At 38.9% G+C, this 60,948-nt stretch overlaps 1 protein-coding gene, 1 long non-coding RNA gene and 1 other non-coding gene across 3 annotated transcripts; 1 reads left to right on the forward strand and 2 right to left on the reverse strand.

Annotated features, from left to right (window-relative positions):
- Positions 1-1,818: 1,818 nt before the first annotated feature.
- LOC128133109 (small nucleolar RNA R71) lies at positions 1,819-1,925 on the forward strand. Its single transcript, XR_008231298.1, has one exon. It is a non-coding gene; the product is annotated as a small nucleolar RNA R71 (small nucleolar RNA).
- Positions 1,926-33,899: 31,974 nt separating this feature from the next.
- LOC122197231 (uncharacterized) lies at positions 33,900-34,517 on the reverse strand. The gene is made up of 3 exons (XR_006189943.2): positions 34,424-34,517; positions 34,210-34,335; positions 33,900-34,092 (listed from the first exon to the last, which is right to left on the reverse strand). It is a non-coding gene; the product is annotated as an uncharacterized LOC122197231 (long non-coding RNA).
- Positions 34,518-38,407: 3,890 nt separating this feature from the next.
- On the reverse strand, positions 38,408-40,272 carry LOC111897158 (uncharacterized). Its single transcript, XM_023893118.1, has 2 exons — positions 39,874-40,272; positions 38,408-39,784 (listed from the first exon to the last, which is right to left on the reverse strand). The coding sequence occupies exons 1-2, from the start codon at positions 40,270-40,272 to the stop codon at positions 38,408-38,410; spliced, it is 1,776 nt and encodes a 591-aa protein (XP_023748886.1).
- Between the last annotated feature and the right edge of the window lie 20,676 nt (positions 40,273-60,948).

Raw genomic sequence — 60,948 nt, forward strand, 5'->3', positions numbered from 1 at the left:
ACTCGGCGAGTAGATCGGCCCTACTCGGCGAGTAGGGCTGTCAGATTGCTTCATTAGTTCTTCATACTCCGCTTCTTCCAACAGTCTTTCAATTTCTAGTAAATCTTTTTCTGGATCAAATGCTTCATCTAAAGCTGCAAACTTGCTGGAATCTTTAGGTATGTCTTCCTCCGATAGTTCATCAAGCATGTCGATTGAGAATGCCGTGTCGTCACTGCTCCTAGAATGCTTCATAGCTTGGTCCACCCCGAATGTTACTGAATCGTCCCCGAACCGCAAGGTGAGCTTTGAGTCTCTTATGTCTACTATAGCGCTGGCCGTGTTGAGGAAGGGCCTTCCAAGGATGATTGGTACTTGTGGATCCGCCTCCATGTCTAGAATGATGAAATCAGCAGGAAAGACAAATTTATCCACCTTGACTAGTATGTCTTCGCATATGCCCCTTGGAAAGGTGACTGTTTTGTTTGCCAAGTGTATTGCCATGCGAATTGGCCTTGGTTCCGGGAGATCGAGCTTCTTAAAGAACGAATATGGCATTAGATTCACACCTTCTCCCGAATCGGCTAAGGCATAAATGATGGTCAAGTTGCCAAATTGGCAAGGTAAGGTCAAGCTCCCTGGGTCGCCATTCTTCTTAGGTAGCCTATTTAGCATAGCAGCTGAGCAGTTTTCATTGAGTACCACCTTCTTCACTTCTTCCATCTTCTTTCTATTTGTGAGAAGTTCCTTAAGGAACTTTGCATATTTGGGCATTTGCATGACGGCTTCAATGAATGGTATGTTGATTTGAAGAGTTTTGATGTGATCTAGAAACTTCTGATACTCCTCTTCCTGCTTCTCCTTCTTAGCTCGGGTTGGATATGGCACGGGAGGCTGATAAAGTTTTTCAGGAACCTGTGCGGTGGGTTTTTGAGATGTACTCGCCGAGTCCATACGTGGTACTCGGCGAGTAGGACTATCAGAGTGCAATTCTTGGTTTTCTGCTTGCTTTTCTGGTTCCTCCTTCTGTGATTTCTTGGATGACTCAGTCTGAATAGGTGCCAGGGGGTGATTATCTTCCCACTTCTTGTTGTGACAATGTTTATTTGCGCGCCTCGTGGGTTATTTTCAGTTTTGCTAGGGAGTTCGCCCGGTGATCTTTGGTTGATTTGTTGAGCAAGTTACCCAAGCTGTGTCTCTATATTGTGAATAGACGCTTGCTGGTTCCTTAGCATGGTCCTTGTTTCTTGAATTGCAACATCATGGTCACTGTGTCTTTTTTCTGAAGCAGCTACAAATTTTGTGAGCATTTCTTCCAAGCTTGGCTTCCTTTCTTGCACCGGCTCCTCCTTTTGGTAGAACCCTCTCCCTTTTTGCCTAAACCTTTCCTCCTTGGCTTTCTTGTACTCTTCATAAGGGAGCCAATCTTTCTTTTGTTTTCGCCAGTCTTCATCATATCGGTCTCCACTTGAGTAACACACTTGCGCCTTCTTGTTGTCATTTTAATCTAAATCACAATCTCTAGTGAGGTGAGGCCCATTGCAGTTTTCACAACCCACCCGAATAGCAAGGATTGTTTGATCCATTTTATCCATCCTCCTATCCATGGTTTTTAGCATAGCCATGACCGCGGATAAGTCTTCAGTAGCTGCATAGGCAGCTCCCCTAGTGACATCATGCCTAGGGTTGTGGTATTCTCTAGAGTGTTTAGAGAATTCTTCAATCAATTCTTTGATCACCGGGGGTGGCTTCTTTGTGAGCGGGCCTTGCGAGTCTAGTAACTGCCTGGTTGTGACATTGACTCCATCATAGAAGATGGACACTTCTTGCTAGCTGTTGAGGTCATGGTGTGGGCAGTTTCTTAGTAAGCTCTTGTACCTTTCCCAAGCTTCATATAGAGACTCTCCAGCTTGTTGTTCAAAGTTAGCAATGGCCTTCTTCAACTTGGCTATCTTGGAAGGTGGGCAGAAGTGATCAATGAATTCTTCTTTCATCTTGGCCCAAGTGGTGACTGATCCGGGGGGAAGTGATTTAAGCCAGTCTTTTGCAGCACCCTTGAATGTCACTGGAAGCATACGAAGTAGCTGAGTCTCGCGGGGCACATTTGGAACATTGAAGTAATCAGCTACATCATTGACTTCATCCAAGTGTTTGTAGGCATCTTCATGGTCTTTTCCATAAAAAGGTATTTCCTTAAGTAAAGCTAGGATATGACCCTTTAGCTCGAAGGTAGCAGTCGCGGGAATTACGGGTTGCACAAGTCCTGGGCCAGTGTCGTCTCGCATCCTCTTCTTCCATTCTCCCATGGGGATTTCATCAATGTTAGCCATTGTGACAACTAACTCTTCCTCGGATTCGGTTTCGTGCTCGTATTTCGGGTCCTCTTCTTCTTCGGTCTCGTACTTGATATCTTCCTTAGCCGGTTCGTCGATTACTAAGGAAGCGCTGGATGCTCCTGATTTGCTGCTCTTCTTTTTCCCAAAAACAATCTTCAAATTCGACAAGGGTGATTTCTTTGGTGTACTTGAACTATCCACGTCCTTTCCCTTGTTTCTCTTCAATGCGGTTTCGGGATCTTCAAACGGGGGTACCAGCGGGGTGTTTGATCCTCTGGTCATGAAAGTCCTGAAATAAACAGAATAAAAGCGTAAAAAGAACAAAAAAAATGTACTAAAAAAATTAAAATTTACTGCTAAATAAACTGCTATTCGCCGAGTAGGTGCGATTGCACTCGGCGAGTATCAGTGATATTTTGAAAAAATTCTAAATTTAATACTAAACTAAAACAGATGCTAAAACCTAATTACTAATTACTAAATTGCAATAAATGAACTCTAAGCAAGTAAACTCACACAAAGGATTGAAAAAATTAGGAATTAGATTAATTATTTAGAACCGTTCCCCGGCAACAGCGCCAAAAAACTTGATGTGTGTAAAATGCACTTGTTTTATCCCTACTTTTAATTAATAAATTTAACACACAAAGGCAGTGAACCTGTCTTTTAGTGGTATAGATTAGTAAGTAAGGTGTCGAACTCAGGGAACGGGAAATTAAACTACTAACTAATTTTAACTAAAACAACTAATAAAAGTAAAAGGGGTTTCTTCTAGTTTTGCAAGATTAAAACTTAGGCACACTAAATTAACTAAATAACTAAAGACACAACTATTCACCAAGTTTGATAAAGATGTTTCTATTTAGGTTCAACCAATTCACTCCTATGGTTATTTGTATTTATGATAGATTAATTGCTATTGGTTACCAATTATAATGGTTAGGTTCATGTTCATTACTCCTAACCCTTAGACAATTAACTAATTTAAGCGGTGATCAAGTGTTTAAACTAATTAATTCCCTAGATTAATGGTTTGGATTAAATAAGATTTGTAATGGTTAATTAAGTTATTAATTCAATTAACCTCTTGTTTGATGGTTTCTCAAACAAGCTCACACATTAATCTTCCTATTGTCTTATTAATCTTAGTTTCATAATCATTACTTCTAAGCATATGGTTTAGTGTTCACATAGACATATGAGGTTAACAACTAAGAGATGTTCATGCAGCCTAATTGTCTTCCAATTAACAGAAAATAGTAGTGATTAATGCATAAGGTTCTTTAACAAACTAAATTTAATAAATCACCAATAAACAATCAAACAAAAACTAATAATTAAACCATAGGAGTTCCTTGGTATTCCCCAAACAGAAACAAAACGAATTTAGTTCATAGTTGCAGTAGAAACAAACATAGAAACAAGGTTTTCTAGATCAAACATATTCAATTCTTAAATCTAAGTGGTAGGATTAACCTAATTGCTTGAATTCTTCAAAAAATTGAAGCTTAGGGTTCCTCAGCGACTTCTAGGGCTCTTAATTGCAACTTGACCTTCAAAAATCGCCAGAAGTGTTGTCCTATTTGATAAAGATTCGGTTTTTATAGATATCTCAAAACAGGGTGTACTCGGCGAGTAGCAGGACCAACTCGCCGAGTAGGTGCATAGTTATCCGTCTTGAATAAGGAATCGTAGCTATCTTCTGGAACATCCTCGTGTACTCACTGAGTAGATTCGTCTACTCGCCGAGTAGATGGTCTTTTGTCTCTTATTTTCTTTCTTTGATCTTCAATTGCTTCTCCTTGCTTCCTTTTACTTCCAAGCATATCTTCTGGACTGAAAACAAAATTCAAAACATTTTAAGTACCTTTTGTCCACATTATTCACATAATTAATTAAAAATGATTAAGAATATGTACTAAATAATTAACTAATTATGCACATATCAGTCCTATGTGCTATAAAGAGTATGTGATATATGTTATGTGATATGTATGTGTTATGTTATGTTATGAGTAGTATGTATTTGGACCGGAAGGTCATCTTGTTATGGACCGGAAGGTTAACAGTTTATTGACCGGAAGGTCATTACGTGTAGGACCGGAAGGTCTACCAGGGCTAGGACGGAAGTCCCCTGAGACACATGGACTGGAAGGTCCCATAGAGCTATGGCCTTGAGCGGAGTATGTGTTGTATGTGGTATTTTGGGGAACTTACTAAGCATTTATGCTTACAGTGTTATGTGTTATGTCTTTCAGGTAGTAGCATGGATCGCGGGAAGGCGTCGACACGATCCGTACACACTGACAGAAGATTTATCTTATGATCTTGGGATATGTTTTTATCATGATGACATTTGTTAAACATGAGATTTGAGAATAATGAATGAGTTTTATGTTGTTTGAAAAATGAAAAATTGTTTTGAAAATTCACGTTGTTACACTTTGGTATCAGAGCCTTGGTTTGAGGGATTCAGATGCACCTTTGGGCGTATCTGAACTCAAACTGAGGATTTGAGAAAGTTTTCATACAAGAAACAATTTTTCTAAAAAGTAAAAGAATTTATGAAAGCAGAAAGAAGCAGTGTGTACGATCAGTCAGCGCCCGAATGCTGATTTCCTAAAATACTCTTACGTTATTTGTTATGAGATATGCTATGATATGTTATGTATGCTAGAGTAGACTAGGTATTCATATTAGGACTAGAGTGGGCTGATTTGTGATGCATTAGCATAGGAGATTACTACTGCTATGTGATGCTTGAGAGTGAGTAGGTATCAGTGAGGAGCTTATGAGGGGCTTACCAAAGGGTAGCCGGTGCTTAGCGAGAAGTAGAGTACTTGTGATATGGGATCCTAGGAGGAGGACTTGGGGTGAATACTGATGCGGTGTGGACGGTAGTATAGGGCCCGTACTACTAAAAACATCGGATCAGTGCGCAGTTCAAGTAAGAATCCTTAGGGTACTAAGGAACAAGTAGGGATGGGTATCGAGTGCGTGCATACTCGAGCGAGTCTGTGATATTTTTTATATTGTAGTTCAGAGACATCATGGTTGGGACTCGCCACAAACCTGAAACCAGCGGCGTGAATGACGAGGAGCTTCGTCAGATGATCCACGAGGAGGTGGTTGCGGCCATCTAAGCAGAGATACCGACGATGTTTAGGTCTATCAAGACCAATTTGATTGAGACATTTGAAGAGAGATACGTAGCAGTTATAGAGGCTGCAGCTATTGCAGCTACTGCAGTTGTGGCTACTCCTAGACCTCAGGGGGGTGACTCGATGCTGTTCTAGGAGTTCAGCAACACGAAGCCGCCAGAGTTTGTTGGGACACAGGATCTGATTGCTATGATGAGATTGATTTATGATATCGAGGGATGCTTCTACACCTATTCGTGTCCGGAGCATCTGAGGGTTCGATTTGCACTGAACCAGCTTCGCTTGGGAGCGAAGGACTGGTGGAAGTTTTTGACGACGAACTTCACACTTGTAGAGATTTCAGAGGTAACTTGGGAGAGGTTCACCACCATGTTCAGAGACAAGTATGTTCCCACGGTGGAGAGGGAACAGTTGGCACATGATTTTTTTGTCCTTTAAGCAGGGGACGGAGTCCGTGACTATGATTACACGGATGTTCCACGAGAGGGCGTTTTTTTGCTCTGAGCACGTGTCGTCTGAGCAGGTACGCATGAGCCGATACTTGAACAATCTGAGGAGGGACATCCAGGAGTTCGTGGCGAACTCAACTTACCGGACATTTGCTGAACTCCAGGCAAATGCCCGGAAGAGGGAGATTGAGCTAGAGACTCAGGCCAGGGAGGAGGCCGAGTCTCAGGGGAATGATAGGTGGCCGGTACAGTCTCAGCCGACAGCCAAGCGGGCTAAGCCCGCCGATACGATATCTGGAGGCAAGAAGGGCCGCATCTGTAGGAAGTGCGACAAGGGACATAATGGAGTATGTCGGTCGGGTGCTTGCTACAAATGTGGCAAGGAGGGGCATATAGCCAAGGACATCCCCAAGGGATTTATGGTTTGCTTTCATTGCAACCAGACGGGCCATCGGATGGTCGAGTGCTCGCGGCTGCTATAGGGATCAATGCATGGATCTTCCCCTGCTACTACACGAGCTACTGAGGGTCGGCCAGTGAAGGCCGAAGCACTGAAGGCTTGCGGGAGAGCCTTCCGGTTGACAGCGGAGGACGTCCACGCAGCGCCCGATGTCGTGGCTGGTATGTATTCTTTCATTTATTTATGATGAGTTGAGATATTGTGCTTATTTTACGATATGCGTTGGTACTTTTCTTGTGAATTATGTACCTGCTTTGGTGTTATTTGACTCGGGTACGAGTCGATCATTTGTGTCTTTAGAGTTTAGTCAGCACATCAGTATTCGACGAGAGGTGTTGATTCGACCTCCACGAGTTTCCATAGCTGACGAGCGAGCGGTGTATGCTACTGATGTGATTCGAGGATGTATACTTGAGATCTTCGACATTGAGTTTCCGATAGATCTGGTCCCGATTGCGATGGGGGACGTTTGCGTTATAGTGGGCATGGATTGGTTGAGCCGATTTGGGGCGGTTATAGACTGCGAGCGGCAGATAGTGACGATACGAGACCCTAGTAGCGGAGTGCTGACGGTATATGGCAAGGGTACCCGATGTGGGTCGGCATTTTGTTCGGCTACTAGAGCGAGACAGAGTTTCCAGCAGGGCTACAGCGGTTTTGTAGCTTATATGGTGGATACACGAGTGGTCGTGGAGAGACCGAGTTCGATTGATGATGTTTTGATAGTGCGTGAGTTCCCGTATGTTTTTCCTTAGGAATTGTCGGGTGTGCCTCCTGAGAGGCAGGTGGAGTTCAGCATCGATTTGGTTCCGGGGGCAGCGCCTATTGCCAAGGCGCCTTATCGCCTTGCGCCGCCAGAGATGCAGGAGTTATCCTCGCAGCTTCAGGAGCTGCTGTGAAAGGGGTTTATTACACCGAGTAGCTCGCCGAAGGGAGCGCCAATCCTTTTTTTCAAGAAAAAGGATGGTTCACACCAGATGTGCATTGATTACCGAGAGTTGAACAAGTTGACGGTCAAGAACCGTTATCCATTATCGAGGATTAATGATCTGTTCGATCGGTTGCAGGGAGCGTCTTGGTTCTCCAAGATAGATTTGAGGTCTGGATATCATCAGATGAGAGTGTGGGATGAAGATATCCAGAAGACGGCATTCAGGACTCGTTATGGGCATTACGAGTTCATGGTGATGCCTTTTGGGCTCACCAATGCACCGACAGCGTTCATGGATCTTATGAACAAGGTGTGTAGGCCGATGTTGGATTGATCGGTGATCGTGTTCATCGACGATATTCTAGTATATTCGAGATCTAGAGAGAAGCATGACGAGCATCTAAAAGAGATTCTCGGAGTATTGAGGTCGGAGAGGCTTTTCGCCAAATTCTCCAAGTGTGATTTCTGGTACGAGAGGTCCAGTTCTTGGGACACCTCGTTAACCAAAATGGGATATTGGTCGATCCGACGAAAATTGAGGCGGTTATGAGATGGGAGGTGCCGAAATCCCCCACCAAGATCAGGAGTTTTCTGGGATTGGCCGGCTACTATCAGAGATTTATCAGGGATTTCTCCAAGATTGTCGTTCCTCTCACCAGGTTGACCCGGAAGGGCGTGACTTTTAGTTGGGGTCTAGAGCAGCAGGCCTCATTCGAGACGCTTCGCCAGATATTATGCGAAGCCCCGGTGTTAGCCCTCCCGGAAGGAATGGAAGATTTTATGGTATATTGTGACGCATCGACATCGGGGTTGGGTGCGGTGCTTATGCAGAGAGGGCACGTGATAGTGTACGCATCTAGGCAGCTGAAGCCTCACAAGGTGAGGTATCTCACCCATGATTTGGAGTTGCGGGCCGTGGTGTTTGCCCTCAAGATATGGCGTCATTATTTGTATGGAGTTCGGTGTATCATGTACACAAACCACAAGAGTTTGAAGTACTTAATGGATCAGCCCAACCTGAACATGCGCCAGAGGAAATAGTTGGATGTGGTAAAGGATTATGACCGCGAGATCCTGTACCACCCGGTCTAGGCTAACGTTGTAGCCGATGCTTTGAGTCGTAGGGTGGAGAGTGCCTCGATACGAGATATTTTTATGAGGATGACGGTGATGACTCCAGTGTTGAATACCATTTGAGAGGCTCAGGCAGAGGCTGTGAGACCGGAAAACCGCAAGAGAGAGTGAGTGATTGGGCAGGTATCGGAGTTTGTTACAAATAGCCGAGGGCTTATGACCTTTCAGGGTCGGATTTGGGTGTCATTCATGGGCGGGGCACGTGCCATCTTGAATGTGTCAGATCGAGATGTACGTTTCACTTCCAAATTCTGGAAGAAATTCCATGAGGAGTTGGGTACGAGGTTGCATATCAGCACCACATACCACCCAGAGACGGACATACATAGTGAGCGGACGATTCAGACGCTTGAGGACATGCTTCGAGCATGTGTGTTGGACTTCAGAGGAAGTTAGGACACGTACCTACCATTGTCTGAGTTTTCCAATAACAACAACCACCATTCGAGTATTAATATGACTCCCTTCGAGTTTTTATATGGGAGGAGGTGTTGGACTCCCATCTTTTGGGGAGAGGTAGGGCAGCGAGTGATGGGTAGCACTGAGATAGTGCTTCAGATGACTGAGTAGATACAGCAGGTCAGACAGAGATTGTTGACAGCTCAGAGCCGCCAGAAGAGTTATGCGGATAGGCGACGATCCGATCTTGAGTTTCAGGTTGGAGACTTCGTACTCCTGAAGGTATCTCCTTGGAAAGGAGTGATCCGATTAAGGAAGAGGGGCAGACTAGGGCCCCGATACATTGGCCATTTCAAAGTGACTGCGAGGGTGGGCAGGGTAGCGTATCATTTAGAGCTACCTGCGGAGTTGAGCCAGATACATGATACCTTCCACATGTCTCAGATAAGGAAGTGTATAGCTGACGGGTTGACGGTAGTGCCACTACAGGATATTCAGGTGGATGCGAGCCTCAATTACGTTGAGAATCCGATTGCGATCCTGGATCAGAGGATCAAGGTTCTGAGGAACAAGGAGGTGTCCCTGGTTCAGGTGTAGTGGCAACATCGGAGAGGGTCCGAGCTGACTTGGGAGCTGGAGGCGGAGATGCAGGAGAAACACCCGGAGTTATTTGCAGAATGAGACTTCGAGGGAAAAGTCTGATTCTAGTGGGGGAGAATTATAACATCCGGATTTCCAGGTACCATATTTAAGTTGTTATTTTGAGTTATGAGGAGGGACTCGACGAGTTGACGCCTAGACTGGTCGAGTAGGATCACGATTTTCTGACTAGATTAATGAACGGACTCGACGAGTCGATGGGTGAACTCGACGAGTTCGTGTTGTGGACAGAAACCCTAAATCTTCAGGCTTGTGTCGTATTTAAAGGACCTTATGGCCCTCATTTGCGGCCACCTTCACCCTTGAGAGCACCGGAGCACCTGAGAGCGTTGTAAGAGAGAGAATAAGCCATTTTCATCATTTTAAGTGTGCTTTTGCAAGAAAGAAGGAAGGAGGGCAAGCTAGGAGAGTTGAGGAGCTTGTTGAGAGAAAAACTTTGAGACACACTTGAACAAAAACAGTTAGAACAAGTATATAGCGGAATAGTTAATCTTGAAGGATCTGTTAGCTCAACAATAATACTAATAGTTAGGAGTTAGTGAGTTAGATGCGGAAAGTAAAGTAATGTAAATGACAGCAACTGTTATATCAAGAATACACGTAAGTTGATTCATAACTTGGAATGCATTCAAACCAATGTTAGTAAGTGAGATCAAATATAGTGAAGAAGTCACAAGGACTTGCTCCGAAGAGAGATTATGATTAGATATGATAGTAAGAAGTGAGAAAGGAGGGAATTTCTGAGATAAGTAGTAAAGATACTTGAAGATGCGTATTTGATTCAGAACAAGTGAGCTCTATTTATAGAGACTCAAGCATTACAAAAGATAACTCTCTAGAAGTAGCCATGCAAGGCATACTGGAAAATAGAAAGTGTAAAGAAAAGACAAAATAGACTAAGTACAAAAACTTGCTGTCTTTTGACTTCGGATGACTGCGGTAGAAGCTTTCATTGCAGTAGTAAGTCGGCTGCGGTTCCAGGAAAGTTCAAGAGGGTCACTTTCAGTGTTCTAACAAAATCCCCGTAAGTGACCTCTTTAAATTTTATCACTTATCAAGATGGAGATGCTTGATTAGGATCCACCAAAACTTCCTAACACTTTCTAACCAAGTGATCCTCCTTAGAATTTCATACTTGACTTCCGGAGTGGTATATTTTGACCTTTCAACTACGGTCCGATCGATGTCAAGCTGCTTCTTTGTTAGACGATGTATAGCAGAGGTAGGGATGAAATATTTAACATTATCAGTTTTCCTCTTGAAGATGACACCGAGTTCAGGGAAGTTGCATCCACCTAAGGGTCTTTCTTCAAAGCCTTTGGAGGGCATCGGTGCTAGATCAAGTGGAGGTAATTCACACATCTTCGCAATGGTGGGATAGATATCTGCATCGATTTTAGCAAAATCGCATACAGTATCCATCAAAAAATCGTTGACTCTATCAAGTGCAATTTGCATCTTCAGATACTTCTCAGCCTTGCCCTGGAACACTCTTACAATGAGGAAAATCTCCTCCGGATTCATGCAAGGAAAATCAGCTTGGTTTCGGACATAAACTTGTTCCCTTCGGGTCAGAGTGTACTGGAAAAACTCTGCCTTCATGAATTTTCTGACTTTGTAGTTCACAACTACGGATGGTCAAATCCGCATAGCCTCCAGATCTCTTCACCAAGTTTGGCTGCCCTCCAGTCTTTCTTCCTTTGGACGGTGGTAGGAGAATCTGTTGAGCTTGGAGATGACATATGTTCCTCAAGATGTTTGAAGTGTGGGGGAGTTTCAGGTTTCTCCAGAATGTATGGTGCAGTGTGAGATGATGGTTGTTGTGAGGGCACTTTGCCAATGATGATGGGGGGGTTGATGTGGTGAAATTGATTGCTGAGATTGATGAACTTGATATCATTGATGACATTGATGGGCTTGATCTTCTTCACTTCCCCCACTTGTGGAAGTCAAACCCGGAGCTTCCTCAAGCCATTTCCGAAGGCCATCAATTTTGGAGAAGGCCTCCTGAAATTGAGCCTTGATAGCATCTGTGAGTTGTTGATTGGTTGGGGAGGAGGATTTGAACAGCAGGCGATGAATCTCCTTAGTGAGTTGAAGGATTTCAGGGCCATGAAAGTTGGTTGTTAAGGATCGTTGAAGACGGTTGATGGTAGAGTGAAGAACCGAGATGGTAGACTCATAAGCGGTATGAGTTTCATCTATTAACTTCTGAGACTGAGAGCTTGATCTTTGATAGCGTTTTGAAGATCATTTTTGATTACGGAGACTTCTGAGATAAGAAGTTCAGTGGCATCCTTGAAATCTTCGTGGTCTTCATTGCGATTGTTGTCGAGGAACCGGATTCCCATTTCGACTTTTCAAGAGATGCGCTCCGCAGCTAGTCATTCTCTTGCTTCCAGTCTTTCAACCCTTTTTATCAATGATTGTGGTCCAGGAACATCCTCTGGTTGCGGTTGAGTTGGCTTGACCGCAGCCAGGATTTGATCGACTTTGGCCTAGAGAGATAGAAACTCCTTTATTGTTACTGCTTTCTTCTTCTTCTTTTTGGGCTTGGAGGTGGAGTGGTGAGAAACACTTGATTCTTCACCTTCATCGAACATCATTAGATCGTCGTTAGAAGGAGAGGGCTTGTTTACCTCTTGTACCTCGTCATCATCAAGACCGAAGGTAGGAGCTGAGCAGATTACAATCTCAGGACCTTCGTCTTGTGATGTTTCAAGAGCCGTAGTGGGAGGAACTTGGGAAGTATGTTGGGCCGCAGATGCTGCTTAAGCTTTTAGGAGTGAATCGGCCATCTGAGACATCCAGTCTTGAATATGAAGAATCCCTGATACAATATAAGCATTGTTGATTGCATCAGCCCAATACTTAGCAATCATCTGAAGTTCTCGTTCCTTCTGTTGTTGCTGTTTGAATTGTTAATCCTTTCGGGCTTGGAATGCCCTTCAAAAGGCAACATATTTCTTGATTTCAGCATCAGGAGTTGGTTGATACTGACTCCATGAATCACTTGAATCGTCTCCGTCAATTCTTTGAGTGTGCACCAAGGTGTCTCTTGGGTTCACAGACCCTTGCACATGTGTGCTCACCGTGCCTAAACCACCTGTAAATGATGGAAGCAGAGTAGGATTTTCGGAGCTTCCTTGGTCTCCGTGACCTATGGTCACGTTTGGCCTCGGCTCCGTTCTGGAAAAGGATGAAGAGGTGCCCTGCAGATGGTCAGGTGTTTGAAGTGTTTGGGATATGTTCAAGAGGATGGAGTCTAACTCATCGGGAGAAAAGAAATGTAGTCGGGAAGCCCTGGAGACCTTAGGGCGACGACCATATTTATCTACTTGGGATATAACTGGGGCGGTGTCTCCATGTTCAGATGATGATGATGATGAAACAGGCTCACTTGATGAGCTTGAGTGGAACTCGATTGTGGTGTAGAATGGATATGTTGGTATCCCAATGACTACCGAAGCCTTTTGAGAGGCTGAGGTATGAGTCAGTTTACGCATTTGGCTAGAGGTTTCGGTTGTTTTTTGTTTCTTAAGGATAGAGATTGGTTGCCTGACCTCACCAGAGTCACTGATAGATATGGTTTGGGAAGGTTTTGTTTTACGTTTCTTAGAGGGTGCAGTTGGTTTGGAAGCATCCTTCTGTGGTGTTCTATGTTTCCTTTTGGATGCCAATTTCTTTCTTCTTTGAGAAAGATTGGATAAGAAAGTGGTAGAGGTGACTGAGGCACCTTCAATGTTAATGGCTGCGGATGGAAGAGGCGGGGTAGAAGGGTATGGGGCAATACCCTCCGTAGCCTCAATATGGTCTGAGACATCAGCAGTCTTAGGACCAGGAGTAGAGAGAATATGGGTGGGAAGCCTGCGGATTGGTCCATAAAGAGTTTGATCAGATGAAGGAGTGTACCTTTTGAGATCTTTTGTAGCAAAAATACTGGTGTCGTTGCCCATGGTGATGCCTGCATCGGCATGAAGATCCAGGATGCACAGTGACCAGAACCTAACAAAGGTAAGTTCTGTTGGGTTTTCCTTGCGGTGTTCCTTAGGGATGTATTGAAGGAAGTCATCCCATAGGATTTTCCCATAATTCACATCGTGCCCTATGAATATGCTTCAAACCAACTCAAGGAGCTTTAGCCCCATATTTTCGGTTCCTCCGGTTCTGCCGGATAGGCTTCAGATGATGAAGTGGCACACATATTGCCATACTGCGGGTAGTTGATTTTTCTTGAATTCACCGATACCCTTGATTCTTTTCTGTTATCCTATTTGGTATAGAGAAGCAGTGATATCCGCCATTGATGGAGAGAAGAACTTGATCGACGGATGAACCAGTATATTGATGGACCTTAGAAATTTCTCCTTGGTCAGAATGACCAATGCGTCATTCACGAGATTGAGATGCACTTCTTGAGGGTTTTGGAGTGGTCGATATGCCGAGAATGCACATTTGAACAAGGATGAAATTGGTACGATTTCTGTAAATGCATCAAAAGGTCCAAACAGAGGGTGATTCTTGAGGAACTTGATCATGAGCTTGATAGGAGCATTGTATGAAGGATGATCTTCAAATACAGCTCGAAAATTGCTTGAAGCGATTGAAGGAGAGTCTGAACCTGTTGGATTCACTGAACCAGAAGCCTTGGATAGTTTCTTAGATACTCTTGATTTCACCATTGTTGAAGATTGAGGGTGTTTGAGGATGAAGAAAAGACACAGAGTTCTTGAAGGTTTTGAGAGGAATTGATCGATATTCTGAGAGCGTAAGTTGAAAAAAAATGGGTTTATAAAGGGAAAAGAAAATAACCCTGGGTAAAAGGATATAATAAGGTAAAACGTCGATTGGGTTTTTTGGGGGAATTTATGGATTTTAGAGTAAATCTCAGCCACAAAATTGGAAATGGTTCAAAAAGATTTTGGAGATTTTCCAAAAACGGTCTGCATTTAATGAAGGGGCAGATGTAGCTTATCACGTCTGGTGAACATCTGGAGGAAGAAAAAGTTGGTGGAATGGATGGGACAATCTGGGTATAATGAAAGGCCATGTATTCTACTTCTCCGGTAGATAACGAAACACAACTTTGTTTTCTCGAGGACCAGCTGAAAAGTCTTCCTCCTAAGAATTGGCATGCACCAAATGCACTTTTTCGATCAAGTTTGCATCTGGCATGATCCGCATCAGTAAATGCTTGAAGACTGAAGTCATTGCCTGCGAGTACCATAGACCCATAAATATGCTTCCTTTTAGGTACCGAAGAATTTGTTTGGCTGTGGTCGTGTGTGACATTTTTGGGTCAGCCTGGTACCTTACACACACACCGGTTGTGAAGGCAATGTCAGGTCTGCTTGCGGTGAGGTACATTAGCGAACCAATGATACCTCTATAAGTCTTGTGATCCACAAATTCACCAGAGGGATCAGCAGAGATCTTATATCCGAAGGCCTTAGGGACCTTAGAAGAAGAGCAGTTTCCATAGAATATTTCTTCAGAAGTTCAGTGGTGTATTTCTCTTGATGAATGAATATTCCTTGCTGAATTTGTTTGAATTGAAGACCTAGAAAGAAGTTAATCTCTCTATTCATGCTCATTTGAAATTTGTTTGTCATGAGCTTAGCAAATTCATCCGCCATTCCTTGATCAGATGACCCGAAGATGATATCATCCACATATATTTGTACAAGCATAAGGTGAGTCCCGTTTGCTTTTCTAAATAGTGTGGGATCAATCACTCCTCTTTTTATCTTGAAGAGACTACGAATTCAGAAAGAGTTTCATACCAAGCTCTAGGGGCTTGTTTCAGACCGTAGATAGCTTTCTGAAGCTTGTAACAATGATCACGGAACTCGATACTTTCAAATCCAGGAGGTTGTTGAAGATAAACCTCTTCTTTTAATTCTCCATTGAGAAAAGCACTCTTAACGTCCATTTGGTGTACTTTGATGTTTTTGTGAGAGGCATATGCTAAGAATATTCTGATTGCTTCCATTCTAGCTACCGGAGCATATGTCTCATCGTAGTCAACACCTTCTAGTTGGCTATAACCTTTGGCAACTAACCTTGCCTTGTTTCTGATAACTGCACCAGATTCATCTAGCTTGTTCTTGAAAACCTATCTTGTACCAACAACGGTATGACCTTGTGGAATGGGAACAAGTTGTCATACTTTGTTTCTTTCAAATTCTTCCAGCTCTTCTTGCATTGCAGAAATCCAATCTGGTTCTAATAATGCTTCATTGATAGATCGAGGCTCGACTGCGGACATAAATGCTGCATAGTAACAATGATCAGATAAATCTTTGGCAAATTGAGTTTGGATACATGCGGATGGATTGCCAATAATTTGGCATGGTGGGTGATCCTTCGTCCATACATGTAGACGAGGCATCAGATTATCAGCAGCTGCGGTAGAAGGAATGTTTTCAATATCAGAGGTTGCTTCGGATTAGGAAGGAAGTTCCCCATGGATTTGTGAATAGCCTGCAGAATCATCTTGACTTGTTGAAGCGAGAGAGGCATTTTCTTTGATAGGTTCCCCCTGGATTGTTGAAGGGAGTCCATCTGGAACCTGATAGGGTTCCCCCTGGACTGCAGATGGGAGAGTGACAATTCTTGGATCGGTTTTAGTATCAATATTCTCTATGAGTTCATCATCCAAATCCAAATATACGTTTGATGGTAACGCTTCTCTGTGAGCAGGAATTTGAACAGCAATTACTGGAACCTCGATTTTTGCGGCTAGATTTGGAGTAGAGCTTTCCCCCTCAACCGAAGAGGTGGAAGTATTGAGAGATACTGCTTCGGATGGAGATGGTCCAGAAATGTCAGCATGTTGTTGTTGGGCTGCTAGAGACACAAGAACTTCGGATAGTTTTGTCGTTTCAACAGGTTCGAAGAGATCATCATAATTGACTTCTACTAGATTTAAAGGACCAGAAGAGGCAGGAATGTCACATTCCATGATTGCGGTGGTTTCAGCGGATGAAGGGGCATCGCGGATGTGAGAATCATCAAATTTCACATCGAAGCTTTCAATGATCAGCCTTGTATGTCTGATAAGCACTCGATAAGCAACCTTGTTAGTGGAATAACCAAGGAAGATGCCTTCATCAGACTTAGGTGCAAATTTATTAAGTTGATCTCTGTTATTGATCACGAAACATCTACACCCAAAGATATGAAAGAAACGAACGTTCGGATTGCGGTTGTTAAGACCATCCTATGGTGTTTTGTTGAGACGTTTGCACACAATGCTTCGGTTTTGGACAAAGCATGCAGTTGCTACAGCTTCAACCTAGAAATAAAGAGGAAGGTGGGCGAAGTTAAGCATAGATCTGGCTGCTTCTACTAAAGTGTGGTTTCTTCTTTCGACGAAACCATTTTGTTGCGGAGTGTAGGGTGCTGAGAAGTTGTGAGAAATACCCTTGGACACCAAGAAACTGTTGAGAAGATGATTAGTGAACTCGGTTCCATTATCACTGCAGATGCGTCTGACTGGAAACTTGATATGAAGTTCGATTTCTTTGATGAAGTTGATAAAAATATGCGGTGTCTCTAATTTGAGTATGAGGAAGAAGACCCATGTGAATCGTGTATAGTCATCAACAATAACCAGTATGTATTTCTTGTGGTGGAGACTGGCTACAGTTGAAGGACCGCAGAGATCAATGTGCAACAGCTCCAGTGGTTCAGAAATAGATGAATCCATTATCAGAGGGTGACTTGCCTTGACTTGTTTTCCACATTCACAGGCTGGACAGAGAGTATCGTTGCTGAATTTGAGAATAGTGAGACCGCGGACAAGTTCTCCAGTGACCAGATTGTTGATGTATCTAAAGTTGAGATGAGCTAGCTTGCGGTGCCATAGCCAGCTGACTTCGGATACAGCTTTAGAGAGAAAACATTGTTGCGGTTTACCAATGATGAGAGAGATATCCAGCGGATACATGGTGCCTTCTGATCGTGACTTGATTAAGCAAGTGCTTCTGTCACTTGTCATTATGTAACAGAATTGATCATCAAACTCCACTCGATGGCCTTCTTTACATAGTTGGCCAACACTCATGAGATTGTGTTTAAGGCTTTCTACATAAGCAACCTTCTGAATGGAAAAGTTCCTTGTGTTGAGAACATTGTAGCCTCTTATGATGCCATTTGCATTGTTTCGAAAAGTGACATTTCCACCATTGCATATAGGCCTGAAATCCCGAAGGTACTCTAACCTTCCGGTCATGTGCAAGGAGCAGGCACTGTCAATCAACCATTCTTCTTCTTGATCCTCCTTGCACAAAGCCTAAAAAAACTAAGTGGTTAATTTGGGCACCCAAGTGAGTTTGGAGCCCGAGGTCACATCGAGGTGTTAATCGAAGCATGATGCGAGGAGGCAGGGATAGGTTTTAAGTCAACTTTCAAACCTAGTACTGGGTGTTTGAAGTTCTTTGGGGGTTTTGTGAGATTGTGAGTAACTATGAGAACTTTTGAAGAGATTAGGATTGACCCTGAAATCCTGGGTGTTGGAAGTTCTTTGAATTCTTTTACATTGACATAGACAAGAGAACTTTTTGTAATTTTTCCTGACACTTGACCTGGTCTGAGGTTTTGAAGAAAAAATATGTTTTTGTCCATTCTGAGGATTGTCAGATTTGACCTTTTTGTTTGTGTGTTTTGAAAAGGTGTTTTGTGCAGGTCTGGCAGGTGTGAAGACACGTGCAGGGCTTTTGTGATATCATTTTTTAAACATTTCAGATGACCTTTCAGGTGCCGGAGTTGGCAAAATTCCTTTGCATTTTTGGTATTTTGACACTGAAAAGGTTGGAGTAGGTAAGATACCTTTCCATTTTGGATCATTGATAGAATAGATTTGAAATCCAGTTGAATGAAAAGACTTATCCTCATGTTTGGATATTTTTTGAGTATTATCAGAAACAGTGAACTCCTTTCTTTTTGTTTTCTTGGAAATAGTTTTCTTGAAATGATAATTTGAAAAAGTAAACTTCTAAGGAATTTTTGATTTAGGACATTTCACATATTTCATAACTTTTGAGCAAATTTCTCGTTGCTTGCCACGAGAGCGAAATTCTTCTTTAAAAACTCTTTTCACTTTAGTCTTAGGAGAACCGCAGTCAGTGATATTTAATTGCGGTTTCCTAGAATCCTTTGTAATTTTTGATAAATAGTGACTCGATTCATCTGAACTTGAGAAGTTGGGACTTTGAGAACATTGACCAAATTCAAAGTTTTCAATTGGTAGTTCATCATTAATTGGCTCAATGGTTACATAACTCTTGACTTCGATCAGTGGAGTAGTGCTTTGGACTACCGCAGAGTAAGTCTTGGTGAATACTTCTTTGGGACAATTGATATTAGGTAATGAGAAAGATTGCGGTATGTGACTGTAGTCAGAGACACTGCGGTCAGACTGTAAGGATGGGAAGTCTAAAGAGACTTCAGGACTTTCAATAACAATCTCCTCATCAACTACGGATGATGTCTGAGAATCTGTGTTGTTGACATGAGTAGAAGATTCAAGGAGAATTTCTTCTATAACACAATTATTACTCAGATCATGAAGTTTTCCAAAGTGGGCTTGGATATCCTCAGGAAATGTTTTCTCATTGACTAGAAATAACAAGTTACGGTCTAGTGGGACATAGGGACGTTCCGGTGTGAACGGAGGTGATGAGTCTGTTGCGGTTGGGTAACCATTGGACCAACCCCAATTAAAAGTGTTATCAACATTCCCATTGTTAACAAGTTTCTCAATGGCCTCAGTTTCATTAAACAACTTTTCAATTAAAAGATTTAAGCGTACAATTTCATTTTGTTCTAGATCTCTTTGATTTAAGGCTATTTCTAATTGAGTTTCACTAAGCATTCTAGCATCTTTTCTAACATTAAATCCTTCTCTATCATTGCCATTTTGAGTCTCTTATTGTCCAAACGTCCTCTAACATGGAACATCTCCTGCGAAGCGACATTCTTCTCATCTAGGGCTTTATTGTAGTCTGTAAGGACGACAACACAAGTGTCATTGAGTGTGTCTATGAAAGGTTGACAATCATGCATGTTGTAATTTAAAGTTTGAATCATGAGTTTTACCTGTTCCACAATGCTGAGAGTTCCATCTTTATCCATATAGCAATGGTTCTTCTTTAGATTGGTTGAGCCAACTTCATCAGCAGTTGCCACCATACAGATCTTGCCTTTCCCTTTGCTAAGGACTTCTTCATCTTCATCTCCTGATGACCACACTTGATGATTCCTTTTCACTTCAGCAACGTAGGCATTTCCCTTTTCTTTATCTTCCAGTTCTTGAGCCATTCGAAGATAGAAGGATCTATCTTTTACTACGTTTGCCTTGCAATCTTTGGCAAAATGGTTTTCCTTATTGCATTTGTGACATATGATGACATCACTTGTGTGTTCTATAGAGATACCGGAGTCAGTTGATTGGGACTGCGGTGGTACTTCTTTGGACTGAGTCTGCTGAGACTATGGTGGAGGGAGAGGGCTTTTGGTGGAACGGAAGTGATTGTTTTGAAAGTTACGGTTGAAAGGTGGTCGATTGAGATGTTGGTTTTTGCGAAATGAAGGTGGTAAGTGATTGAATTTTTGACTGATACGAGCAATGGCATTCTGAAACTCTTCTTCGTCGTCGTATTCTGAGTCAGCTTCATATGACTGCGGTGGAGAGTCATTTGAGGTGGGATAGGTTTGAGTGTGAGGTGATTGGGCTACTAATGCGAGTGGTCCTCCGAAGTCTGAGCAGTCCTTGATACAGTGGACTCTTGAGCTTGCAATTCTCCATAAAGCTTAAAGAGAGATAAGGAGTGAATCTACCTGTCACCTTGTGCAATCATTTTGGCTGTTGTCCAGTGTCTTCCTAAGCCATTAAGAAACTGCAGATTTGTTTCATGATTGCTGCGGATGCTACCCGCATTGGACAGTTTTGTGACAATCAAGTTGAACCTTTTAAATGAGTCTTCCAAATTTTCACCGGAGTGGTCTTTGAAGGTATTGAATTCGTTGAGTGTTGTAGTGAGCTTCTTGTCTTGAGCCTGCTTTGAACCTTCATACAAGTTTTTGAGAACATCCCAAATCTCCTTTGCTGATTTGCAATTTATGAAGATGTCAAAGTTGTCAGGAGCAACTCCACAAGAGATTTCATAAAAGGAAATAGCATCACTTTCCATTTTGTCTAGATCATCTTTTGTGGGACGATTCAAAGCTGGTTGACATCCTCTGAGCCTTGTTGTGGCTCCATCAGTTTGTACAGGGGTAAGGACTGGTACGTGGGGTCCTTCCTTTATAGATCTCCAAACATCTCTACCAAGTCATCTGAGATATCTCTCCATCCTCTGAGACCAGTGATGATACTCATTTGCAACCAGTATTGGGGCTCGATTGGAACCACCAACATTGTTGGAAACATTTAGTGATAACGATTGTGCCATTATAATTTTTTTTGTTTAGAAATGAGCTTTAGTGGTATAGAGGGCTCTTTGACAAATCAGAGTTCCAATTTTCAAAAAGCAACCACTCTGGCTCTGATACCAATTATTGAGAGAAAAACTTTGAGACACACTTGAACAAAAACAGTTAGAACAAGTATATAGCAGAATAGTTAATCTCGATGGATCTGTTAGCTCAACAATAATATTAATAGTTAGGAGTTAGTGAGTTAGATGCTGAAAGTAAAGTAATGTAAATGACAACAATTGTTATATCAAGAATACATGTAAGTTGATTCATAACTTGGAATGCATTCAAACCAATGTTAGTAAGTGAGATCAAACTTAGTGAAGAAGTCACAAGGACTTGCTCCGAAGAGAGATTATGATCAGATATGATAGTAAGAAGTGAGAGAGGAGGGAATTTCTGAGATAAGTAGTAAAGATACTTGAAGATGCGTATTTGATTCAGAACAAGTGAGCTCTATTTATGGAGACTCAAGCATTACAAAAGATAACTCTCTAGAAGTAGCCATGCAAGGCATACTGGAAAATAGAAAGTGTAAAGAAAAGACAAAATAGACTAAGTACAAAAACTTGTAGTGTTCTGACTTCGGATGACTGTGGTAGAAGCTTTCATTGCGGTAGAAGCCTTCATTGCGGTAGTAAGTTGGTTGCGGTCCCAGGAAAGTTCAAGAGGGTCACTTTTAGTGTTCTAACAATTTCCCCCCTAAGTGACCTCTTTAACTTTTATCACTTATCAAGATGGAGATGCTTGGTTAGGATCCACCAAAACTTCCTGACACTTTCTAACCAAGTGATCCTCCTTAGAATTTCATACTTGACTTCCGGGGTGGTATATTTTGCCTTTTCAACTACGGTCCGATAGATGTCAAGCTGCTTCTTTGTCAGACAATGTATAGCAGAGGTAGGGATGAAATATTTGACATTATCAGTTTTCCTCTTGAAGATGACACCGAGTTCAGGGAAGTAGGATGCACCTAAGGGTCTTTCTTCAAAGCCTTCGGAGGGCATCAATGATGCATCAAGTGGAGGTAATTCATGCTTCTTCGCAATGGTAGGATAGATATCTGCATCGATTTTAGCAAAATCGCATACAATATCCATCAGAAAACTTTTGACTTTATCAAGTGAAATTTGCATCTTCGGATACTTCTCAACCTTGCCCTGGAACACTCTTGCAATGAGGAAAATCTCCTCCCGATTCATGCAAGGAAAATCAGCTTGGTTCCGGACATAATCTTGTTCCCATCTGGTCAGAGTGTACTGGAAAAACTCTACCTTCATTAATTTTCTGACTTTGTAGTTCACAACTACGGATGGTCGATCATTTGACCATATGTGCTCAAAGGAAGAGGCATGATTTGCATAGAATTGAGATAGTCTATCAAATTCCATAGGCAATCGTTTGGCATCCGGAAGGCTTTGATCAAATGGCTCAAATACAGTGAAGTATTTGGCATAGGGTGAGATGGGGATATCCCAATAACCATCAGTAGGAGGCTCAACATATGTAAGATGAGGAACGTAATCTTCATCTAGCAGTCTTCGATGGGGATTAACCCAATAATTGATAAGATTTTCATCCATGACTGTGTCAAATCTGCATAGCCTCCATATCTCTTCACCAAGTTTAGCTGCCCTCCAGTCTTTCTTCCTTTGGACGGTGGTAGGAGAATCTGTTGAGCTTGGAGATGACATATGTTCCTCAAGATGTTTGCAGTGTGGGGGAGTTTCAGGTTTCTCCAGAATGTAAGGCGCAGTGTGAGATGATGGTTGTTGTGAGGGCACTTTGCCAGTGATGATGGGGGGAGGGGGGTTGATGTGGTGAAATTGATTGCAGAGATTGATGAACTTGATATCATTGATGACATTGATGGGCTTGATCTTCTTCACTTCCCCCTCTTGAGGAAGTCAAACCCGGAGCTTCCTCAAGCCATTTCCGAAGGCCATCAATTTTGGAGAAGGCCTCCTGAAATTGAGCCTTGATAGCATCTGTGATTTGTTGATTGGTTGGAGAGGAGGATTTGAACAGCAGGCTATGAATCTCCTTAGTGAGTTGAAGGATTTCAGGGCCATGAAAGTTGGTTGTTAAGGATCGTTGAAGATGGTTGATGGTAGAGTGAAGAACCGAGACGGTAGACTCATAAGCGGTATGAGTTTCATTTATTAACTTCTGAGACTGAGAGGCTTGATCTTTGATAGCGGTTTGAAGATCATTTTTGATTGCGGTGACTTCTGAGATAAGACGTTCAGTGGCATCAATGAAATCTTTGTGGTCTGCTTTGCGTTGTTGTCGAGGGACCAGATTCCCATTTCGACTTTTAAAGAGATGCGCTCCGCAGCCAGTCGTTCTCATGCTTCCAGTCTTTCAATCCTTTCTATCAATGATTGTGGTCTAGGAACATCCTCTGGTTGCGGTTGAGTTAGCTTGACCGCAGCCATGATTTGATCGACTTTGGCCTGGAGAGATAGAAACTTTGTTCTTGTTGTTGGATTCTTCTTCTTCTTTTTGGGCTTGGAGGTGGAGTGGTGAGAACCACTTGATTCTTCACCTTCATCGAACATCATTAGATCGTCGTCAGAAGGAGAGGGTTTGTTTTCCTCTTGTACATCGTCATCATCAAGATCGAAGGTAGGAGCTAAGCTGATTGCGATCTCAGGACCTTCGTCTTGTGATGTTTCAAGAACCGTAGTAGGAGGAACTTGGGAAGTATGTTGGGCCGCAGATGCTGCTTGAGCTTTGAGGAGTGAATCGGCCATCTGAGACATCCAGTCTTGAATATGCAGAATCTCTGCTTGAGCTGTTGCTGTTTGATTTGTTGATCCTTTCAGGCTTGGAATACCCTTCGAAAGGCAGCGTATTTCTTGGTATCAGCATCAGTAGTTGGTTGATACTGACTCCATGAATCACTTGAATCGTCTCCGTCAATTCTTTGAGTGTGCACTAAGGTGTCCCTTGGGTTCACGGATCCTTGCACATGTGTGCTCACCGTGCCTAAACCACCTGTAAATGATGGAAGCAGAGTAGGATTTCCATAGCTTCCTTGGTCTCCGTGATCCGTGGTCACGTTTGGCCTCGGCTCCGTTCTGGAAAAGGCTGAAGAGGTGCCCTGTGGATGGTCAGGTGTTTGAAGTGTTTAGGTTATGTTCAAGAGGATGGAGTCTAACTCCTCGGGAGAAAAGAAATGCAGTCGGGAAGCCTTGGAGACCTTAGGGCGATGACCAGATTTATCTACTTGAGATATAACTGAGGGGTGTCTCCATGTTCAGATGATGATGATGATGAAACAGGCTCACTTGATGAGCTTGAGTGGAACTCGATTGTGGTGTAGAATGGATATGCGGGTATCCCAATGACTACCGAAGCCTTTTGAGAGGCCGAGGTATGAGTCGGTTTACGCATTTGGCTAGTGGTTTCAGTTGTGTTTTGTTTCTTGAGGATAGAGATTAGTTGTCTGTCCTCATCAGAGTCACTGATAGATATGGTTTGGGAAGGTTTTGTTTTACGTTTCTGAGAGGGTGTGGTTGGTTTAGGAGCATCCTTCTGTGGTGTTCTGTGTTTCCTTTTGGATGCCAATTTCTTTCTTCTTTAAGAAAGATTGGATAAGGTAGTGGTAGAGGTGACTACGACACCTTCAGTGTTATTGGTTGCGGATGGAAGAGGCAGGGTAGAATGGTATGAGGCAATACCCCCCGTAGCCTCAATATGGTCTGAGACATCAGCAGTCTTAGGACCAAGAGTAGAGAGAATATGGGTGGAAAGCCTGCGGATTAGTCCAAAAAGAGTTTGATCAGATAAAGGAGTGTACCTTTTGAGATCTTTTGTAGCAAAAAGATTGGTGTCGTTGCCCATGGTGATGCCTGCATCGGTGTGAAGATCCAGGATGCACAGTGACCAGAACCTAGCAAAGGTAAGTTCTGTTGGGTTTTCCTTGCGGTGTTCCTTAGGGATGTATTGAAGGAAGTCATCCCATAGGATTTTCCCGTAATTCACATCGTGCCCTGTGAATATGCTCCAAACCAACTCAAGGAGCTTAAGCCCTATATTATCGGTTCCTCCAGTTCTGTCGGATAGGCTTCGGATGATGAAGTGTCACACATATTGCCATACTGCGGGTAGTTGATTTTTCTTGAATTCACCGATACACTTGATTCTTTTCTGTTATCCCATTTGGTATAGAGAAGCAGTGATATCTGCCATTGATGGAGAGAAGAACTTGATCGACGGATGAACCAGTGGATTGATGGACCTTAGAAATTTCACCTTGGTCAGAATGACCAATGTGTCATTCACGAGAATGAGATGCGCTTCTTGAGGGTTTTATAGTGGTCGATATGCCGAGAATGCACATTTGAACAAGGATGAAATTGGTACGATTTCTGTAAATGCATCAAAAGGTCCAAACAGAGGGTGATTCTTGAGGAACTTGATCATGAGCTTGATGGGAGCATTGTATGAAGGATGATCTTCAAATATAGCTCGGAAATTGCTTGAAGCGATTGAAGGAGAGTCTGAACCTGTTGGAGTCACTGAACCAGAAGCCTTGGATTGTTTCTTAGATACTCCTGATTTCACCATTGTTGAAGATTGAGGGTGTTTGAGGATGAAGAAAAGACACAGAGTTCTTGAAGGTTTTGAGAGGAGTTGATCGGTATTCTGAAAGTGTAAGGTGAAAAAACATGGGTTTATAAAAGGAAAAGAAAATAACCCTGGGTAAAAGGATAGAATAGGGTAAAACGTCGATCGGGTTTTTTGGGGGAATCTATGGATTTTAGAGTAAATATCAGCCACAAAATTGGAAATGGTTCAAAAAGATTTTGGAGATTTTCCAAAAACGGATTGCGTTTAATGAAGGGGCAGACATGGGTTATCACGTCTGGGGAACTTGTGGAGGAAGAAAAAGTTGGTGGAATGGATGGGACAATCTGGGTATAATGAAAGGACAGGTTAAGGTTTTAAAAAAAGTTCTTTTTGTCATCATACCTAAAATAGGTCTGACACAAAAAGTTTTAAGAAAGAAGATGCGACAGTTTCTCAAGGAATGTTTTTTTTTATTTAATGTAATATTCAATGACAAGTCATTAAATCGTACATCATCATTCAAACATTAAACGGCACACCATCTTTGCGGATTGGAAATGGTAGTGCGGTTGGACACATTGTTGAGATTGAAAACTTCATTTCAGTTGAGAACGTCATTGCGGTTGAGCACGTCATTGCGGGTGAGAACTTCATTGCGGTTAGGAGAATAACTGCGGTAGAAAGAACTGGGGAGAACACTTGAACAGAGAGTTAGTAAGACAAACAATAGGGACCAGTGAAAGATAGATGTAATATGTGGTTGCGGTGCAAATACTGATGTGCAATGTATGCATCGAGACCACTTATTATAAGTGTCTATCACTCAGAACCGTAATGGGGATCACAGAGGTCTGCGGTATCTGTCAATTCAAGAAGAATTGTGGATCCGGGTTCATCAATCCTAACATTTGTAAGAATGTGTTGAGTCTTGTGAAGTCGAGAGCTTTTGTGAACACATCAACAATCTCTTCATGAGTAGGGACAAAGATACGTTCAATGTTACCTTTCAAGATGTGATCTTTGATGAAATGATACCGTAGTTCAATATGTTTGGTCTTGGAGTGTTGAATTGGATTGTGAGAAATAGAAATGGCACTTTCAGAGTCGTAGTAGATGGGTATCTGCAGCATTCTATAACCGTAGTCTAACAATTGTGTCTTCATCCAAAGGACTTGGGAACAGCAGCTAGCTGCGGCCATGTATTCTACTTCTCCGGTAGATAACGAAACACAACTTTGTTTTCTCGAGGACCAGCTGAAAATTCTTCCTCCTAAGAATTGGCTTCCACCAAATGTACTTTTTCGATCAAGTTTGCATCCGGCATGATCCACATCAGTAAATGCTTGAAGACTGAAGTCATTGCCTGCGGGGTACCATAGACCCAAAGATTTGCTTCCTTTTAGGTACCGAAGAATTTGTTTGGTTGCGGTCATGTGTGACATTTTTGGGTCAGCCTGGTACCTTGCACACACACCGGTTGCGAAGAAAATGCCAGGTCTGCTTGCGGTGAGGTACATTAGCGAACCAATGATACCTCTATAAGTCTTGTGATCCATAGATTCACCAGAGGGATCAGCAGAGAGGTGCTTAACCTGTCGCAGGGTTAAGGCCGAGCACCAGCATCTGCATGGGACACGTACCTACCATTGTCTGAGTTTTCCAATAACAACCACCATTCGAGTATTGATATGACTCCCTTCGAGTTGTTATATGGGGAGAGGTGTCGGACTCCCATCTGCTGGGGAGAGGTAAGGCATCGAGTGATGGGTAGCACTGAGATAGTGCTTCTGATGACTAAGAATATACAACAGGTCAGGCAGAAATTGCTGACAGCTCAGAGCCTCCAGAAGAGTTATGCGGATAGGCGACGATCCGAGCTTTAGTTTCAGGTTGGAGACTTCGTACTCCTGAAGGTATCTCCTTCGAAATAAGTGATCTGATTAAGGAAGAGGCGCAAACTGGGGCCCCGATACATCGTTCCTTTCAAAGTGACTGCGATGGTGGGCAGGGTAGCGTATCATTTAGAGCTACCTGCGGAGTTGAGCCAGATACATGATACCTTCCACGTGTCTCAGTTAAGGAAGTGTATAGCTGACGAGTCGACGTTAGTGCCACTAGAGGATATTCAGGTGGATGTGAGCCTCAATTACGTTGAGAAGCCGATCATGATCCTGGATCAGAGGATCAAGGTTCTTAGGAACAAGGAGGTGTCCCTGGTTCACGTCTAGTGGCAACATCGAAGAGGGTCCAAGCTGACTTGGGAGCCGAAGGAGGAGATGCGGGAGCAGCACCCGAACTTTGGGATATTCGAGCACGAGAGTTTATCCGACGTCATACAAGGTGAGTCTTCTCACTATACGTTACCTAGAGTGGTAATTATGTGTGACCGGAAGGTCCTATATGCTATGAAGAGTATGTGATATATGTTATGTGATATTTATGTGTTATGTTATGTTATGAGTAGTATGTATTTGGACCGGAAGGTCATCTTGTTATGGACCGGAAGGTCAACACTGTATGGACCGGAAGGTCATTACTTGTAGGACCGGAAGGTCTACCAGGGATGGGACAGAAGTCCCCTGAGACACATGGACCGGAAGGTCCCATAGAGTTATGGCCTTAAGCGGTGTATGTGTTGTATTTTGGAGAACTCACTAAGCATTTATGCTTACAGTGTTATGTGTTATGTGTTTCAAGTACTAGCTAGCGAGGATTGCGGGAAGGCGCCGGCATGATCTGTACACTCTGGCAGAAGATTTATCTTATGATATTGGGATATGTTTTTATCATGATGAAATTTGTTAAACATGAGATTTGAGAATAACAAATGAGTTTTATGTTGTTTGACAAATGAAAAATTGTTTTGAAAATTCATGTTGTTACAAACATCATTTTTTATAGTCGTTGGCAACCACCATTTGTCATTCAACACCCTTCACAATTTTCTTCCTATGACCTAGAGATGAAATCATATGGTTTTTCTGGCAACAACATGGAGGAATAAAGGATGGGGGTTTTCTCATGGTGAAAAGAAGAGGCATTTGGGTGGAAGTGGTGGTAAACGTTGGAGATATTGTGGCAAACGGTCGAGCAATGGAGGTAGATGGAGGGTTACCTAGTGAAAACGTAAGAAATGGTTGAACTGCATATATTAATCGATGTTTAGGTTTTGATTTTGTAAAAAAAAATAATTTGGAACTAAAACGTAAACCAAATCAAAATTTTAGGATTTTACTTGTAACACACGTTTTCGAGTCGTTTCGTAATTTGGGGTTGTGACCCGAAGATTAAGTATCATAAGCCTATGGGCCTTAGGGAATGAGATATTTAGACCCCTTGGATGTGGATAATGTAGATTAGGTGATCCGAGAGTTCAGTTTGTGTTTTGGAGCCCAATGGTATAACCGTAAGTGATAGTTCGGGCCTTTCATGAATTTGGATTTAAGCACGGAAAGTTTTAAGGCAAAGGAGATTTGATAGAATTGTAGAGCTTCTCATTACCTTTCCGTGGATATAAAGAATGTCAAATTGAAATTAGAATGAAGAAGTTATGGCCTTTGAAGATTAGTGGTTTTATTCCATGGCCGAGTACGCTGGGCGTACAGGGTCGAAGTTGGTCGCACAGGAAACCCACATACACTGGTCGTACAGTGACCAGGGGCGAACCATAATTTTTAGGGTTTGTGCCTAATTTAAACATCTTAATTCACTTTTGGTCATTCCTATGATCAACCTCCACTTCCCCAAACCCTAAGAATAAAACCCTCATTGCCTTTTGGGTGTTTTGAGCTGAGAAGTGAGCTTTGAGGGTGTTTTTGGTGATTTTGAAGCAAGAGGAACTCTTGGAAGTTGCATTGGTGTGGCTAGAGCTTGTGGATCCAGAATCATCACCAACTTTGAAAGCTTTAGTGAGGTATAAAGATCTTAACTTGATGGTTCATTTTGTTAGATCTAGTTAGGGCTTGTTTTTGTGCTTTTATGGCATTTTATGTCATGCATGACAGTATGAGTTTCACTAGAAGATAAGGATGATAGATCTTAGCATTTTTATGTCCCTTGTTCATAAAAATGCAATCTTGATGAGTTATATTGGAACATGCTTGATTTATGGTGCTTATTATGGATTTTATTGATTATTGGGTCATATTAAGACATCGAAAGGAGTAAAGCTTCCAACTTTACGTGTTAATACATTATTTAGGATTAGATCTAAGAGTTGTACATAATGGCTTAACTTACTAAGCACTTAATGGTGATATTGGTTGGCTGTGGAGTACGCTGGGCGTACCCAACTTGTACATCGCACATACTGGCCAAAGATGGTGTACGGTGGGCGTAAGTCTGAGTAAGCTAGGTGTACTCAGCGGCCGTTGAATTTTGTTTACTTTTGATTTTTAGGCCATTTTAGGCTTTTAGGTGTCTTTGGGTAGGGCCCAGTTATGGTTTATGACCTGATTATTAATTAGAATATTATTTGATTATATTTAGTACAGAGGTTTCTAGGATCAGCAATCTAAGCATTTATCTGCTTGTTTTAGTAGTTTGAGGTGAGTCTCCTCCCTATACTTGTGAGTCGAAGGCACCAATGTCGGCTCACTAAATTGTGTATGTATGATGCTAGCTGTCTGCATGACTCTTACATGTTTGTATGAGCCTGTGTGGTAACATATATATATATATATATATATATATATATATATATATATATATATATATATATATATATATATATATATATATATATATATATATATGTGTGTGTGTGTGTGTGTGTTGACCAGTTGGTTCTTGCTTGTTGTTACTGTGATCTGTGTTATTGTGTACTGAGACTTCGGGTAGTCTCCAGGGTTGCTGATAACCCACCGAACATGCTGTTTGCCCATTAAGACTTCAGGTAGTCTCCAGGGTTGCTGATAACCCACCGGGCGTGTTGTTTGCCCACTGGGACTGCTGATAGTCCCCAGGGTTGCTGATAACCCATATCGGTTTATATATGTTATGTTGTGTGTTGTATTTTGGGCGACTCACTAAGCTTTGTGTTTGCGATTTCTGGTTTACGTGTTTCAGGTTTTCTTATATTAAAGGAGATACACGGTTCGATTGCATCACATCAATAGGGGACTTGTGCACATGATAACTTTTAAATGATACTCTGATAAATGTTTTAAGATCATGCAGTTGTTATTTGAACAAACACTTAATGTTTTAATTGAAAATTTGGGGTTGAAGTTTGAGGCGTTACATTACTGATATTTTCTTTATTTATATTTACTTACTGAATGTCGAATTTCCTTAGTTGTTTTCTACAATTTCTCTATTGGAATACAACCAAACAATTTAACAATGTTACAATAAATATTCTCTCAAATACTCAAAACGTGTCATGAACCATTTGACCGCTAACGTAAGTATAGAGTTTAATGTGTGTTGTATATACACTCAGGATGTAGGGTGTCATGCATTTTTTTACCGCTGACATGCTGGTTTGACAACTTTATTGGCGGTGAACAACACCTCCGATGATATTTTTATCGGCGGTGAGTTTCTACCGATGAAAAAAATGATTTGTATCTCTTTCTCTCTCCCAAATTCTTGTCAAGAACACCATCACTTACACTCTTCTAAAAATCGTAAAAAATACATATATGTCACTTATCAGTCTAGATGGCAAATATTGCTACCGGTAGGACACATTTTAGCTTTATATCCGGCTGCATCCTAATCTAGCAGTACGGATGTAAAAATCCATATGTATTATTTTGAACATGGATATCACTTCCTTTGCTCTAGAACATTGTATCATAATTCCTATTTTGACATGTATCCAGGGTCGAAAGGCTGGCATGTACCTTTTTACCAACAATTTAGCATGCCTTTGGAATTACTTATATTAAAAGAATTTATTTATGTTTATTTATAAAATTATTTATTAATTAATCTGGTGTGAAAATAAAGTATTAAAAATATTTTGATTAGCTTGTCAACTATCAAAATGAAATAAGTGATAGTTTATCTTTACTATTTGACAGACTCTTATTTTATGTATAATAATGAAATAACTTATCAAATATTTTTGAATAAATCAATAAATAAAGCTATAAGACGAACGAGTGTGGGCGACGCCCTTATGGCGTTATCTGACGTGGCCCGCCCATAACGGCGCCATAACGCGGAAACACCGCCCCAGGCTCCCGTTATTTGGCGTTACGCCAAAACGCGTGACCATGGTAACGTATCCTAACGCCATTTTTTAGACCGTTGCATTTTCTTTTCGGTTGAAAAACGGTGAATTGTAAAAAAAAAAATTTACGACTTCATTTTTTAAAACTATATATATATATATATATCATTTTACACTTGTATTTCTCTATATCTATCTCTATTAATCATTCGAAAAAAAAAAAAAAACGCTATGGATTAAAACCCGAATACCCCTCCTCCGAACACAAACACATCCACTCCATTAGGTTTTGCGGGATACGAGGGATACATGAACCTTCTAAACTCTCAAAACTCACCACAAATTTCATATTCCGATAATTTTTTCAACCCCGCCTCACCCCCACTACAATTATGTACCTCGTCATTTATGCAACAAAATGCAAACATTCAACAAAACTTTTTTAACACATTCGGTCACATGCGCCAAAGAGTCACACAACCCACACCCACGCAAGAACCCGTTGTCGAGACGCAAGCCGGGGTAGTCAAAAAGCATCACGAAAAAAAGGGAGACCAAAAAAAAGGGAAAGAGGTCGTTGTCGAGACGGACGAAACGGAAGCACCTCCAACATGGTGGACACCGGAGGAAGAGCATGCGTTGGCGGTGGCTTGGTGCGGTACTTCAAAACAACCAACTATGGTTAACGATATGAAAAGAGTTGCTTTTTGGGATGCCGTAATCATCAAATTTCGCCCAATTTTGAACAAGGGTGATACATATTGCAATAATGATATGCTTAGTGGAAAATGGACTCAAATTAGCCACAGGTGCACCAAATTCAATTACATGTACAACAAACTTTATTCGCAACGTCAAAGTTGTGTCAATGATTTCGATGTGTTTAGAGCCGCGAGGGAGGAATATCACGTGCAAATGGGGCACGTATTTGAGTATGAAAACAATACGGGACATAATGAGGAAAGATCCAAAATACATGAAAACGCCAACATCATCGGAATAACAATCAAAGAGGTCTCGTGGTTCGGGTTCGGTTGACATTTCCGATGGACCCACGAACATCGACCTAAATGCGGACACCGATGAGATCCCAGACGAGTTTGATGACATCCAGGAAATCTCTCCTCCACGAAGACCGATGGGGTGCGACAAAGCCAAGTGCGCACACCGACATGCGCATGAGAATGAAAGTCGGCTTCGAGAGAACGACGAAATGAAAAAAAATCGACGCCCACACGGAAATCGCAAATAAAAGATATGAATTGCAACGGGAGCATTTAGATTTCCTTCGTAAAGAAGCCGAAGAAGATTGTATATCGAAGGATTTGGCAATTCTTACGACAAACGAAGCAAATTTACCATCGAGACGAGCTGAAGTGATACAGAGGATGAAGGCTAAGATCGAGAGCAAATACTTGAGCGAAGAATAGCTTGTCGATGTTTTTTTTTTTAATTATTAGGACTATTGTGTGTTTTTCTTTTCAATGTTTTTTTTTTCTTTTGGTTTGTTTGATATTTTTACTTTACTATTTAATGAAATTATGTTTTATTAATTTATCTGTTTTTTTATAGATATATGACATAAAAAAAAAAAAAAAAAAAAAAACGAATTAGAAATATATGAAGTAAATAAAAAAAAATAAAACAAATTAGAATAATAGAAATTAAAAACATTTAAAAAAAATAAAAAATAAAATAGAAAATAATTGGTGTTATCACATATTATTACACTACTACAAAAAGAGCAAAAAGACCCGGTTAAAAAGCCTAATCGAACCCGGTTTTGCATCCGGGTTTGTTGTGGCCGGGTTATATTTGAAAAGACATATAGAACCCGGTTTTCTATCGGGTTATATTTGTAATATAAAAATCGGTTTCCATACATAGAACAACGTTTTTTACCGAGCCAAAATCAATTTTCCACCAACATATCACCCAGTTCTATAATAATAAACAACCGGGTCCTTTACCCTTTTCCAAAAAAAAAATTTAATACACAATAAATAATCATATTTTCTTTCACATGGCACCCTAAGCATCCAAATGTTGTTAACATAAGATCAAATTTTGCCAACATACACACGTTAAAGAGCAAGCAAATATTGGATACATTCAAGATAAAACGAAATATTAAATTTAAATTGAATAGTTGCCCATAACAATAATAAAGTTCAAACAGTAATGCAAATATAAGTTAACTAGTTAAGCAATTGTTGTAGCTGGAAAAAAAAATATATAACTTGAACAATTAAAAAAAAAACAACATTGATGGTTCCAGTCAATGTGAGTCTTCCAATCACAACGAGTCCAACTTTCACCATTGTTCCTTTTGTTTTGCCATAACTAAACATTAAAGAAGAACCTGGTTAGAACATTATGTGCACATTAGGTATTCTTAGTCTATAACACATTGGTCAAGGTTAAACTAAAAGTTCGATGCTGTAAGTATTAAAAACTAACCGATATGTCTTTCTAGAAAACCACATCTTTTATATATTTGTTCAGAAATTGTGTTGCCCACTTAACAACAATTGAAAACAAGGTGGTTTCCGAAAAAGGAGTGGTGTCCTTCCAAAGTGTAGTCGTCTATATAAAAATATAAATTACAATTGTTATATAAAAAAATAGAGTCTATAGTCATATACAAAAATGATAAATATATTGAAGTACTTACTCTACTCAAGAATCCGTGTTGTTCAACCATCACAAAATCCATCATCCATTTCATTACATAATAGCCGCATTCCCAATCGCCCGGTTGTTGGTTGCACTAAATTGTAATCACAAATATACACTAATCAAAAAAGTGAAATACAAAATCTATATTTTTAGGTAGTGACATGAATTACCTCGGCGAGCGTCCAACTGATTGGATTTGATGTGTATTTCCCATACCTTGCAAAAGCCCTGAAAAATAAAAATTAGTGTTGTGATAAAAATAATAGAAAAGAATGTCACGTTTATGAAATTTCTTATGTGTCAACATGTTTCTTCAGTAGGTAATAGGTATCCACAGGCTTTTGTACAGGACTCCTAATTGAATCCAATATGTACCCGGTGCCATTATGAGGGCAAATCACGAACAAGACCCAATGCTCACTTGTAATGTTTGAAGTATTAGTATAAACAATAAATATAGAGAAAGTTTAACAATGATTATATATATCAACATAAAGTACCTTTGCAGATATGGAGCAATGAGAAATTGTTTTCCTTGCTGAATCCGCATCACATCAACAATGTAATTTATGACAGCTTCCGGGTTTTCTTGGCAACTTTCCCCAAGAATCTTATGTGGGTTTAGGAAAGAACATTTGTTCTTCACACGTGCAATGGAATGTAGATTCCTAAAAATAAGACAAAATGTGTTACAAGCATATAATATCTACAAACAACCTAGAAACAAAAGATTGGAGCAACTAACAATAATAAAGTTAAGTGTACTTACATCTCCCAAACGGTTAGAATGGTAACATCAAGTGTTCTTTTGTTCAACAATTGAAGAATTTCATCATGTGCTACCCAAAACTCAAACTTGTCAGTTTCTAGAATGCCATCATCAGCTACAACATGAATTAGTGGGTTGTTCTTCAATCGCTCACGTAGTAATTCAATTGGCTTCGATTTGTTCATTGGAGTGAGTGTGTTCTTTCTTATACAACCCCCTACACTGGTTTGTGGCAAACTTGGAGTCGAATTTTGTTGCTTTCTTCCTTGAATCTATATCCACAAACCATTTTCATTAAACACATTGGAAATAAATTATGCATATACATAGTAACTAAAAAATCAAGGATAAAAAATATGTACCTGAGTCAGAATAATAGCATTTCGTGGCCATTGAATTATTTGGCCAACTGCATTTTGAAGATTACTGACTTCATCAGTCACTACAGGAATAGGAAGACTCTGAAAGTCTTTGTTGATTTGGTCTATTAACACTTTCATGTGATTTTCACGCAAAGGGAGTGAGTGTATTAACCCATCCCCATACGGAAAGACCAAGTCAGTAGCACAATCCTGATCCAGTGCTCCATATGGTAACACCAATTTACACTGAGTGGGGTTCTGCAAGCAGGTTTTGTATATAAATAACTCAAATTTTAAATAACTAATTCAAAATTAAAATACATTATCAAGATTTAAGCTCTTGCAAAGAGGTATACACAATTACCGTTATAGCAGCCAAGGTTGGCATCGAGTCAGAACTACTATTATGAACTCTCAGGCTCACATTGTCCGTGACTTGCTTCCCTGAGTCATGTATCACTGCCTTTAACTCTGCCACTTGTTTTGTAACGTCGTCCAACTTGGCGCGCAACTCATCCATAGATTCTTTGGCGTGCATTTTCCTCTTCTTTTTATCTATCCCGTGCATGGCTTTTCTCAAGCCAACAGTGTGACCAACTGCCCTAGTCCGACCGGGATGCTCTCTTCCTAACACTGCTGTCAACGAATCTTCTCCAGGTTCAGGGACCCAATCTCCTCGGGATATCTGACTTTCGACCTCTGCCTGTGTTAACACAGGCAATGCGATTATTAGAATAAAATCCAACATCAACATTTGAATGGAACAAAGATATCTAGGAATTACCAGTACAAAACATTGATGTATGCTTAAGTTGTTAGTTGAGAGATAGATAATTCCCATTGATCTAGAGTTCTATATTTGATGGTTAGTTTACTTTTATCTTACCATGATTTCTTAATGTACTGGAATTCAATTATTACAATAAAAATGATAACAAAATTTAAAATGAAAAATTATCTTACAAGCTTAGTCAGTGTTGCTTGCATGCCGAGTGGTGCATAATATGATCCGGACTCATTTTTAGATAGCCTACCCATGACAAAATCTTTTGAACGCTGGCTTTTTATCTTGCACAATTCTGATGCTAACTCTTCCGACAACCCTCCGGATGCAATCTCTTGTTCCCATTGAGCTTGTCTACCCCGATACCCATGTGGACCTAACCATGCTGGATTTTTTTGAAGCTTCGCATTTGCTCTCGCTTTCTCACTTATTATCTACAAACAGAGGTAACACAATTAAAACATGGAAAGAACTAGATGAACTAAAGTCCAACAAACCTGAAATTCCTTTGAAGATCTCTCTTTTTTGAAGGTTTTCCATGTATCAGGGTCTAGATATGGGTAGATTGGAATTGGATCTCTTCCATTGGCCATGAAATCACGTATTAGCCTCTTCTTGTAGGATTTCCATGCAGTGTTACAAATTTTAAGCACATCACCTCTGCGTTTGTTATTTTGAATATTCCAACATCTCTGTTTATCTCAAAGCAAAGATTTTAACTGTTAATAACATATTTTGACTAAATGAAAACACATATAATAGGTCTTAGATATCATACTTTAATAGTTAACCACAGCATCTCAAGTCACCCTGCGGCACTTTCTTCCATGTTTGATAATTGATAGAAATCATCGATCGCGTGAGGACTCCACACTCATTGGCGAACTTAATTTGTTTATCCCCATAATGCAGACCAAAATGATTGAAATCAATTTCTTGTGGCTCTTGACTGTCAATTAGTTGTGTGGCTATTCTCTTTTTTCTCTCTTGTGGTGGCGGTGGCGGTGGCTATTGTGGTTGATCATCCATTGTATACCTCAATAGTTTATTGGCTATCGTGGTGATGAAGCTAAGCATTAACATTGTTTGTGAGTATAACTTGGTGGTTTTGAATTTCACAGGAGCTTCAAAACCGCATAATGGGGTCAAATGGCGGGATATCGAAAATTAATGGCGGTAATTTTATCCATTACACAACGTGGTTGATTGGGTAGAAACTAATTTGTTTAAAAATAAATAATTAAGGTTAATTTGCATTATGGAAACAAAACTTTGGTTAATTATAACCTGTGATGGAAAATGGTAACATATAACTACATAAGGTTAATTTCCAATTAATATAATCTTGTTTTTTAATTCCCCATGGTTAATGTATAAGATTAATTTCGATTGGTATAAACTTTTTTTTTATTAATATCCATGTGATTATATACCCTTTTGCGTAAAGTTAATATTAAATTTGACTAAATCAACATAAGATTTGTTAATTACGGATTTTTTTTATTATTTTTTTTTTTACACTCTTCAATTCCAAACGTCCCTTTATTGGGGGTATTATTATTATTATTATTATTATTATTTTTTCAACAGCCACATATATTGGGTTATTATTTATTATTTATGTCATATGATTATATTTAAAAATTTTAATATAATGAAATATAATAACAATAATTTCTAGTTATAACTGTTGTTATCGTGATTTTATTAAAAAAATTAATTTAAGAATATTCCACTTAGAGGTTAATAATGAATTTATTTTGTTGTTGAAGATGGTTTAATTCGGAACTTAAGAACAACCATATTTCATAAAAATATTTCAATACAAACCAAATTTAAAAGGGTTTTTTGGACCTAAACAATAAAACTGGAAAGCCTAACTAATTTCAAATTTCTACAAACAAAACCAATAAGCAGCGCATCCTGTCAATCCTGTTATCTCGTAGTTGGTCGACCTGCAATAAAACAAACTATATTAATACGTTGATCATAATGGAAAATTTTCATCGAATTTTGTTTGTTTCAAATCAAATAACTTGGTTGGTACCTTTTAATATTGTGTCATCATTCCCATAATCCTTCGTCGTGGTCAAATCTTAAGTAAGTGGTATCATCAATATTATCATTCGACGAAGGGATACCAATGGAAAATGGAGGTAGCTCGTCAAAATGATCATAATCTTCTTCATCTGTGACATTATCAACACCAAGTATACGCCGTTTACCATGCAAGACGATGTGCCATCCCGAATCCTTTGGATCCTCGACAAAAAATACTTGGGTGGCTTGTTTGGCTAAAATGAATGGCTCGGATACATAGCCATTTGTTGAAAGGTCGACAATAGTGAAACCATCGTTGTCAACTTTAACACCTTGTTGGTTGTCGACCCATCTGCACTTGAATAAGGGTATAATGATGGAATCATATTTCAATTCCCAAATTTCTTGAATGACACCATAGTAAGAGTCTTTGGCGATCCTGCACCTTGCATCATGATCAGCCCCGCTAAATTCCATCGTAGAGGGTATTAACGTCACACCACTGTTTTGAAATGTACTTTTCCGATCTTGTCGATTGGTGTAAAATGTATAGCCGTTAATATCGTAGCCTTGGTACGTTGCCACAAGATGTTGCAGACCATTTCCTAATTGTACTACTACTTCATCCATACCTTCTTCATAATAACTTGTTTTCACTTTATTTTTCAGCCATTTTGCAAAAGTTTTGTTATGCTCGGTAGTCAACCATCTTTCACCCTTATTTCTGTGCATCCTCTGTAGCACTCTTTTGTGCTCATTTATGTATGGAGCAATGACTGTCATGTGTTGTAACACTATAAAATGTGCAAGCTGAAATTCCTCACGGTCTGGGACGAGTCTTTTCAATCCAATTGTCTCGATCCCTACAAGTCTACCCGCGTGTCGAGATCTCGGAATGCCAATATTCTTGACACCTTGAAGATAGTTTGTACAGAATTCAATCGCCTCCTCTGAAGCATATCCTTCAACAATACTACCTTCTGGTCGATGTTGGTTCCTTACATACCCTTTTAAGACACTCATATATCTCTCGAATGGATACATATATCGTAGGAAAACTGGACCACAAACCTTTATTTCATATACAATATGAGATATCAGATGAACCATTATATCAAAAAAAGAAGGTGGAAAGTACATCTCGAGCTGGCATAAAGTCATTATAATATCACTTTGCCATGAATCGAACGCCTCAGGGTTAATAACTTTTGAATGAATCATGTTAAAAAATAGACAAAGCTTTGTGATCGTGTGTCGAATACGGTCTGGAAGTATTCCACGAATTGCAATGGGAATCATATGTGTCAGCAAAACATGACAATCATGGGATTTCATGCCAACCAATTTTAATTCATCCATCGACACCAACTTCTTAATGTTAGCCGAATAGCTAGATGGGACCTTCATATTATGCAAGCATTGGCAAAAAAAAAAATTTCATCCTTAGACATGGTATAACATGCTGGAGGCAAATACGTACGCTTCCCAACATTCTCAATTGGAGCAAGCTCGGGTCTAATTCCCATTGCTAGCATGTCTCTTCGAACGCTAGCCCCATCCTTAGACTTCCATTTAAGGTTCAACAACAACCCTAACAAGCTTTCACAAACATTTTTCTCTATATGCATGATATCAAGACAATGTCGGACTTGTAAGTGCTTCCAGTATGGTAAATCCCACAATATAGACTTTTTCTTCCAAATATTTTTGGTAACAGATCTACTTTTACCTTTTACTTTTCCGAACACAATGTTTATATTTTCAAGTCGGGAAAATAAAACTTCTCCACCTAAGGGTTTTCTTGCCTTTCTTTTCTCAATTCTACCATTAAAGACTTTTTTTTCCTTACGATATTGGTGATTATCTGGAAGAAATCTTCGATGACCCATGTATACAGTTTTCTTACAGTTTTTTAACCACAAAGAATCTGTGTCATTTTCACAAATAGGGACCCAATACAAGTTATCTTATGTGTATGTTATATTTGATATTTTGGAAAACTCACTAAACGTTGTACTGACAATTATGTTTATGGTTTTAGGTACTTTTGCTAGAGGCAAGGTAAGAACATCTTAAACCCTTGATGTGGCTAGTTTCTTTATTTTCAAGCTTTTTAAGGCTTTAATGGTGAAAATTTGAGTTTAGGGTTTTGATGCTAGATTCTCCCAAGTATTTTAAATATTAAATGTTTATAAAAAATATGGGTTATTACAAATTCTCTAACCATTGTACTAACTAAGAAAAATATATATAATTTCAAGATTTTTTTATTGCTATAATCAAATTAGAGATTCACTACAACTATTGTACATTGAATTCTAATAATCTATTTACCAAATGTTTAAACAAATTCCAATCTTAACCATTCTCTTCGTATTGATTTACATCAAAATTTACTAGTTTAAATTGTGTTTCATTTGTGATGATTAAAATTAGATTTATAACAGAAAGTAAAATCCATATTTTTATTTTTATTGTCTTTTTATAAATATTTTTATAAAAACATTTTTATTAAGTTACAAATTAAACTGATCCTTGTTGATGTGATCCCTTACCATTATAAATTATTTTAATATTCAATGTTTAGGGTATTTATTTGCTGGTCTCTACAACCACAATTCATTTAAAAACATATGCAGATGATCAGTGTGTTAAATTGATATCGAGATATAAACTAATTAATGTTACATCAAAATATCCCTAACAAAATAAAAAGTTTGCAAATGAATACTTATTTTATAAATAACAACTTTAAATACAATTGATAAAAAAAAAAGTCTCAACAAAAATAACAATCCAAACGATAGAACAAAATATGTGACATGTATCACATATCATTATATCATGTAGATAATTTAGTATAATTAATAAGATTAAAAGTTATTTTATTTATTATATACTAATAAAGAGTCAGATATTAATTATTCTAATTAGTTTCCCTCTTTCACATGGAAATTTCGTTACTGCTAACGACTTTGTATTCCCTCCAAAAACCAAATTCACATGACTTCCAATCTCTGAAACTCATTAAGAAGGGGGACTAAACGGACACAAATTGGTTTTTGGAGATTAGAGCATTGTCAATTTTCAACAAGACATAATGGGGAGTATCAAAACTCGGAAATCTAAATTCAAAAGGAAGCGGAGCGACATCTAAAGGAATATCAGACGGATGGTTGTTGGAGATTACAAACAAATGTTTTGTGTGAACTAGGGCTTGTTTCCTGATTTTATATAATTATGTATTGTTTTGCAGAAACTAAACAGTAAAAGTTATCTTTGTGAAGCTGATGGTTGTTGGAAGGGCCATTGTTGGATTGTCCATTTCAGAATGGCCAATATATGAAAAAGACGACAATACCATCTACAGGATTTGCAAAATTACTTTGCAAAATCGGTTGCAGAAGGAGTTTGACAAGATTGATCTGAACCTTGTTATAGGCTAAAGGCTAATCACAAACAAGAGTTACATGTTCATACTCAAAAAATGCATATGGTTGAATAGTGGAGAAGATCAGGTAATATAAGTTGCACTAAAATAATGTAGTGTACAACTTAAATTCATGGTTTTGGCGATTTCAGACAAAACAACCCGTTTTTTAAACTCATGTAGAGTACAACTTAAATTATATAGTATACTTTACAACTATAATTATTCCCGTTTTTTATTATCAAATATGCTAAAGAGATTGTTGAAAGCAGATAAAAGTTTTTTTTTCCAGTCTCAGGGCTCAAAGAATCTTAAGGTAAATATACAGGAGGGTTAATTGAAAAAAATACCATTGTATTTCTGTTTACTTGTTTATAGCATCACACTTTCATTTATTATTATTACAACAATGAACTTTATTAAAGTTTTGCTACAATAGCCATTTCAACCTAATAAAAAACAGTCTTTACAGTGAAATAGTGATTAGAGTGTTTTTTTCATTAATCAACTCTTCGTTCATATTTTAATTTTACCCGTTGCTATATTTAGTTGAATGTAGGTCGAAGTTGTCCTAGTGCACACTCATTTCTCTTGCTATCACAACTAGCTCTCATTCTTTCTTTAACTTTAATGCTATCACTACTAGTAGCTTGCTCCATACACGTTGGATTTTTTCTAATTTATTAATGTTTTGGGTTTTTCTAATTTTTCTTTTCTGTTTGAGTATTAACCATTAGGCTTTTTTAAAACTTTTCTTCTATTAAATTGCTTTTCGTTCTTTAAAAAAAAGACTTTTGAGTTTAGAAAATTGTCCTAGTACTAAAATTGTTTGATTAAAATAATTAACTACTTTACTATAATTTTTTTTGTTAGATTCGTTTATTTTGGTATTTTCTTTGTTTTTATTCATTTATATAATTAAAAAGCTGGTGTAATTTTAGTAATCTGGACAGAAAATTGCACATTTAAACTTATGTAGTTTGAGATAAATTTGTTTCTTTTATTGTACAGAATTAATTGATGTTTTGGTGGTTTGCTAATTATGTCAAATGAAGTTTATAAAATATATGTAATGTAAAAACTAATGAACCTATAGTATTAAATAACATTTTGAATAATACAAATGATTGTTTAACAGTGATAAAAATTTTACCATGATTTGCCGTTGCAAGAGAAATATGATTTATCGTTCAATTGATTTTTGCAAGCAATTCTGTTTTATTAAAAAAATAGAAAATTACTTTAACAAAACAACAACTTATAAATGCCAACTAATAACATAAATAAAGAGTAATTGCAATACCTTTGGAAAGTGAAATGCAAACTGAAGGTGAAGTTGTAACGTGAAAAGATTGCAAAGAAGTAATCCTGTAACATAAAAAACTAGAAATTCTTTAACAAACGGAAACTTAGAAATGCAAACTTATGAGATAAACAAAATAACATAAGCAGAAGAGTCATCAGCATACCTTTGGAAAACGAAGTGACAGTTGATGAGGATACTGTAACGTGCAAAAATGCTAAGGAGGTAATGGTGAAAACAATATATAATTGTTGGAGTCTGTTGAAACCATTAGAAGAATACCGATTTCCATTAAATTTGTTGAGATTAGTTAGGGTGTTGAACTTGTCAAAGTTGTTATTCTGTGGTCCTATAAAACCCGGTTGGTGCTCATTTGTGGGCTAAAAAAGCCCGGATGTTAAAACAGGGGCCTATCAACTTGAGAAATGGGTCATGTAAGGAGAATAAAACCCGGCTACTTATTTTAAACTGGATCATATATGAAAAGCCCCGATTTTCTCTTTATTATAACCCGTTTTTTATAAAACCGGGTCCTAACTAGGGGGTCCCATATACTTTTTTGTAGTAGTGTTAGATGTTGCTCATTTCCACATTAGGTGTTATAACACCAAATTATGATTAGGATAGTGAGGTGTACAATTTTGGCGTGATACATGTGATAACATGTTGTCCACACCTAATAATCTAAACTTTTGATGCCAAACCGAAATAAATCGAGAAATACTTTAAACATTAAATTCCAAACACCCTATTCGTGGAAATTAGAATCATTTAGAATTTTTTTTGTACTACGATAGTTGCAATTATCTATCGATGCGCATTGACTATCTCTTTTTTCCACAAGATAGGTATCTATTAGTCTTCCTAAGAGTAAATTGGTTATCGTGGACAGGTGCTCTTTAATAGGTTATAGTGGAGTGGTGCCAAACTTTTTAATAAGTAAACTCCTTTTTATTCTCTTTTTGACAAATTAGTCTTCTACCTATTTTATAATATTTGCTCTTTACATTTATTATTAATATTATTATTATTATTCACTACAAGAAAAATCCTAAATAGCTACGGTAAGTTGTTTCGGAATCAAAATCCGTTGCTATTTTACTATGGAATATGCTACGGAACGACTTGTCGTAGCTATTTTGCTAATTAATTTGTTACGAAATTGCATTATGTAGCTAAATCTTAAATAGCTACATAAATTTGTTACAAAATCAAAATTCATAATTATTTTACTAGGAAATATGCTACAAAACAATTGTTGTAACTAATTTGTCACGGAATTAGCTACGGAATTGCATTCCGTAGCTACATCTTTATTAGGTGCTACGGAATTAAAATCCGTAGCTAGTTTACTACAAATAATGCTATAAATTTTTTGGTTGTAGCCGGTTCTCTATGGAACTTGTTACGGAATCCATGTATGTAGCTAGTTGCTACATACTTGGCTACGAAATAAAAATAAGTGGGTAGGTAGCTATGGAATTGAAATCCGTAGCTATTTTGCTAGGGAAATTTGCTACAGAATAAAATTTTGTAGCTAATCTGCTATGTAACTTGTTACGATAAGGTGAATTTCAAAATAGCTATGAAGTCAAACTCTATAGGTATTTGGCTACGAAAAATTCCGTAGCCAAGTAGTTACAAAATATGTTTTCGTAGCAGAATATAGAAGATTATTGAAAAAAAATAATAATATTAAAATAAACAATTATCTTTGAAAACTCAACGACAAAAATAAAATATTATTTTTAATTGTTTTGAAATTTTATTTATTTTAGCTGTAACTTTTAGATTTTGATGACATATATTTGCTAATTTTCTAATAAGAATATTATCCCCATATTTTAAGGCTTTGGATATTATTACCCCTAAATTAAAATTTATTTACCCTCAGCCTTGTATCGCCTGTTTCTAAAACTACTCGCCAAATTACCTTCTCGCCCTTCCTCTGTATCTACAAAAATGACATACATTAACTTAATATATAAACACCTTATATTATTTTTATGCTTGCTCGCCCTTCCTCTATATCTACAAAAATGATTGTGTGCTTCGATGGTGAAACTTTAATTTATAACGAGATTTACAAATTCATGAACCCTAATTTGATGATGCGGAATGATTGAGTGAACGAAGGAATGGCATTTGATGGATAACAATGAGTTTAATTATGACCTTGGGGGCATTGGACAACAGTACTGATCAAATTTTCAATATCGAGATGTTTGTCAATTGAATGATGTTGTAAACTGTGGTGAGTCCATGTGTTTAGATTGTAACATGTGTATTATATATACTTATCCCTCTGTACATACACGTAATTATTGAAGGAATCTCAATACAATTACAATTCAAAGTCTGATTTTTGCTCACAAACTGTACATATTACACATTTGGCTTTCATGCTAAAATTGTGTATTGGTGTTGCATAGGTAGTTGGAGTTGCTTTTATATAGAGTTTTTAACGTGTTCAGCTTTTATCTAATTCACGTTTTTGTGAGCTATCATTACAAAATTTTACACAAATACCTTGTAGTTCACAATTTTCCGTGTCTTAGCTTTTTTCTTCTTACTGATTTGAATGTTAATAGCTACAAAGTTATTACATTTATTCAAATTGATAGAAATTAGGTTCCTGTCTTCTGATATGGAATTTTATTGGTAATCGTTACATGTTCTACTTTCTAAAGTATGATTTTTCTAATCCTAACCCAAACTCTAACCCCAACCCAGCCACATCTTAAACTCTGTGTTTCTAGATTTGATTAACATGTGTGATTTTTCTTTCAGTTTCCATGTTAGTGATATTCAAGTTATTTAATTATATAACTTGTTTTTCTTCAGTTCTCATAAATGTTCACTAACTATAAACAATGTTTTCATTTTCCTTTATGTTTTGCAGATGGTTATCCCTTTACAGCTCATGTAATGAGGTTATTACTAAAGTTTGGTAAGAACGATAACACATCTTTGGTTTTCACTGTACTAGCAATGTACTTACAGTTTTCAACAGAATATAACATCTTTTAACCTGAAACAATGACATGGCATAGTTATTAAATATTATTTATGTTATGGTAAAATGATGACATGGCAGCCCATGGTTCCAAATTTGTAGGTTTCTGCTCTATTAAATTTTTTTTGTTTGTAACAAAAAAAAAAATAACCAAGAAAAATGTTGAGAAGTACTGGGAGTGGGATGTCACTAACAAGACACAACCTATATCGGTAATTTTTAAATCTTTGAATTTAAAGTTTATTTTTTTTAAATAATATTCAAGTTTTGTAGATATGTGTATTATTTTGCATCTTAGGAACCCTAAGGAAGTCACAACATAAGAGAATAATTATATCTACAAGAAGACATTTGATGAGTACTTAGAATCTTTAGCATCTTCACACTTCACAAAATTTGTTGTCCATTTTTTATATAAGCATCGATTTTTTATATTATATGTAAATAATATTTGACAAATTACAGAGAGATGTTAAGTTCAGATGCATTTTGTATGTGCAGTTGTGATTCCTATGGTGAAAGATGACATTGCCAATCCAAAAAACCAAGAATATAAGACTCTATGTCAAAAGTGTCTTCATTACATATGACTTTGATGAAAATTGGTAAGATTAATAGCAATGTACTTTCGTGGGACAAAAATTATTATTTTTTGTTTGTTTTACTTTTAACCGTTTTCTTTTTCTTTTTATATTTTCTTTAGCTTCCATGATACCTAAGTTTTGTGACACGTGTTCTCGACAAAACACTCCAATGATCTTCCATTGAATGTATCATGTGAAATCCCCCAAGAAAGTTGTGTGTTGTAAGTGCATTTACATTTTCATTTATTTGTTAAAATTATCAAGTACAATTACAAAAATGATTGTAAATTTGGTTTTGCAGGTTTTACATTTTGGTTGACCATTTGTGGCTGTTTATGTGTTCGTAGTGGTTCAAATCTGAATTGTGTGTGACTTTATTTGTAATTTCCGTTTTGATGGTTATGTAACCTTGTAGAAGAATTTTTTATGATGTAATATATCTATAAAAATTGATGTAACTACTAAATTTATATTTATTATATTTTTATATATTTTTATGAAAATTATATTTGGAAAATTTGATTTTATTGAATATTTTTACCATGCATATTTGTTCTAGTACCTATTGTTGTGGGATGAATGGCTACGGAAATAATAGCTACGGAATTTGATATGGAACAAATTGATGGGTTTGAGCCATAAGAACATTCCTATGTGCACATGCAAACCCTAATGCTTGGATCTAGGTTTCTCTAATGAACATGCTTTTCATCCAAGACTTGCAAACCCTAGATCTATGATATACAATTCAAAATTGACAAGACAAAGCAGATCTAGACGATTACATCTTTCTTGGAAGCTTGAATCTTGTTATCCTTGGAGCTTAGAGTCATAATTGTCACTCCTCTAATGGCTTATAAACACCAAGAAGCAAGAAGATGATATGGAGAGAGGTTGAGGGCACAAAATCAGCTCTAGGAACTCCTTAGGGTTTCTGGTGGCCGATTTCTGTAGCCCCTGGGTCCTTTAAATACATGAGCTGCTAGGGTTACAACCTGAAACCCTAATTTGATTACTTAGGCCTTGAGCAGTCTAAGGATCCTTCTAGATTAGGGCTTGGACGATTTCAAGGAGCCCATGCACCTTATTTTTGTCCACCCCATGATCCATAAGGATCCACAGCCCAAAACCAACTATCATACAATTGGCAGTTCTAGTACCCTTTATTTAATTAATCTATTTTAGCCACAAAATTACTTCTTAATTAATTCTTGTCTAATATTAATTAAACTATATGATTTCTCCTTTAATATATTAATCATATAATATATTAATAAATCATAATAACCTCTTTATTCATAAATCATCCTATCATGTTGCTCTGGTGAAGGCAACCCAAAAGGACCATGCACAACCGGGTCAATTGCTTACCAATTATAGTTACGAGCTTAGACACTAATCCAACAGTCTCCTACTTGGATAAGTCTAGTAACTATAATGTAAGTATATTCCGATTAGCAATCGTAGCTCTCAAAGACGTTGTCAAAATCTGATCTTATCAGTAACCTGTCCTTTAGATAAGGGATCGTACAGTCCTCTGTTTTAGAAATCGTGCGGACAATCACATGGAACATAGTCATACTTATTGTCTAGCAGTTTGTTTTCTCGATCTCAGATTTATTTGACATAGAACTTAATTGAACACATCAATTCAGTCCTGACCGGGCCCAACACATAAGTTAAATCAAATCATCGAGGGGCCCTGATATCGCTTTTACCCTCTTAGGATAAAAGGAACAGATAAACTTCGACTTATATGCATTTACTATTCACTAATCAAATCATACACAACAATGCGTTTTATAACATCAAGTTACTGATGCGTTTTCGCATTATCAATACACAACCAATCAGCAAACAATAAACCATATATCTAGGGTTTAAGACCATATGATATTATCGTCTTGCGATCACTCTTGATAAATCCCATGAAATGATTCCAGCAAGCGCGGGTTTATTCCAATGCTCAAAACTTGTTTATAAGCACTCATGAATGTTGTAGCAAACCTTTGCTATGTGTAATACCTTTTAGACAATCTACACACCTATTCATGACAGTCTTCATTCATACCTACTTCCAACATATGAACGACTGTGGAACGTTCAAATAATTCGATTATTCTTAATAACTAAATTATTCAGGAAGTCAAAACATGCAAAGTGAAAGAATAGTTAAACAATTAACATAAGACAGTAGATTTACTTATAAATAATACTCCTTTATTTAATCATCAAATGTTAATTACATTTATCTATTACACGTTTCTAAACTATCTAATCTAAACTAATATCGTCCTTTAGCCCAATGATCCTAGCGTGCTGCAAGTGCTTAACCCTAGTCAGTCCCTTTGTAAGCGGACCTGCTGGGTTATCCTCTGACGATACTCTCTTTACTACGAGGAGTCCTTATTCTACCCGATGTCGAATAAAGTGATATTTTCTTTCGATATGTCGAGATCTACCATGATCCCTCGGTTCCTTGGTCAAGGCAACCACTCCTTCATTATCACAGAAAATTTCCATAGGCTCCTTTATGGCAGGTACAACTCCAAGGTCTCCAATGAATTCTTCAACCATATCGCCTCCTTTGACGCTTCGCTCGCTGCAATGTACTCTGATTCGCACGTTGAATCAGCTACGATTTCTTGGTTGGAACTTTTCCAAGTCACTGCTCCTCCATTAAGGGTAAAGACCCAACCCGACTGCGAACGGTAGTTGTCCCTGTCGGTATGAAAGTTGGCATCACTATACCCTCGCACCTTTAAGTCATCACTCCCACCGAGGACTAGAAACCATTCCTTGGTCCTCCGAAGGTACTTAAGAATGTTCTTGACTGCGGTCCAATGTGCTCTGCCAGGGTTCCCTTGATATCTACTGACCATGCTTAAAGCAAAGGCCACATCAGGGCGAGTACAAGTCATAGCATACATAATCGAGCCAACTGCGGAAGCGTATGGTACTCGACTCATTTCTGCTATCTCGACTTCGGTACTCGAGCAATGAGTCTTACTCAGCTTGGCATTACTTTGGATTGATAATTCTCCCTTCTTTGAGTTTTCCATACTAAAACGTTTTAGTACTTTCTCCAAGTAAGTATTCCGACTAAGTCCTATTAGTCTCTGATTTCAGTCTCTCAGTATCCTTATTCCCAGAATATAGGAAGCCTCTCCGAGGTCCTTCATAGCGAAGCACTTCCCTGGCCAAGACTTAACTTTCTGCAGTGTCGGGATGTCGTTTCCTATGAGCAGTATGTCATCGACATACAATACGAGGAAGCTCACTATACTCCCATTGTCTTTGACATATATACATGATTCATCTTCGCTTCGTATAAACCCAAACTCTTTGACTTTCTCATCGAAGCAAAGATTCCATCTGCGAGACGCTTGCTTAAGTCCATAAATGGACTTCTCAAGCTTGCACACCCTATTGGGATGCTTCGCATTGACAAAACCCTCTGGCTGAGCCATGTAAACATCCTCAACCAAATTCTCATTAAGGAAAGCGGTTTTGACATCCATTTGCCATATTTCATAATCATGAAATGCAACAATGGGAAGTATTACCCTAATAACGTTTATTTTAGCAACTGGTGAGAAGGTCTCATCATAGTCAACTCCGGGAGTTTGAGTAAAACCCTTCGCAACCAATCGCGCCTTATATGTCTGCATATTTCCATCCATGTCGGTCTTCTTCTTGAAGATCCACTTGCACCCAACCATCTTACGTCCGGGCACATGGTCAACCAAATTCCAAACTTGGTTGTCGTACATGGACTGAATCTCGCTGTCCATTGCCTCTTTCCATTTTGCAGACTACGGGCCTGCCATGGCTTCCTTATAACTGTTAGGTTCATCTAAATTTATTAGTGTACTATCACTAATATACGTGTCCCCTTGTGTAGTAATATGAAAACCATATAACTAAGGTTGAACTCTAACTCTTTTGGAATGTCTAAGAGGTAAGGACTCGTCAATCGGTTCAACCGGAGTTTCCTCCTCGGGTTGAGCGCCAGTGTTAGAGGTTCCTTCATCTCTCGACTCTTGAATCTCTTCAAGATCGATTTGCCTCCCACTGTCCCCTTGGCTTATGAGTTCTTGCTCTTGGAAAACCCCTCTCCTCGCAACGAAGACAAGATTGTCTCTCAGTCTATAGAAGAGATATCCAAAGGATTTCTGCGAGTAGCCGATGAAAATACAACTCTCACTACGAGGTTCAAGCTTGTCGTGAGTATCTCGTCTTACAAAAGCCTTGCAACACCAAACCTTGATATGTGCCAACAAGGGAGCTTTCCCTATCCACATCTCGTGATGTGTTTTGGCAACCTTCTTTGTAGGGAGTAAGTTAAGGATATGGGCGGCAGTCTCTAAGGCATGTCCTCAGAATGAGATAGGTAGTGAAGCACGACTCATCATGGAACGAACCATGTCCAACAAGGTTCGATTACACCTCTCAGCCACACCGTTCAATTTCGGTGTCCTAGGTGGCGTCAATTGCGAAACTATTCCTCATTCCTTGAGGTAGTCGTGGAATTCAAGACTTAGGTACTCTCCTCATCGATCAGATCGAAGCATCTTGATTTTCCTGCCCAATTGATTCTCCACTTCTTGTTTAAACTCTTCGAACTTTTCAAAGGTTTCTGACTTGTGCTTGATTAAATAGATATACCCATATCTACTATAGTCATCGGTGAAAGTCACATAGAAGCGGTTCGCATCCCTTGTGGTGGATCTAAAAGGTCCACACACATCGTTGTGTATGAGATTCTTCCAATAGTATGGATAAAGTATCCTTGTGGCATTGTCGTCTTGGACATGTCAACAAGAAACACATAGCCCAACTCCAAAAGGATGGAGTGTTGGAGTCATTCGACCTTAGGGAAGATGACACATGCGAGTCTTGTTTGCTTGGAAAGATGACTAAGTCACCCTTCGTTGGTTCTTGCGAAAGGGGTGAGGGTCTATTGGACCTAATACATACCGATGTATGTGGACTGTTTAGATCAACCACGAAGGATGGGAACCGCTTCTACGTGGCTTTTACCGATGACTATAGTAGATATGGGTATATCTACTTAATCAAGCAAAAGTTAGAAACTTTTGAAAAGTTGAAAGAGTTCAAGAATGAAGTGGAGAATCAATTGGGCAGGAAAATCAAGATGCTTCGATCCGATCGAGGAGGACAGTACCTAAGTCTTGAATTCCACGATTATCTCAAGGAGTGTGGAATAGTTTCACAATTGACGCCACCTAGGACACCACAATTGAATGGTGTGGCAGAAAGGCGTAATCGAACCTTATTGGATATGGTTCGCTCTATGATGAGTCGTGCTTCACTACCTATCTCTTTTTGGGGGTATGCCTTAGAGACTTCCACCCATATCCTTAACCGAGTCCCTACTAAGAAGGTTGCCAAAACACCTCATGATATGTGGAAAGGGAAATCTCCCTCGTTAGCACATATCAAGGTTTGGGGTTGCGAGGCTTTCGTAAGACGAGATACTCACGACAAGCTCGAACCTCGTGGTGAGCGATGTATGTTCATCGGCTACCCGCAGAAATCCTTTAGATATCTCTTCTATAGACCGAAGGACAATGTTGTCTTCATTGCGAGGAGAGGAGTTTTCCGAGAGCGAGAACTCATAGGCCAAGGAGACAGTGGGAGGCAAATCGAGCTTGAAGAGATTCAAGAGTCGATAGATGAAGGAACCTCTACCGCTGGCACTCAACCCGAGGAGGAAACTCCGGTTGAACCAATTGACGAGTCCTTACCTCTTAAACGTTCCGAAAGAGTTAGAGTTCAACCCCAGTTTTATGGTTTTCATATTACTACCAAAGGGGACACGTATATTAGTGATGGTACACTAATAAACCTTGATGAACCTATTAGCTATAAGGAAGCATGGCAGGCCCGGAGTCTGCAAAATGGAAAGAGGCAATGGGTAGCGAGATCCAATCCATGTATGATAACCAAGTATGGAATTTGGTTGATAATGTGCCCGGACGTAAGACCGTTGGGTGCAAATGGATCTTCAAGAAGAAGGCTGACGTGGATGGAAACGTACACACATATAAAGAGCGATTGGTCGCGAAGGGCTTTACTCAAACTCCCGGAGTTGACTATGATGAGACCTTCTCACCAGTTGCGAAGATAAAATCTATTAAAGTGATGCTTGCCATTGCCGCATTTCATGATTATGAGATTTGGCAAATGGATGTCAAGACTGCTTTCCTTAACGGGAACTTGGCTGAGGATGTTTACATGGCTCAGCCAGAGGGGTTTGTGGATCCGAAGCATCCAAATGGAGTGTGTAAGCTTGAGAAGTCCATTTATGGACTTAAGCAAGCATCTCGCAGATGGAATCTTTGCTTCGATGAGAAAGTCAAAGAGTTTGGATTTGTACGATGCGAAGATGAATCATGTGTATATGTCAAAGCCAATGGGAGTATAGTAAGCTTCCTCGTTCTATATGTCGATGACATATTACTCATAGGAAACGACATCCCGACTCTGCAGGAAGTTAAGTCCTGGCTCGGGAAGTGCTTCGCTATGAAGGACCTCGGTGAGGCTTCTTACATTTTGGGAATAAGGATAGTGAGAGAAAGAAGTAAGAGACTAAAAGGACTTAGTCAGAACACTTACTTAGAGAAGGTACTAAAACGTTTTAGTATGGAAAACTTGAAGAAGGGAGAATTACTGATACAAAGTAATGCCAAGTTGAGTAAGACTCAAAGTCCGAGTACCGAAGCTGAAATAGCATAAATGAGCCGAGTACCATACGCTTCCGCAGTTGGCTCAATCATGTACGCTATGACGTGTACTAGCCCTGATGTAGCCTTTGGTTTGAGCATGGTTAGTAGATATCAAGGGAATCCTGGCAGAGCACATAGGATTGCGGTTAAGAATATCCTTAAGTACCTTCGGAGGACGAAGGAATGGTTCTTAGTTCTCGAAGGGAGTGATGACTTGAAGGTGCGAGGGTATAGTGACGCCAGCTTTCAGACCGACAGGGACAACTACCGTTTGCAGTCGGGCTGGGTCTTTACCTTGAATGGAGGAGCAGTGACTTGGAAAAGTTCCAAGCAGGAAACCGTGGCAGATTCAACGTGCGAATCAGAGTACATTGCAGCGAGCGAAGCGTCGAAGGAGGCAATATGCTTGAAGAACTTCATCGGTGATCTTGGAGTTGTACCTGCCATAAAGGAGCCCATGGAGATTTTCTGTGATAATGAAGGAGCGGTTGCCTTGACCAAGGAACCGAGAGATCATGGTAGATCACGACATATCGATAGAAAATATCATTTTATTAGACATCGTGTAGAAGAAGGACAACTCGTAGTGAAGAGTATATCATCAGAAGATAACCTAGCAGATCCACTTACGAAGGGACTGAGTAGCGTTAAGTACTTGCAGCATGCTAGGAGTATTGGGCTGAAGGATGATATTAGCATATATTAGATAGTATTAGAAACGTGTAATAGATAAATGTAATTAACATTTAATGATTAAATAAAGGAGTTTTATTTATGAGTAATGTTACTATCTTATGTTAATTGTTTAACTATTGTTTCACTTTGCATGTTTTGACTTCCAGAATACTTGAGTTTATTAAGAATAATCGAATTATTCAAATTGTCAACAATCAATCATATGTTGGAAGTAGATATGAATGAAGATTGTCATGAATTGGTGTATAGATTGTCTAAATGGTATTAGACATAGCAAAGGGTTGCTGCAACGTTCATGAGTGCTTATGAACTGGTTTTGAGCATTGGAACAAACCCGCGCTTGCTGGAATCACCTTATGGAATATGATATAAAAGGGTGATCGCAAGACGATAATATCATATAGTTTTAAAACCTAGATATATGGTTTGTTTTTTTGTTAATTGGTTGTACATTAATAATGCGAAAACGCATCAGTAACTCGGTGTTATAAAACGCATTGTTGTGTATAATTGGTTAATGAATAAGTAAATGCATATAAGTCGAAGTTTATCTGTAACTTTTATCCTAAGAGAGTAGAAGCGATATCTCGGCCGCTCGATGATTTGATTTGACTTATGTGCCGGGCCCGGTCAGAACTGAATTGATGTGTTCGATTAAGTTCTATGTCGAATAAATCAGAGATCGAGAAACCTAAATGCTTGACTAATCATTCCATAGAATTGTCAGCATGATATCTAACAGAGGACTATACGATCCCTTATCTAAAGGACAAGATTAGATCAGAGTTTGACAGCGTCTTTGAGAGCTACGATTGCAAATCGGATTGTACTTGTGCATATAGTTACTAGACTTACCCAAGTGGGAGACTGTTGGAATAGTGTCTAAGGCTGCAACTATATTAGGCAAGTATTTGACCCGATTGTGCATGGTCCTTTTGGGTAGCCTTCATCATAGCAACTTGATAAGATGATTTATTATGAGAGAATAGATATTATTAATATATTATGAGAATAATATAAGGAATAATAATATTGTTATTTGATTAATATAAGTCATAGATTAATTAGTATTAATTTGGTGACTTAAAGAGATTAATTAAATAAGAGGGTATAAACTGTCAATTGTTTGATAGTTACACTTTAGACTGTAAATCCTTATTGGATAGAGGATGGACGGATTCTAGGGCTTGGGATAGCCTCAAAATCGTCCAAGGCTTATCTTAGGTAAGGATTTGGATTGCTTTAAGGAAAGATTATCCAACTAGGGTTTAAGGGTGAAACCCTAGGAGTCTACAAGTATAAATAGACCATTAGGGCATGTGAAATCGGCATCTCTTCAAAAGAAAAGAACCCTTAGCCGATTTCTTCCCAACCTCTCTCTCAAATCATCTTCCTTGCTAGTTGGTGTTTGTAAGCCATTAGAGGAGTGACAATTGTGACTCTAGAGCTCCAAGACAACAAGATCAAACAAGAGATTCAAAGGTAAACTTCTAGATCTGATTTTGTATAGTTATTATACCTAATTAGTCATTAGAAGTATTGGATTCAAAGCATGTTTAATTAGAAAACCTAGATCCAAGCATTAGGGGTTTGCATGTGCACATAGGAAAGTTTTTATGGCTAAAACCCATCATGAGATCCAATAGACCCTCACCCCTAGCACAAGTGCCAGTGAAGGGTGACTTGGTCATATTTGCAAGTAAACAAAACTCGCACACGTCATCATCCCTAAGGTCGAATGACTCCAACACTCCCTCCTTTTGGATTTGGGCTATGCGTTTCTGGTTGACATGTCCAAGACGACAATGCCACAAGCATGCTTTATCCATACTATTGGAAGAATCCACACATAATACATCATTTCGTAGGTTATCTACAACCATAACCATTTCATAAATTCCATTACAAGGCAATGCTTCAAAATATAAAACACCATTTGGATAAGCATAAATCGAACCTTTCTCATTATCAAACGAATATCTAAATCCTTGTCTAAAAAAACTAGGAAATGAAATGATGTTTCTTGCCATATTTGGCGAAATGCAACAAATATTTAAATCTAAACCTAATCCATTACTAAGCGCCAAAGCATACACTCCAATCTTGATGACAGGCGACGATCTTCTGTTCCCCATGATTAGATTTATTCTTCCACGCTCCACATCCCTATCTCTTCTTAGTCCCTGCAAATCAGAACATATGTGAAAACCACATCCTATATCAAGAACCCAAGAAATAGCATGTGATGAATCATTAGATTTAATTGTATAAATACCTGCAAAAGACAACTTGATCTTCCCATCCTTGATGGCTTGCAGATATTCCGGGCAACTTCTTTTCCAATGCCCTATTTTGTGGCAGTAGTGGCACTCTGCCTCTTTAGGGTTTGAGTTGGGCTTAGCAGAACCAACTTTGGTTCAACTAAAAGAGGTACCATCTTGGGGTTTACCCTTGTGGTGGATCTTGGAGGGAGCCTTCCTCTTCTTGCCCCTCCCTTGCCCTATGGCCAAAACAGGAGCAACGGTTGGAGTGGCCGTTGATGCAACAGACTTGTCTTTGAGATTGCTCTCAACAGTTGTCAACAGTCCTTGGAGCTTGCTCAAGGTGACCTCTTCCTTATTCATGTGATAGGTCATCTGGAACTGGTTGTAGCAGGGAGGAGAGGAGTGAAAGATAACGTCAATTGCCAGCTCTTCATCGAAGTTAACAGTCAACTTCAGCAGACGATCGACATATCTCTGCATCTTTTGCAGATGAGCGGTAAAAGACTCTCCACTGCCCATTTTGGTACTGATCATCGAACTGATGATCTCATACCTCTCTTGCCTCTCACTTTGATGGTAACGGTCCGCCAAGTCTTGATGCATCTCATAGGGATAGTAGTCCTCATAGGACTTTTGGAGTTCAGCAGTCATAGTCGCTAGCATGATGCAATGGACTTTCGTAGTATCACGCTCATGGGCCTCAAAGGCAGCGATCTCTTCGGGAGTAGCAGTGTTGATGTTTACCTCCTTCAGCTCCTTATCGAGTACATATTCTTTGTCCTCGTAACGAGTGACCATTCGGATGTTACAGATCCAATCATTAAAATTGGACCCGTCGAATATCACTCTCCCACACAAATTCATGAGTGAGAACGAGCTAGAAGCATTATTGTTGTTTGAGTTCGACATCTGAAATATAAAAGAACAAAGTTTGATTAGAAATGAATCCCTAATTAAACACCCAAAAAGAGAAATTAGGGCTAGGACCCAACAACATTGTTTACACATTAGAAAAGGGATGCCGTAATCTAACATGCAAATAATTTGAAGGTAAGTGAATGACGATTCACTAATTCTCCACCATGAAAAACAAAACAAAAATTAAGTTTTAAATGTGTTTAAAAACTTCTAGATTCCTTTGAGATTCATTGAACTTTTCAATGGCATGTTTAAATCTCGATATGCCCCAATAGTGTGGAAGCCTCAAATGGAATCACAAATCACCAAAACACCTTGGAAGACTTTAGAGAATATGGATACTTGGTTCTCTCTAGTGAAATTGGCTAACCCTCTTAGTATACCCACACTAGTGCCAATTTCACCAACCAAGGACATCTTTATATAGTATGGAGACTAGGGTTAAACCCATGACCTTTCATTTCATATGATCCATGGGTTAAACACTCCACAGACTATCCATGAAAGCTTAGCCCAACCTAAATGAACTTGGCCCATTCCATATATATAAGAGTCCATATTTAATTAGTTCATTTTGATCACTTAATTAATTCTAAATTAAGTCTTGATCAATACTAATTAAATAATATGATTCCATATTAATATATTAGAACTTATAATATATTAATATAAATCATAAATATACTATTCTCAAAAGACTATCCATATAAATTGTGTCGGTGAAGTGCAACCCAAATGGACCATGCCGGGTTGGGTCAAGTACATACCAAATATAGTTATGGACTTAGACATTAATCCAACACGGTAAGACTAGCATTTTAAATTATATATATATATATATATATATATATATATATATATATATATATATATATATATAAAGCTTGTAATAATATAATAGTATAGGGTTGAATTTTAAACTTGTAAAATTCTAGGGTTTGAAATTTAAATTATTCAAAATTAAACTTTCAATCACAAAATTTAAATTTCAAAATTTGAGGGCAAGTTTTTAACTTTTCAATACACAAAGGATCAAATAACAAATAATTTAAATTAAACAATTAATTTCATAATTATCTATATTTGACCTAGTCAATATTTATAGCAAGCTAATTCAACAATTAATTCAAATAATCAATTATAATCAAATAAGGAAATTATTATTTAAACAATTGGTAATTATCTTTTGTTTTGATGAGGATATTGATAAAAAGGTAATAAAATTCGGATTTTATTATACTAAAACAATTTAGGTAATTATCCTCAAGCAAAACAGCAAGAAATCCCGAAATTCCCTCTGTCTGACGCTCCGACTTGCCGAGTCCCCATATGGACTCGTCGAGCCCACAATGGGACTCGCCGAGTTCATCAGGCAGAGAGCAAGAAAAGTCGATTTTCAGCAAGAATCAAAACACAAAGCATCAAATTCAAGAGAAGCCAATCAAGTCTCTGATAGCACTGATGGATTTGAGCCATAAGAACATTCCTATGTGCACATGCAAACCCTATTGCTTGGATCTAGTTTTCTCTAATGAACATGCTTTTCATCCATGGCTTGCAAACCCTAGATCTATGATATACAATTCGAAATTGACAAGACAAAGTAAATCCAGATGATTACCTCTTTCTTGGAAGCTTGAATCTTGTTATCCTTGGAGCCTAGAGTCACAACTGTCACTCCTCTAATGGCTTACAAACACCAAGAAGCAAGAAGATGATATGGAGAGAGGTTGAGGGCACAAAATTGGCTCTAGGAACTCCTTAGGGTTTCTGGTGGCCGATTTCTATAGCCCCTGGGTCCTTTAAATACATGAGCTGCTAGGGTTACAACCTGAAACCCTAATTAGATTACTTAGGACTTAAGCAGTCCAAGGATCCTTCTAGATTAGGGCTTGGACGATTTCAAGGAGCCCATTCACCTTATTTTCGTCCACCCCATGATCCCTAAGGATCCATAGCCCAAAACCAACTATCATACAATTAACAGTTCTAGCCTGCTTTATTTAATTAATCTCTTTTAGCCACAAAATTAATTCTTAATTAATTCTTGACTAATATTAATTAAACTATATGATTTCTCCTTTAATATATTAATCATATAATATATTAATAAATTATAATAACCTCTTTATTCATAAATCATCCTATCATGTTGCTCTGGTGAAGGCAACCCAAAAGGACCATGCACAATCGGGTCAATTGCTTATGAAATATAGTTACGGGCTTACACACTAATCCAACACAAATACCTACAGAATTTGCTATGGAACAATTAGTTACGGAATTTTCTACGCTACTTGTAACTACAAAATTTTCTACAGAAGAAACAACTACGTAATTTGTTATGGAACAAGTAGCTACAAAATTTGCTAAGGAACAAGTAGCTACGTAATTTGCTATGAAATAATTAGTTACGGAATTTGCTATGAAACAAACCACTACGGAATTTGTTACGGAACTATTAGCTACATAATTTGTTACGGAACAAAAGCTACGGAATTTGCTACATAACTAATAGCTACGGAATTTGCTATGGAACAAACAGTTATCAAATTTACTATAGAACAAACAGCTATAGAATTCACTACGGAACCCATTGTTACGGAATTGTTATGGAAGTGTGTTGTAGCTAACTTGCTACATAATAAATGATGTAGCAAGAGTCGTAGCAAAATTGCTACAGAACTATAATTCCGTAGCAAAACCTTTTGCTACAAGAAATATACCAACGGAATATTCATGACAAATTTCGTAGCCACTTTCGTAGTTATTCACGTTTAGCTACGGAATTTCAGTTTTTTGCTACGGAATTTTTCCGTAGCTAAATCAAAATTTTCTTGTAGTGATTCTTATTGTTATTATTCTGAATTTTTGTGATTAAATCAGTTCCTTAAAACATATTTTAAGGAATAATTTCACAAAAACCATTGTCTATTCACCTAATTTAGATAATAAAAGAGTTTGTTGTTTAAAAAATTCACACTACAAGAAATGTGGGTATTAGCGGCGACGACTTTAGCTGCGACACCCGGCATCAGCGGCGACATGTAAATGACGCGTTACATGTTGCCGCTAAAGCTGTCACCACTAATACTCAACAGTAGCGATCCGTGTCAAATGATCCCTATCCGTTCGATCTGTATTCAATCGGATGGTTGTAACGACGTGAAAAAAAGCGTTCACTTTTCCCTCCAGGCTTGTCGCCGCTAATACCCATTCGTCGCCGCTAATACCAATGCGTCGCCGCTAAAGGTCCGCGTAGATAACCCCTCCAGTTCGCTCTTTCCTGTGTATTATGTCTGCCTTTTTCTCTCGTTCTCTCCATCGCCAGTCTTTCTTACACCACTGTCGCCGCCGTCCAAACCTCCATTGCACAAACCACCACCGTGCAAACCTCCATTGCCACCAATACCGGCGACCTAGACTTCCATTATCGACGACCAAGAGGAGACGATCATACTTCAATTCCGGAATTTTTACCCATTTAAGGTCGAAATTCTTCCCTATTTTCGATTCTTCTTATGTTTTGATGTTTATTTACTTAGTTTAAGCTTTTAATTTAAGGTTGTGTTGTTGTCGGAGTTGTGGCCGGAAAATTTTGA

Source organism: Lactuca sativa, chromosome 3, assembly GCF_002870075.4.
Source record: "Lactuca sativa cultivar Salinas chromosome 3, Lsat_Salinas_v11, whole genome shotgun sequence".
Classification (NCBI taxonomy): Eukaryota; Viridiplantae; Streptophyta; class Magnoliopsida; order Asterales; family Asteraceae; genus Lactuca; species Lactuca sativa.

Excerpts from the sequence above, each read along its gene's own strand:
- LOC111897158 (XM_023893118.1), bottom strand. The coding sequence starts at position 40,272 with ATGGGTCATCGAAGATTTCTTCCAGATAATCACCAATATCGTAAGGAA. Across the intron at positions 39,785-39,873 it reads AGCTTGCTCCAATTGAGAAT|GTCCCATCTAGCTATTCGGC; the intron begins GTTGGGAAGCGT and ends CATAATATGAAG.